A 72089-nucleotide genomic window follows, 5' to 3' on the forward strand; every position below is an offset into this window, starting at 1 on the left:
TTGTACAAAGTTATTAGATGACAGGCCCTAGCTCCTTACACTTTAATTGAAAACAAGATGCAACAAGTGAGTATTCACAAACAATCGGAGGGAAGGTGAAGATAACCGAGCATTAGAACATGTAGTTATATAGGCAATCTATGTACGACATAATGGTTCTAAACCAATATTTTATTTATTATATAAATCAGCACCCTTCACAGCCCTCTCTAGCTGCTTTGCTGAGCCTTCTGTGTTTGAAGAGATAGGTTCTGTCTGTCCCAGCATGTATTTGCACCAAAAATGTTGACCATAGGGGAGCAAAAGTGCAGAAATTTTGATTGCATGATCCTGTCTGTTTGGCAACGTGAGGATATCATGTATACATATTCTTATAATAGAAAATATATTGGTCTGCAACTTTCTGCAATTATAGTTCATCCTCTCTTAAACAGATGCTCTACTCCCACATCTCATCCTGGTAGTATTCTCTCTACTTTTCAGCCATTAAGGTCAGTCGGTAATGTGTATGTGATACAGCTGATTGGGGCAGCTGCCAGAATACAAATCCCTATGTATTCAATGTTGTGTGTGTGTCTTGGAAAAATGCTTTGCAAGTATATGACACTGCTGAGCCTTTTCTGAAATACTAATATGGATCCAAAAATACACAGAACAGGACGCTGACCTGAGTTTCAGTGAATGATGGCAGTGCTGTTAATTTCCCCCGCCCTAGTTTTGTCTAATAGCTGTCTTCAGCTATTTCCATATTCTTCCGTGTTACTCTGTCACTATTTTGTGGTTGGCTTTAGAAAAAGCATTCTGATTGATGTGCAAAGTAATGCTTCCAGTGAAATTTATTGGTGCTTGGTATTCTTACTCATCAGTTTTCATGCCTGGTGCTGGGGAAAAATAACATTTATGTAACTGATGATGGTGAAATGGTATGGGTCTTGTTAACATGAGAGAGACCATCAATATTTGTGGAGGACTGAGAAGGTAAGGCAGTTATATCCTGTACTGGTTCTTACTGGTTATAGCCTCCAAGATTAAAATGGTGCAAAAGCAACCCATGTTCCTCTCCTAACGTTAGGGGAAACAATACTGCCTTTGCATATATGGCTTGCATAGCCAGATGACTGTTTTATATGAACTTAATTTGTTTGGAAAATGTTCTTTATAGTGATAAGTTTAAGGGAGTAGATTCTCTAGCCAAGAATCCTATTTAGCACTCTATTTAAGCCACACTCTCATTCAATTCAGTGAGTTATGACTCATAAGCGCTGAACAGGGAACTTGATACAGTAGCCTGTTTAAACTGGTGGCTCTCAACTTTTCCAGACTACTGTCTCCCTTTCAGGAGTCTGATTTGTCTTGTGTACCCAGGGCCGGCTCCAGGCACCAGCCCACCAAGCATGTGCTTGGGGCGGCGCCTGGATGGGGGGGCACGGCGGGGCGCTCCGGCCTGAGAGCGGGGCCGCGACTGGGCTTGCCGCCCTCCCCGCGGCGCTCTGGCTGCCGGGGGCTCTCCGCCCTCCCCTCGGCACTCTGGCCGCGGCGGAGAGCCGCGGTGGGCTCTCCGCCCTGCTCCCGGCACTCTGGCCGCCGGGGAGAGCAGAGAGCCCCGGCCGGGCTTGCCGCCCTCCCCCCAGCGCTCTGGCTGCCGGGGGCTCTCCGTTCTCCTCCCGGCGCTCTGGCTGCCGGGGAGAGCGGAGAGCCCCAGCCGGGCTCCCCGCCCTGCTCCCGGGGCTCTGGCCGGTGCGGGATTGCTCGGCGCCCTCCCCTGCCGTGCTGGGGGGGGGGGGGGGGCGGGCAGGTGGCTTTTTTGCCTAGGGCAGCAAAAAAGCCAGAGCCGGCCCTGTGTGTACCCCAAGTTTCACCTCACTTAAACTACTTACTTACAAAACAGACAAATAGAAAAGTGTCACAGCACACTAGTACTGAAAAATTGGACACTCATTTTTACCATAGTTATAAAATAAATCAATTAGAATATAAATATTGTTCTTACATTTCAGTGTATAGTATACAGAGTAGGGCTGTCAAGTGATTAATCACAATTAATTTTTTTTAATCGAGCCGTTAAACAATAAGAATATCATTTACTTAATTTTGGATGTTTTCAACATTTTCAATTACAATACAGAATACAAAGTGTACAGTGCTCATTTTATATTTTGATTACAAATATTTGCACTGTAAAAACACATTTTTCAATTCACCTAATACAAGTATTGTAGTGCAATCTCTTTATCATGAAAGTTGAAATTAAGAATTATGTACAAAAAATAACCATCTATTACTCCCCACCCCCATCACGATTTTTCACACTTGCTGTCTGGTCACTCTAGCGCGCCACGTGCACCAGTGCTGGAAGTTTTCCCCTCAGCAGTATCCGTAGGGGTGTGGCTCTGATGCCCCCTAGAGTGGCGCCCGCATGGCGCGGCATAAGAGGTGCCGCCGGCTCCCTCCACCCTCAGTTCCTTCTTGCATGAAACTCGGACAGTGGGGAAGGAGGGCGGGTCATGGAATGGACACGAGCAACCCATCTCGAAGAACACTAGTTACGGAAAAAGTAACTGTCTTTTCTTCTTCGAGTGCTTGCTCATGTCCATTTCAGATTAGGTGACTCCACAGCAGTAACCCTGAAGGTGAGTAGGAGTTCACTGAGTGTAGATTGCAACACAGCTCTGCCGAACCTAGCTTCATCCCTGGCCTGCTAAGGGATAATATAATGAGTGGTAAATGTGTGGACAGAGGACCATGTTACAGCTCTACAGGGATGTGTGCCAGGAAGGCTGCCAAAGAAGTCTGATCTCTCGTCAAGTGGGCTCTGACAATCGGCGGCAGCGGAACCCCCACCAGGTCGTAACAGGTCCTTATGCATGAGGTCCTCTGGACGCCCTGTACATGAACACCAGGAGGAAGATGTCCTGGTTCACATGGAAGGTGGAGACCACCTTTGGCATGAAGGCCGGGTGGGGCTGCAACTGAACCTTATCTTTGTAGAAGACTGTGTATGGCGGTTTTGAGGTCAAGGCTTTAATTTACAAGACCCATCTCGCTAACGTCACTGCCACTAGGAATGCGACCTTCCATGACCGATGGGAGCAGGAACCCAGTGGTTCAAAGGGCAGGCCAGTGAGCCTAGAGAGGACCAAGTTAAGATCCCACTGTCGGATGGGAGCCCGCACCTGCGGGAAGAGTCTCTCCAGTCCTCTCAAGGATCTGACAGTCATGTCATGGAAGAACACCATCTGTCCTTGGATCAGCGGGTGAAAAGCAGAGATGGCTGCAAGATGCACTCTAATGGAAGTGTGTGCCAGGCCCTGGTTCCTCAAATGGAGCAGGTAGTCCAGGACAGCCCGTTTGGAGGAACACGAGGGAGAGATGCCCCATTCGGACGCCCAGTGGGAAAACCTCGTCCACTTGGCCAGATAAGTCAGTCTAGTTGCGGGCTTCCTACTTTCCAGGAGGACCTGTTGGACTCCTTCCGAACAGGTCTGCTCCTCCAGGTTCAGCCACACAGCATCCATGCAAGAGGTGGAGGGACGCGAGATTGGGGTATAAGAGCCGACTGGTCCTGCGACAGCAGGTCCGGTCAGTTGGGCAGGGGCCAGGGAGGGGCCACTGACAGGCTCATGAGCATGCCGAACCAATTCTGGCAAGGCCACGCTGTGGCAATCGTGATAACCTGCGCATGGTCTCTCGCTCTTTGCCAGGGTCCTGATGATGAGTGGAATTGGAGGAAACGCACACATCAGGCTCCCTGACCATGACAGGAAGGCATCAGGGAGGGAACCCTTGCTCAGACTGTCGAGAACAAAACCGGTGCCATTTCCTGTTCTGTCTGGTAGTGAACAGGTCCACTTGAGGAGTTCCCCACCTTTGGAAGATCATGAAGGCTACCTCTGGATGGAGTGACCACTCGTGGAGAGAGGAGAAGTCTCTGCTGAGCTGGTCTGCCAGTGTATTCCTGACGCCGGGAAGGTGACAAGCTTCCAGGTGGATTTTGTGGCTGATGCTTCCCCTTGCCTGTTGATGTAGAACATTGAGGCTGTGTTGTTCATCAGGACTCGTACCACCTTGCCCGACAGGTGGGGCAAGAAGACTCCGCATGCCATCCGGACTGCTCGGAGCTCTTTGAGGTTTATGTGTAACCGTACCTCCTCTAGGGACCACATCCACTGTGTCTGGAGGTTGCTGAGATGTGCCCCGCAGCCAAGGTCTGAGGTGTCCAACACCAACACGATGGAGTGAGGAGGGTTGTCTAATGGAACCCCTTCCAGGACCGTCCTGTGGTCAGTCCACCAACAGCGAAGTAAGTATCACCTGGGGAATGGTAACAATCTTCTCCAGGGGGTCTCAGGACTGGGAATAGACCATCGCCAGCCATTGTTGCAGGGGCCGCATCTGGAGCCTGCCATGGCGGACAATGTAAGTGCATGTGGCCCAGCAGGCGCAGACAGACCCTGGCTGTAGTGAGAGGGAACGTGGAGACTTCCATGACGAGGTTTGCTATCGTGTGGAACCTTTCCAGCGGCAGGAACGCTCTAGCATAGGTAGAGTCAAGGACCGCTCTGATGAACTCTGTCCTCTGCACTGGCACTAATGTCGACATTTTGTTGTTCACCAGTAGGCCCAGAGAGTGGCACATGGCTTGAAGCACTGCAACATCCCTTCGGACTTAAGACCTGGAACTGCCCTTGATGAGCCAGTCGTTGAGGTACAGGTAGAACTGGATACCCTTATGCCTGAGGTAAGCCACTACCACCAACATGCACTTGATAAACAATCTTGGTGATGTTGCCAGGCCGAATGAGAGGACCATAAACTGGTAGTGATGGGGCCCCATCATAAACCAGAGGAAGCGTCTGTGTCCTTGAAAGACTACCATGTAGAAGTATGCATCCTTCAAGTCGAGGGCGGCATACCAATCTCCCGGATCCAGGGAGGTGATGATAGAAGCCAGAGAGACCATGTGGAAGTTTAGCTTCTGTAGGTACTTGTTGAGGTCTCGCAGGTCCAGGAGGGGCTGTAGACAGCCCTTGGTTTTTGGGATTAAAAAGTACCAGGAATAGAACCCCTTGTTCCTGTACTCGAGAGGAACTTCTTCCACTGCACCCAGCTGTTGTAACCCTTTTACCTCCTGTGCGAGGAGACTCTCGTGAGAGGGGTCCCTGAACAGGGACAGGGAAGGTAGGTGGGAAGAGGGGTAGAAAGGAACTGGAGGGTCTAACCCTGTTCAACTGTGGTGAGGACCCAGCAGTCTGAAGTTATAGTGGTCCAAGCTGGGAGGAAAGGGGAAAGCTGGTCGGAGAACACTGGGAAAGATGGATCCGGGGAATAGTCTGGTAGGTCACCCTTGGGCCCACCCTCAAAATGACCGTTTGGCCCCCTGCTTATTAAGGGTCAAGCTCGACTGGGCAGAGGATGGAGGCGGGTGGTTTGGGCGGCGCTTGTAGCCTGTGGCTCATTTATGGGGTTGGTCCTGCTGAGGCTGCCTCCCCTGGCCCTGATGCTGCTGTGGTTTGAACTGCTTACGCGCCAGGGCTGGGACGTAGAGACCCAGGGTTTTCAGGCTGCTGCGAGAGTCCTTGAGGCCATGCAACTTGCTGTCTGTTTGCTCCATAAATAGGGCCCCGCCACTGAAGGGCAGGTCCTGCAATGACTTCTGGGCCTCGGTGGACAACCCAGAGAGGAGCAGCCAAGAGACTCGCTGCATGGAGATAGCGGAAGCCATGGTGTGGGCAGCAGTCGTGCCCTCAAAAAGGATTGCTCGGAATTCCTTCTTGGAAGCCTCAGGGAGCGACCCTTTGAACTTGGCCATGGCTTGCTGCATATTGAAGTCATATTGGCCAAGGAGGGCTTGGTGGTTGGCTACTCTCAGCTGAAGGCTGGAAGATGAAAATACCTTTCGCCCGAAAAGATCCAGCTTCCTTGAGTCTTTATTTTTGGGGGTGGCCCCGAGTTGTCTCTGCCGCTCTTGTGGTTCACCACCTCAACCACAAGAGAATTGGGGGCTGGGAGGGAGTATAGGTACTCACGCCCTTTGGTTGGCATGAAGTACTTATGTTCGGCCCTTTTTAGAGAGGGGGTCTGGCACAGTGCATCATGCAGGGGGTCAGACCAGATGATCATAATGGTCCCTTCTGACCTTAAAGTCTATGAGTCTATGATTTTGGAGACCTCTTCAGGAAGGGGCAGGACCACCCTCGTGGGAGCCGAAGAACATAGAACATCAAACAGAGCCCCAGGGCTCTTCCAGTTCCTCAGCCTGAGGCACCAGGTTAGAAGCGAACCTCTTCAAAAGTTCCTGGTGTGCTCTGGTGTCATCCTGAAGAACCAAGTGAGGGGGCCCCGTGATAGCCTTGTCTGGTGCCGATGAGGATGATGCCGGTGCTGCGGGAACCTCCATGTCCATTGGTGGTCTAGCAGCTTGCTCCCCTGGGTCCTCCTGGACCTGCAAGGTCTTACCCCCTGAAGCCTCGAGCACCAGAGGGGGAACGGGATACTGAGGCCACTGGCCTCTCCGAGGCTTCTGACACCGATCAGGCAGCCTGGGAAGGTTGGGTGAACCCCCAGGGGTTCCATGGGTACCATGGCGCCAGCCACTGCGCTTGGGGCCATGGGGCAGGTTTCGGTGCTGATAATGTAGTTGGCACCGCCGGTACTGGGGCTTGTCCGGCAGTCAGGGAACCTCACTCTGAGCCGGAGCTACCAACAGAGTGGTCAGTACCGGGCGACCAGGATCGGGGTGAGTGGTGGCTGGTTATTGCATCCTGAAGCCGACCTGTCTGAGCGAGATTGTCTTGGTTGGGCTCTTGGGTATGGACAGAGTTCAGCAGATCTGCGTCTGATACCTGGCAATCCACGCCTCAAGCGACTCGACCGGTACCAGGACGTCAACCAGGACCAGGAGGATCAGCCTGAGTAGGGCGATCTCCTTCTTGGAGACGGGTGATGATGGCCCAGCAATCGGTAATCTCTGGTGTCTGATTGGTCCCGGGATCACTACCAGGCCCTTGGAGACCGTCAAGGCCGGTCCCGAAGTTCTTGCTGGGTGGCGCGTGCCCCAGAGGGTCTGCGCCATTCCACCAGCGAGGAACGCCTTGAGTCCCTTGATCGGTGCCCCTGGCGTGGGGATTGAGGCGGGCTCAGCTTATTTACAATGTCACCTGAAAGTGAGTACAGGTGTTAGCATTGGACTGTTGTAGCTGCCACTGCAAGGTATTTACATGCCAGATATGGTAAACATTCATATGCCCCTTCATGCTTCGGCCACCATTCCAGAGGACATGTTTCCATGCTGATGACGCTTGTTAAAAAAAATAATGCATTTATTAAATTTGTGATTGAACTCCTTGGGGGAGAATTGTATGTCTCCTGCTCTGTTTACTCACATTCTGCCATATATTTCATGTTATAGGAGTCTCAGATGATGACCCAGCACATTTGTTTTAAAAACATTTTCACTCCAGATTTGACAAACCAAAAAAAAAAAAAGGGACCAACGTGAGATTTCTAAAGATAGCTACACCACTCGACCCAAAATCTGAGAGGGATGAGGTGTGGAGCATGCTTTCAGAAGTCTTAAAAGAGCAACAGTCCGATGCGGAAACTACAGAACTGAACCACCAAAAAAGAAAATCAACCTTCTGCTGGTGGCATCTCACTCAGATGTTGAAAATGAACATGCATTGGTCTGCACTGCTTTGGATTGTTATTGACCAGAACCTGTCATCACCACGGACGCGTGTCTTCTGGAATGGTGTTTGAAGCATGAAGGGACACGTGACTCTTTAGTGCATCTGGCACAAACATCTTGCAATGCTGGCTACAACCGTGCCATGAGAATGCCTGTTCTCACTTTCAGGTGACCCTGTAAACAAGAAGTGGGCAGCATTATCTCCTGCAAATGTAAACAAACTTGTTTGTCTGAGGGATTGGCTGAACAAGAAGTAGGACTGAGTGGACTTGTAGGCTCTAAAGTTTTACATTGTTGTTTTTGAGTGCAGATATGGAACAAAAAATCTGCATTTGTAAGGTGCACTTTCATGATAGAGATTGCACTACAGTATTTGTATGAGGTAAATTGAAAAATACGATGTCATTTTTACAGTGCAATATTTTAAAAAAATAAAGTAAGCATTGTATACTTTGAAATCAATATTTGAAAATGTAGAAACATACAAAAATATTGAATATATTTCAATTGGTATTCTATTGTTTAACTGCAATTAAACTGATCAAGGCTAATTTTTTTAATCATGATTAATCTTGAGTTAATCATGTGAGTTAACTGTGATTAATCACAAGCCTTCATACTGAGCAATATAAACAAGTCATTTCTATATGAAATTTTAGTTTACTGACTTCACTAATGCTTTTTATGTAGCCTGTTGTAAAATTAGGTAAATATCTAGATGTACTGTACCCCCACTGTGTACCCCCATGCATACATCTACCCCTGGTTGAGACCCACTTAGAAATAGGCTCTGTTTAAATTACCACCTTTGGCTATCTGCTATTGCTCCTCTCCAAATATGAAAGTGATGGCTTGTTAGAGTAATACTGCTTTTCCTCCAACAGGTTCTTATGAAAACTCAGACTCTGGAATCTGTCAAACCTACATTGATTTATATAAACAACTGACATTTTTGAAAACTACCTTTAAAGTGATGGAGACAAGGTGGGTCAGGTAATATCTTTTATTGGACCCGCTTCTGCTGGTGGGAGGGATAAGCTTTTGAGCTTAACAGTGCTCTTCTTCAGGTCTGGAGAAGGTAATCAGAGTGTCTGAGCTAAATACAAGTTGGGACTATTAAGCAGATGGGGCAGGGGAGGAAGGAAAAGCACGCCTGCGTAGGAGACAACTTAACATGGAGTAGGCAATTAAGGGTTAGCAGGCTCTAGGATGTTACAGATTGAGCCATAAAGCCAGTGTGTTGGATTAGTCCATGGTAATATCTAGCAGAATTATTAAGTTCCCAAGCTTGTCTTCTGAAGGTGTTGTGCAAGTTTCCTTTGAGGACAAAGGTTGCATGCAGTGTGATGATCGCTTAATGAAAAATGCTCACCCACATATGATTGTATTATTTTTCTGTGAGAATTAATTCAGTACTTTAAACTGACGATCATTTATAGAAAAAATGGACAGTTACAACATATCTAATGTTGTGTATCTTTACACACAACTCTTCACCCAGAGGGGGAGTGGAGAGAAAGCTATTACTCTGTAAAATTACATTTAACTCAAATAGCTTTTAGTCAATTTGAACCCTCTGAAGAATTGGACTTGTACATTCAAAGCAAACTGTGGGACACCTATTAAGTATCTACAAAATATTGGCAGTGCAGCAGTTCTTAAAACTGTAGTAATTAATACTTAAGATTCAGGTTCTAACAAACTTTTGGAAAGACAATCCAAGAGGGAAAACAAATGCTTCTATTGTAACTGAATACTTAAGTTACACTACTGTCATTTCACAGTAAATCTGACTAGTCTTTGCAATGGTAACCAGAACTTGCTATTAAATCACATACTTCTATCAAGACTCTTGGTTTGCAATAATGTTGCATTGTCTTTCAATTGTCCTTTCCACCCACTATAGTTCCCTTTCCTTTACTAAGCTATGAGGCTTCACATATGCTACCTTCCTCCCCATCCCCTGTGGGCAGGGGTGAGAGAAAATGTTAGCTGATGCCAGAAGGCCTAAGGGTAGTAGAAACAGGCAAATAAAAGGCAGTGCTGTGTTCATCTCAGCTTTGACAGAGGACAACTGTAGGATCAGATACCAAAGGAAACATTTTCAAGGGGCCTGTGTAGTGGACAAGCACACCTGTTTGTGAACATGACTCATTTAACATGATTATATGCTTGAACCACTAATCTGAAAAGTAAATATTTGCTAGCAGCAGAGAAAGTGTCTATAATTCCTTAGTCCTGGTGGTGCAGATTCACCAGATTCTTATTGCATATGCATGAGCAAGCATACATTTATATTTGCAAAGAAAGTACTTTCCTCATGTAAGATCAAAATCTCAAATATTTTTACAAAGTATCTTGTTGCACTTTTCCAGTTTTTTTTTAAAAGGTACTTGGGCTAAACTTCCCCCTTAACTATAACAAAAGCTTCAGAATGCCTTGGAATACAAGTGTCACTTCTAGAGCTACACCTTCAGAAATGACTCAATATGTTAATTTGTTATGGAATATAGTCTTACAGGAAAATGTTAGCACTAAACTATATTGGTAATTGTGATGTCTTCAATTTACCTGTACATTTATATAATATTGTGTACAAAGACTAAAGTTAATATTTTGATTTCTGCGAAGATAGTTTAATACAGAATTGAACAGTGTTGCTATAGCCATTCTAAGCACTTGTACACAACTCTTTAAACTACTACTTCTGGGCAAGGCATTTTTCAGTAGCTGTTTTCAGATTATTAAACAAAGGCTTTAAACTACAACATTAAATAGTAGTCAAAGCATTGTTATTTCTTATTACTCTCTGGTGACTCTGATAAGAAATGTTAAGAAGAATGACTAGCAGCTGTTCTAGCTTCAGCAGTCTGCTTGCTGTTGGACAGTTTAGCCCTGGTAAACTAGGTGGATGTTATGTCTGCTTACTGGTCTCCTTTACTGTGACAGCAATATCAGGATATTTTAACCTGAATGAAGAGAGATTAGGAAAGTGTCCTAATTTTAAAGAGAACCCCCACATCCAACATACTCATAAATTAATGTCAAGAATCACACAATTCAAATTTGACAATATTTCATTTATTGTGTTTAAGAACATTCAATAAATATCAAGTTTTCAGTTTCAGATTTGCAATCCTTATGCACGGAAAGTCTGATTTTTTTCCCCCTCATCTCCCCCCCCCCCCTCCCCCCCGCCCGGCATAAACTCCATTGCCAGCAATGGGTGTATCAGAACAGCCAGCCTGAAGAGGCTAATAAATATTTTAATATTCCTAGATAGCGGGTTTCTGAGCATACCCCTTCTAAATGGTATGTTAGATTCACCACACAAATTCTTCACAGAAGAAAATAAGACTTTACTACAAACTGTCCTCTGAATATTATTCTTTTACTAACAGTGGTCATTTATTTCATGTGGAACACGGTATTTAGAAATACAAAGTAGACATGGATTGTTAAAAATATCAGGAATTTAATTTCATATATGAAGAGTAAATTGAGATGCATGTGATCAGTACTGAATTGTATGAATTTAGTTGTAATGTGCCTCTTGCTAAGTTTCACAGCAATTCGGACCAAATGCTCACAAGAGAGGAAAAGGCAACATTTAAAAACCTCTTGCATTGTTTTGTGGGTTTTTTGCTTGCTAGAACATTAAAATAATCTTCATAAGTTTGGAAAAAGTTTAAAAGCAAATCAAAATAGTTTTAACTGCAGTGGGCTATTGTATTAAAAGATAAATATTTAAAGAAAATTCCTTCCCTTAATGAGCATCACCTTCAAGTACTTCCATTTGAACATTCTTCTAAACAAAACCTGCATCAGTCTGATTTTCACTGCTTATTTATTTAAGTGTGTTTAAAAAAAAAGTGTGAACACTAGTGTAAACCAAATAAGACTATAGTTAATCTTAATATACACCTCTGAATCTTGAGGAGATTCTTCACAGCTGTATATTACTTATCACCCAACTTTTAATTTAGCAAAAAATAAACTCTCAGCCACTTTTTATACACATGAATTATCCTGCTCTGGGCCTGAGTATTTTCATTCTGCAGTCCCTCTAACCCAAGGCATAACTTTGGGTGCATCTTTCTGCGTTTTAGCTTCCTGGAAGCTTTCAGCAAACCTCTCTCTTGCTTTATCCCAGTTCTTTTTGTTCTTGCTTTTGATGATCTGAACATCTTCAACTGAAGCTGGTCTACTTGTACCCAAGCCTGCATGCATCTTGTGTATCTGAAGCTGGATCTGTCAAACACATTGAAAAGTGTTATGGATTCCATATTTCAAATACTTGAACATTACTGTCAGAGGTGAAAGTACAAAGGACATACCAGTACACTGGAGTCCTGAGCAGGGGCGTGGCCTCAACCAGAAGAGGCGGGGTCTTTCAAGATTTAAAAGCCCTGGGGCTCCAGCTGTGGCTGGGAGCCCCAGGGACTTTAAATCACCCCGAAGCTACCAGCTGCAGAGGCGGCTGGGAGCTCAGGGGTGATTTAAAGGGCCTGGTGCTCCGGCTGCTGCGGGGAGCCCTGCCACCACTGCCCTGAGGTAGCGGCGTCAGGGCTCCAGTGGCGATTTAAAGGGCCCAGGGCTTCCTGCAGTTGCAGGAGCACCAGGCCCTTTAAATCCCCACCCGAGCCTGACTGGCGGCGGTGATTTAAAGGGCCCAGGGCTCCCTGCCATGGCTGGAGCCCTGGGCCCTTTAAATCACTGTCAGAGAAGCCAGTTCAGTCCAGCACAGTACTGGCTCTTGCCAGTACGCCGTACCAGCTTACTTTCCCCTGTGATTACTGTACACCTATCAAGCTCTGCAACATTAAGTAATCTATGTTTGACTAACAATAAAATACCCAAATCATGAACACTGATTTCATGTAGATAAAAGCCTGCTACTCATCCAGTTCATTTTAGAGGTGATCTGCAGGGAAAAAACAAAAAAACCTAAACCCTGAACTTTTTAGATGCTGAACAATCTAAACAAACGTAAGAGGATGTTTTAGCATGTATGCAACTAGTGTAATTTTTAAATCTGTGAGGCACAGTCCACCCTCTACCTTTTCCATGCAAGTGCCAGATTCTCACTCCATAATATAGCACCTACCACTCTAAAATCCAAACCCCGTATCTATTCCCCATCTGCATTCTGCTGCCCCACAAGGATCCTTTCATCTTCACAAACTGACATAGCGGCTGTGCTGGTGGGTGCAGAAGGGGTGCATGGGGGAGGTGCTGCAACACAGCACTGCGTAGATTCTGGACAGCTCGGTTGCCCTTAGGCAACCGGAACTTAAACAGAACTCCCACAGCTCTCTAGGTTACACTTTTTTGGTGGGAGGTGGGGCGAGGAGGCCACACTGGCTTCCATGGCAGGCCAAACCTGGAAGGGTACAAAGTGGCTTAAAGCCACCTTAGCCCTTTTCTACTCCTCCGTTGGTTGCAAGTTCTGTGCTACATCACTGTGGGGCACAGCAGAGGGTCTTACCCAAAGTCTGTCTTTTAAAATATTTGTATGCTCCCTATAAAAGGGAGAACAAAAGGGAAATTAGTTCTGTCTTCCTCTAGGCTTTGTGTGAAGCATTAAGATAACTGAACTACTGATTAGCTATCTAGACACAGTCTGTACCCCAACCCCAACCTCAATTCCCTAACAATGTATACACCACTAACATTTTCCAATGAAGCACCGCAACTATTGATATAATTTCTAAATACTAGATTAATAATTTAAAAGTGAGTAAATGTCCTGCTGAAGTGCTCCACATCCAGTACTTCAAAATCCTGTAAGTTCCTCAGGACTTACAGTGAAAATAGGATTTTCAGTGCAAATGCATTTTTATATTTCTGTGTAACCTGTAAAGCAAAAAGGCACAGAAACCTACCGGATTCTTCATTCCACCACCATCCTTGCCTAGCCCTTCTCCTTTTTTCCATCCCATCTTCTCCAGCATTTTGTGACCCTTGTTGCTATCACTGATTTCACTTTAAAAGAAAGTAAAGTTAGCTAAAATATGAGGAGGACAAAACAGAATTTTAACTCTATTCCTAGTATTTGGGGTCTATTTTTCAAATGCGTGCACAACTGCTGCTCCTGAAAACTAGGCAATTGCACTTGCCATTACCTGATATGCAAGCATGAGGGGCTGAACATGTTCATGTCTGCCTCCAGACTATGCTGAACACAATGCAAAAGTTAAACTTTATTGAATTTTTGTTGGGATTGACAAAATCTGTTTCAAGAAATGAAGTGACTTTTTTAGTATACACTAGCTTTGTGAAATCGAGTTGGTCACCTTTGCGAAAATTGCCATTTTAAGTGAAGGGACTGTTCCAATCTTGGCTAGCTATATTTTCCATGAACAGAACTGTAAAAAAGTTATCAGTAGTAATTCTTGTTCTCCAAATAAATTGCCTCCACAGAGCCTCACTGTACGGTCTGAGTCCCTGGCAGCTTGACACCCAATATCACTACAAACCCTATATGTCCTGAGCCCCTTGTTTCCCCATCCCAAACCACCAGCCTCTGCATCCATCATGACCACCAGCAAAACCCTCCTCTGCCCACCAATCCCAAGTGCCCTATCTGCATGTCCTCCCATTTGACAACCTTTACTATCCTTGTCTTCCCTATGCCCCAAGTTTATCATTAATCTCCTCTTTAAATAGGAAATGTCTACTAACAAAGAAAAACACCTTTGTTGCCTCAGAATTAGGGTTGGCTCAAGTGTATATTCTACCAGTGCAATCATAATTAAAATCAGGGATATCGCCAGGTAAGGCTACATTAATATCTAGAGCAATGTCAATTCACCTGCCTTACTACCCAAACTTCATAATTCTTAAAGGCTTATTTGCCAGAACAAACTTTTTAATTTCCAACATACAGCCCCCCACGAATGCATACATTCAATTCCTCTAAAACCCACTCTTAATGATAATCTTGGTGAGATTATGACTTGTCATAGTTAAGCATGTGAAACAATGTGATTTAGAACAGTGGTTCTCAATCAGGAGTCTGGGATCCCCTAGGGGGCCTTGAGCAGGTTTCAGAGGGTCTCCAAGCAGGGCCAGCATTAGACTCGCTGGGGCCCAGGGCAGAAAGCCATAGCCTCACCGCATGGGGCTGATACCCAGGAACCTGAGCCCTGCCATCCGGGGCTGAAGTTGAAACCTGACCAATGTAGCTTTGTGGGGGGGCCCTGCGGCATGGAGCCCCAGGCAATTGCCCTACTTGCTACCCCTGATCATCAGTCCTGTCTTTTATATACAGAAAACCAGTTATGGCAGAGGTTGGCCATTGAGTTTTTATAGCATGTTGGGGAGGGGGGCTCAAAGAAAAAGGTTGAGAACCTCTGATTTAGAAGAAATGGTTGTATGCATTGTGTGTGACTGTATGTTGGAGGTGAAGAATCTGAGTAAATGTGGATGTTACAATGGGTTATAAGTAGAGCCCTACCAAATTCATGGCCATGAAAAATGCATCACGGACCATGAAATCTGGTCTTCCCTCAAGATTCCCCATGAAATCTGTTTTGTGTGTGCTTTTACCCTATTCTATACGGCTCTCACAGGGGAGACCAGCATTTCTCAAATTGGAGGTTCTGACCCAAAAGGGAGTTGCAGGGGTAGGGGGTGTATCTCAAGGTTATTTTAGGGGGGTTACGGTATTGCTACCCTTACTTCTGCGCTGCCTTCAGAGCTGGGCAGCTGGAGAGCAGCGGCTGTTGGCTGGGTGCCCAGCTCTGAAGGCAGCTCCCCGACAGCACAGCGCAGAAGTAAGGATGACAATATCATACCATGCCATCCTTACTTCTACGCTGCTGCTGGTGGCGGCTCTGCCTTCAGAGCTGGGTTCCTGGCCACCAGTCACCCCCTCCAGCTTTGAAAGCAGTGCAGCTGCCAGCAGCAGCGCAGATGTAAGGGTGGCAGGACCGCAACCCCCTTTACAATAACCTTGCGATTTCCCCCCCCCCCCCCCCCCAACTCCTTTTTGGGTCAGGATCCCTACAATTATAACACCATGAAATTTCAGATTTAAATAGCGGAAATCATGAAATTATTTTTAAAATCCTATGACCGTGAAATTGCCCAAAACAGACCATGATTTTGGTAGGGCCCTAGTTGTAAGGCATAGGAACTGAGGTTTCTGTGGATACTAACGTAACTGGTTATTTCCTGGACTTTAATTTATTGTGTTGATAAGAAATGCACTTGAGCAAACTTAATGCTAGATTAAAGTTTGTGTGTGTGGGTTGGTTAATGGTGGCCTAATGTGAATTTGGGAGTCAGTGCAGTAACCTGAGCTCTCTCACACTGTACATTAGCCCAAATGATATCAAATCAGGTTACCATTATAAATTCACTTTATCACCACCTGTAAACGTGCACAAAAGGTTTGCTATGCATTAGCAGAACACAGAATAAGATTTTACACACTTACACATGAACTGAAGCTGGAGTATCGTCCCTTTGAAATGTCCCCTCACTTCCAATGGTCTCCCTGCGTTTTCCTGCTCTATCTTTGTAATTTGGATTTTTTACTGCTTTGTTGTCTTCATAGTCTGTATTCTTTACAAACACAAAAATTCCATTGTGGAAAGAGATTAGTGACAGGCTTTAAATGCTCTTTTTTGTAAACCTATTTTTCTTTTTCCCAAACAACTAGAATAGCTTCACCATATTATTAATTCAAAACCTAATCACCAAATACTATAAAATTCTCCTTCAGTAGTTCCATGTCACTACCACATGATAATGTGTTATTAGCAAGTACATCAGTTTTATGCCAGTCTAATTAAAACCATATAATCTCTCTACAGTACCACGTTACTGGCGTAATTAAATGCATGTGATCTCCTGACAAAGAGTCAATTTCCTCATATTAAGCACAAAACCATATTGACAAACCATTGGGAATTTCATGTATTGCAATTTTATATCTCTAAGTAGTGTCCCAGGAATCTTGCTGCCCATTAATGTCAATTACTACAGAATGAACGAGAGATTCTGTACTTGTACAGATTCTGTGCTGGTGACATTTGATTAGCTGCCAAAGTAAAGGGACCCTGAAGACATCCTATTTCCCACATGAATGTGCACTACAGAGGGACTGGTCATGACTTCATGTTAAGGTTAGGTTCTAAAATATCCTTAAAATTGGACACATATGCATATACACATAATACAACCAGTGTATGTAAATACATGAACACAAATATAGTATGTGCATATACACACACACTACATATTCACAACATGTGAACAATATATGCACCACATTTTAAAGTATATAGATATGTATGGATACATATGCTACACTATTGATTGAAACAGTATTATGCTCCCCCCCCAAAAAAATTTGTACTATAGCATGGAAAAAATAAAACAAATGAAAAACATATGGCAACTTTTACAATAAACTGCTTAAGTGAGAATCAAAGAACCCTCAACTAAGCTTCAGAACACTGAGTATTTCTTTATCGGATGGTGGAAATAAGAGTAATTTTTTTTCTTAAATCCTGTCTCTCCTCCCAATTTCTTCTCCATTGCTTTTCCTTTTTCTCCCTCCTTATTCCTCAGGTTCTCTCCTTCCACCTCTAATTTGTGCTGAACTGCAGTGCCCCTTTCCCAGCTTGTAGTAAGAAAATCACAAGATCTCTTATCTTCAAAGGAATAGCCATCTGGCTTTATTCTCAAATCACTACAATTGGTCATTTTTTCCCTGAGCCTTTATGAGAGAACTTCCACCTCCCCCTACCTACTTCTCTTCCTCCTTGAAAGATACTTGTAAAATGGCAGCTATAATTAGTGTGTGTAAGACTAGAATTTCTCATTAAACCAGAATACTTTAAATAAGTTGCATATTTGAAAACTTTCCCTATTAAAATCTATGGTTTAAACTAGGAATCACAGAGTAAATATAAACTCCACAGATTTCGAGCACTTCATAAACACTTATTGTGAACTTACCTGTAAACCATATTTTACCCGTATTTTTTTTAATGCTTTTCTTCTGACTAATTCTCTCTCTTCTTTGCTCAGTGCTGGACCTAAAAGGAGACCACAAGACCAGTTTTAATTGGATAATTAAGTAATACTGTTTTGAAGTATAGACAGAATTAATATTATAGAAAATTTTGTTCTAACTACTGTTCTACAATTGCTAAAATGATCAATACAACTGAGTATAATGACTGGATATAATAGATTTCAGTTTCCTTTCTGTTTTGTGTGTTCCTAGATCCTAAACAAAAATTACTAGTAGCAGCAATATGATCAGAATGTTGTATTTCTGTTACAAGTTAACTTCAAGAACACAATGCTACTAAATAACCCAAATCTTTTAACATATTTATGCATATGTATTGAGAGGAAAACAGCACACGCCATATAGTACAGAAATATACCCAGTTGACAGCAGACCATTTTCTTTTTTATAACTATTTGAAATAGAACTACCTGGTTCAGGGAAAAGGGTTACTATTTTACACTCAATTAATTTTGTAATGTAAGAGCTACTGTCAATACCATATCCAACAATATCATCACTTACCAGAAAATTCCTTTTTCTTATCAAGGCGAAGATGTGCTCTGACCTGTCCTGGTTCACATCCATCACAGGTGTCACTGCCAGGATGTATGTGGAAGGATAATACAGTTTCTCCGATCTTTACTTCATCCCCATGTTCCAGAACATATGGGTCACATTTTGTTTTAGGCTATAGAAACAGAATTACGCCATTTATTAGAATAACTGATAAAATGCACCATTACATGTATTCCATGAATATTGTTTATATGGGAGTTATTCAGTATATTTAAATTGGTATCTCTGTAATCTAACTACATTTTTTACTGGAACAGATTCTCATAATTCCTAATCCAAAATAAATATGAAAATTTATCATAGGTACACCTAAAAACTGAGTAGAAGCCAAGAAATGATCAATGCATGGAAGAAAAAACACTCAGCAAAATCATCAGTGGTGATTTATAAGTCAGAATTTCATTTAAAATGACCATGTGACTGATCTGCTTTTCTATAATGCAATATATGTACCTAGTTTCCTAATCACAGTAAGTTGCAATGCTCACCTGTAGAATCTGATTTCCGTTAACAACAGTGCCATTCTGACTGCCTTGATCCACAAGAACATAATTTTGCAATTCATGGTCAAAATATACTTCGGCATGAAACTAGAAAAATATAATGAAATGTTTTCACTGCATATCATTTAGTTTACATATTATCTTAATATTCCAGGATGTATTTTAGTGGTCTGTTAACATACATCTGGTATTGTAAGTTAAGTCACACTGTTGCAGGCTTTCTGACTTGACCAAATTGAGGAGTACATGAACAAAACCTAGTATTTCTAGCATACTAAATTCCATATTATCAGTACAACTGTATTTGTTGATTGGGCTGTACAGATTTACAATAGGGAACAATCCTATAATGGCAGAGAGATTGACGAAGATGACCTCATAGATCTTTTCTGTGTCTAGATTCTATGAATAGGATAAACCACAATTCAACTTAAGTTTATTTTAAAGGTGCTAACCTTGGAGCTTTTTGATGATCTTATTTTAATCTTTTTTTAAAAAAGATGTAAACGTGAAAGCGATCCAGACAGCAACAAAATGCTGCCAAGTGTTGCAGGTGGAAGAAAACCGCTTACTGCCACTAACTTTCTATGGTTCCATTGGAAAGTCACTTAACTTCTCCCCGCCTTAGTTTCTTCATGAAAAACGAGAATAAGCCCTGACCTCATGGGTGTTGCGATATTAAAGCAGTTTGAGATTCTTGCATGATGAGTTGTTTTAAAACAACTCAACTGCCCACAAATTGGTGACTTTGGTTATTCACACTAGGAGGGGAGTTAAAAAACAAATTACGGTGTTACAGAGAAATGACAGCTCTTGACAGAAATGACAACCTTGTTCTGAGAATTTTAGGGATGTTTATGAAAAAAAATTAGGGAGGTTGTTTGGCCCAGCAGCAAGTACCAAAGCCAAATACAGGTAGAGGGCCTTTGGTAGCATTTGAACACTTGCAGTGAATTTCAGATGCAATTCTGTCCACGTTAGAGTAACTGGGGCCCCTCTTCTTCTATCCTTCTCCTCCCCTCCCTGCAGAAACCACCACCTTTGCCCCCTCCCCTCTGAAACCAGGATCCCTCTCCCCTGTCCCCTCCCAGTCTATGGCCAAGAGGGGGCCCTGGGACCTCCCTTGTTGTGCCCCGACCCCACAATCCCAAACAGGGAGAATGGTAGGATTGGCCCTAGGAAAGCTGCCCTCCAATATCACCTAAAGCCCTTAATTACCTTGGCCAGTCCTGGGCCTGGAGCTCCTTCCCAGATGATCCTCCTCCTCTGTAATGTTCCCTCTCTCCTCCTCCACCACCACCTCCTTCTCTCCCCAGCAGAATATGCAGCTAGGATCTGATAGGATGCAAGCTGTGGTGATTGTCAGTGGGGGTTGGGCTGCAGGATTCACTGCTCAAGCCACAAGCTGTGTGTTGCACTGCAGTTGCCCAATGTGGAGCCGGCAGGCACTCTCTAGGTCCACATAGGGCAGCTAGAGTGCAACATGCAACCTGTGGCTTGGTCCATGAATCCACCAGTGCCCCAAACGATTCTAAATCACTGTGGCATGCCTCCTATCAGACCCTGACTGCAGTGTCTGCACATATGCCACTGGGTGGTGGTGAAGAATGCTACCCTGTGGCGCTTTTTACTGTGTTGGTCAAACCCAAGTGGCGATGAGTGACAGACCCACACTTTTCTATATATAAATAAAGTGTGCATAGTTCAGCTTGCAAAATTTGTAGGTTTAAACTTATTTAGTAATTTTATAATTACATGAAAAAATTAGGATTACAAAAAATAGGAAGGGATGGCATTTCTGTATTGAGTTGCTATATACTCCTGATTCAAACAATACCTTCCCAAAAGATCATTAATGGTGACCAATCATTTAACCATCAGAGGAATGAGGTTCTGGAACTGCCTTCTAATAGGAGTAATGGGGGTAAACAATCTAACTAGTTTTAAGATGGAGCTTGATATAATTATTAACAGGATTATATGATGAGATTGCCTGCAATAGGTAAGGGATTGGACTCGATGACCCAGGAGGTGCCTTCCAGCCCTATGATACTAATAGGAGAAAAAGGAATTTCATGGTTTTCAGTAGAAACCACTTAATTGGCATCCTGATAAATGGTGTGGTTGATTAACTGGAGTGATGGTCAGGGAACAGATTCAGTAAGATGTGTTTCAGGTACTAGAAGCAAAGGATAACTGGTAGACCTAGTTTGTTTAAATAGCTTATCTGTAGGGCCCTACCAAATTCATGGTCCATTTCGGTAAATTTCACTGTCACAGGATTTTAAAAATCTTAAATGTAAATTATTTCAGCTATTTGAATCTGAAATTTCATGGTGTTGTAATTGTAGGGGTCCTGACCCAAAAAGGGGTTGTGGGGGGATCACAAGGTTATTGTAGGGGGTTGCAGTACTGCTACTCTTACTTCTGCACTGCTGCTGGTGGCGGCGGCACTGCCTTCAGAGCTGGGCAGCTTGAGAGCAGCAGCTGCTGGCTGGGAGCTCAGCTCTGAAGGCAGTGCCAATGCCAACAGCAACACAGAAGTAAGGATGGCATGGTATGATATTGCCACCCTTACTTCTATGCTTCTGCCTGCAGCAGCAGCCACCACTCTCCAGCCACCCAGCTCTGAAGGCAGCAGGGCAGAGGTAAGGGTGGCATGGTATATTGTGAATTTTTAAGTTTTTCATGTCACTGCACTTGGACACTGAAATTAAATTGCTGGTTTTGGTCAGTTTTATTTTGTTTCCTTTCCATTGGGACAGTGCTGCACTGTTTCCAAAACTGCAGAGAAATTACTAAAAACATTCCTCTGCTTAAAGACAAGTTCATTAAAAAAAAAAAAAACTTTTTAATAGCAAGACTCTTGCAAGACTCTTAAAAACACACACTAAAATTTTGGCCTATATTTATGACAGTGTACTTTTAAATTTCTTGATCTATCAGAATACAAAAACAAGAATTTAAGAATTACCTTACTGACTCCAACTTCAGGAATCTGGAGGGTATGTTGCATATCTTTCTCTCTGTAAAAACAGGTAAATAGTTAGGTAACTTGATTTCTGTCATACATAATTATGTAACTTACATCATGGTACCAGAGAGATTTAAGATACTTCACACTAATTTGGTTGTGTTATAATTTCTTAAAGAAAAGGTTTTTTAATATAATCAGTGACAAAAAGCACACTTCGTACAAATTGCAATATCAAGTTTCCTTTCTGAACTATTAAGAAACTTTACAGACTGAAAGCTATTGTGATGCAATATATGATGGGGAGAATTATGTTATCTACCTTGTTACATCTATAAATACTAACCCATGCAGCAGACAATGTACATATTAAGCTGAATCTGTAAACTTATCAGAGAAAAAAGGCTGATTCCACACAAGCAGACAAGGCCTGTAAGAAAATGGTTTTGGTTATGGGGAGACCACATAGGGAAATCCTGCATCCTTTGTGCTCTTCAGTGGGTCTCTACTGTAGTGTTTAGGGCACAGGTATGCATTTTTAGCATCAGACAGGGGATATGACTAGTGGAACTATAAACGACATGTATCCCTTGGCCAAAATTCCTGTGTAGTGGACAGTCATCACAATCTAGGAGCCTGCTGTAGTAACGGATGCGTGGCTGTACAGATAGTAAAGGACCTCAGGATGCAGGTTGAGAGTTAGGGGGAATTTCCATCTATTACAATCTCCACAAAGTTGTATACTACAATGTCCATTTACTGAGCCTGTGGAGTCAAATCCTATATACATATCCCACCATTGAAATGCCAACAGCACACTACACAGCTGAAAGGGAGGAGACATTTTGGCAAACACCACTGCTCTTACATAATATCACTACTCTTGCATAAATACATCCAAGAGAACTCTGATATCCACAAGGAGCAGACAGGACTTTTTGAAGATCTCATCCAAAAGACACCCATGGCAAAATAAACTCAAACTCAATTTATGAATTTCAGAGATGAAGAGTTGAGTCGACTCTACTGGAATATGAATATGTGAGACCAGGGTTCTATCATAAATATCTGATATGCTTCACTCTGAATTTCAGAATTATATATTTTTACTTGTGAAAGAGGCACTTAGTGGCCTCAAAGTCATCATCACCTTTCGGGAGGTGATAATAGCTTTCACTGAACTCACTGCAGCCAATCACACTGCACTCATTTGCAAACTACTGGTTACTACTATACCAAAACTTCAGAATTGCTAATGTAAAAGAAGATTAACACAAACCTAGTGACTCATCACACAAATTTTCAATGTCAGACATGAGCCAGGATTGCACAGATTCCAGTCAATTTTACCTTCCAATTGTAGCAGCTTTCACAGCTGTGATGATATAAAGTGATCCAGTCTGCAGTACTGGTGATCTAATTACAATTACTCTGATACATGGAGGCCAAATTCTCTCTTCATCTAGATTTATAAAAAATAAGTATTAGTAAAAAGCAAAGCCTACAACTATGATATCACAGTCCTCTAACTTTTCAGATGCTTGGAAAGGATTTAGCCACACCTCAACTGCAATTAATTGGTGTTGTCTGGCACAATCCTGCGTCAATCTTAACAAATGAAATATACAAGCAGTTCTGAAAGAACAACTTTGATTAAGCTATTCTTCAAAAGGCTTATTTGTCCATTTCCAGTCCAAATGGTCAGAAATGTTTTTTCTCAATGTGTTGGAATAGGCTACTTGGATTACTTGTATGTATTGAAGTGCATATTTACTTCAACCAGCATAAAAAGTAGCTTTGTAGAAGTTATTGACATGCTGTTTATTTATGGGTCATTAGGGATAGTTGATTGGAGATAAACAAATTAACATTTTGTTTAAAATGTAGTTCTACTCTGAAAAGGAACTATCTAAAATATAATCTTAGTCAACAAATGTGCTCCTTATTGGTATTCAGAGTTATATCTGATTACTTTAGTAACTAAAGTTTAGTTTTGAGTACTTTTTAGCACTATAGAGCCATCGCAGTTGAGAGAATGAGTAGTATTCTGTTCCTTCTTGTGCATGAAGAGAATTGTTCACTGAATTCCAATTGCTTGGGTAAATTAAGTGTCTTCAGATATACATGTGCAACAGCATTGCCTTTAATGAAGTTGAGCAGGTGTAATTAAGGGCACAATTTGAAAATACACCTCTACCCAGATATAACACGACCCGATATAAAACGAATTTGGATATAACACGGTAAAGCAGTGCCCCGGGGTGGGGGGGGAGCCTGCACACTCCGGCGGATCAAAGCAAGTTCGATATAACACGGTTTCACCTATAACACAGTACTTTTTTTTGGCTCCCGAGGACAGCGTGATACCAGGGTAAAGGTGTACTGGGTTGCATGGAAGCAAAGACAGAAATCAGCCTGCAGTTTCTTTATTACTCTGGTGTTGATGCACAAGCCAGAAAGAACACAGCTTGACTTTCAGATCCTAGGTTGAATTTGCAGAGTTGATAGTTAGAAAAGCATTTTTCTAATGAGTAAAAGGAGAAAAATTAATCAAGGTGTTACAAGGTAAGAACCACCGAATTACCAAGATGCTATTTTTGCAATCACTTTTCAGACTAGTATGTTCTAAGCATGCCTTTATTTATACCAAAAGCTCCTGATGGTCAGAGATTACCATGCATGTAATTTGGACGTTTACTGAAACCCAAAACTTACCTCTGAAGTCAATGATCTTAAATGCAACTGTAATATATCATACTAGTTACATGGGATTCATGATTAAATAATACTACTAGAGTTCTAAACCAGTTAGGGTGGAGTTCACTTTATCTACATAAAGCCTGAGAAACCTGGCTCTATGTGAGTGAAGAAAGGGGATGTTACAGATAAAATTTCATAACTGTAACCAGGTCATAGGGTTGCAGCACAGGGCCCTTGCGGCTACTACTCAAATCTGTGGGTTGGAAAAACAACTGCAGCCCCTCCATGCACTTTTCGGTAACGTTTATGGGTCAGAGGATCTACATAAAGGTAGATCTTGTGACCTCTTCCACAGTACGGTCCTTCTGCCAACCTCTATCCTATCCAGAGCCAACAATGAAGACACTTTGGCAATAACTACTATGAGCTCGGGATGTGATTCTCAGCTCACACACACACACACACACACACACACTAGCATGGGCAGGAGCAGTCAGGGCTAGCAGCCCTGAGCACAAATCCACCTGAACTCTTTGGGTACGTACTTGGGGTGGTTAACCCATACTGCTGCTGCTGCCCATGCCTCTGCAATTACACTTGTTCTATTTTTAGCTCACTAGCTCTGATGAGAGCTAATGCACGTATGAGTATGCAAGCTGGGAATCACTCATCTAGCTCATAGTGTAGACCAGTGGTTCCCAAACTTTAACAACCTGTGAACCCCTTTCACTAAAATGTCGTCTCATGAACACCCTCCTAAAAATGAATATTTACAGGGATTTTCTCCTTTACCTGCGTATAAATTATAAAAGCAGTGATCTTGGAAATATAAAATTGGTTTTTATTATTATTTATCATTACAGTATTTTTTTACATTATGAAAATGGCAACACTTTTCCAAGATCTCACTTTCATAGTTTGTATCACTTTGAATAAGCCTGTTATAAAACAAGGCTCCTATGTTTCATCAAGGAGTATCAGATGTGAAACAGCATGAAGGTATTTAAGAAGCCAACTCAAAGAGTTCCTCCTACACAAGCATTCAGGTCTTGAGCAGTCCAGGCAAACAACACACATTACAACAAAGCTTAAATTTGTTCTTCATAATAATTTTAAAAACAATACTAGCTGCCTATTTCATTTTAAAAACAGCAAAAAATATCCACCTCCCCTTTCTATTTCTTATAAGGAGTCTTGAAGTTTAAATCTCCTCAGTCTGATTGACATACTTGCTTTATCTGCTTAGCTCTTGGAAGTCCACAGGCTGCTGGCCCTGTGCTGCCCGGAGTCCCTAGGGAAAGCTCTGTCCACCATTAGTGAATTTTTTTTTCTTCAAGAACCCCCTGTAACATTTCGCGAAACCCAGTTTGGGAACCACTGGTGTAGACATATGCCCTTTAAAAGGGCATAGAGGCCTCCCTGTACACCTACTCCATCCACAGCCACTCAAACATGTCCAAAGTAGGACTTAAAGTGGTCTGGAGGGATTGTGCTGTTCCTCTGCAGCATAGATGAGCTTCACCCTCAGTGGATTATATGGTATTTATCTGGAGAACGTTTATCAATAACAGAAATTCTATGCACTAATTGGAGAATTGATCCCATAAATTACTATAAGCATAGGACTGTGATCTTAATTTTAGTATATATATGTTACACTCTAGTGTGTACGTATTACGGCATTGCTTCCCTGTCGAAAAGCTCCTGTTACAATTTTCTCTACACAAACGATATTCAGTCTATGTAAGCAGAGAAAGAGTATCACGTTAACATCACAAAATAACGAAGATATACTCATATGACAGCTTTTACAAGAACAAAATTCATATTTGTTTTTAGTCCTAACAATAGTGGAAAGAAAGAGTGGAAAGAACACAATAAATATTGGCATAAGCTTTTATATTTCACTGACGACTGCAGTTTTTAAAGCTAAACTACCTCAAGTCATCCCTTTTCAGTTTTATTTTTATGAGTCACTATCATTTTCTTATAGTTTGCTCTTATTTATTTACTGACTTCTGAAAAAAATACAGAAAATACTGTATATAAAAGCCATAATAATTCACCTTCATTTTCAGAGTCTTCTGAATTTACACTCTCTTCACTTGTTACTTCATCTTCAGTGCTATACTCCTCACATTCAGAGTCAGTAATTTCACCTTCTTCTGGCTCACTCTCTGTCTCTATTATTTTACTGTCATCCATAAATGCAGCAGTATCTTGTATTTTTCTGTTAAGGTGTGAATTTATACCATCTGTAATAATTGATTCTTTGGCTGTTAGTCTGTTTCTTACATCAATGTCCACTTTAGCCTTCTTTCTTGCATTTGGAGACTCCTCCTCTTCAGTAGAACTTATTTGCTCATTAGTGGTGGAAAGGCAATTCAGACTTCTGGGTGATTTCTGCTCTTCTTTGTCCAAATCCTGGAGAGGATTTATAGAAACCAAACTTGAGGAATTAAACATTGTCTTTAGGGACTGAATTCTTTTAATCTATAAATAACACAGATTTAAATCCTTCACTAGATGTTATAACTAGTGTCAAGAGATTATTAAATCAAGAAACTTGTGTGTGCATGCAAGAGACAGGTTCCGGATGACACTTTTCACCCATTTCAAGTGTATCCAAGAGGTTATGGCTATCTTCAATTCCTGATATTGTAACTATCACTCTCTTCTTCTAATCCCTTCACTGACAGTCTCTTTCTTCACAACAAGCTTCAGGATCCTTGTTCTCACTCTCAAAAACCTGTGTAAATCCTTCCCAAATACGTCTGCTCTGCTTTCATCTCTCCTAATTTCTCTTTCCCCCTCACTCAATTCCTATGCTCCTTCCAAGCTTCCTCAATTGTTCTTCATCTCTTCCTCTATTTCTGTCTTCTCTTTTTTCACACTGCTCCCTATGTCTGGAACTCCCTGCTATGTTCGCTGATCGACCTTCCTTTCTTTCTTCTTTCAAACTTGCATCTTTAACAAAGCCTTTCATTACAAGGCACTGCAGAGGTAGTTTAATATTTCAAGTTCCCATTATAATGCCACAGAAGATTCATACTGAAAATCTATTTCCTTACTGAAAGACTTTTCTCTATTACACATACATACGCGGCTTTATTGCATGTTTGTCCATCAGTGTTTGGCTTATGGCATTCATTTGATTTTCCTTCACAAGACCATCAAAAATTTCTCAAGGCAAAATATTAAAATCAACACAAAGAATTACATCAGTTTTTCTTAAATACTCTGGAAAAGGTTTAGTCATAATTCTGAATCTACCAACCCTGACACTTTTAAGTGAACAGAAAAGCCTTGTCAAGTAAATGAAAAACATTTAAGATCCCGAATTATTTACTTATTTGGAACCCTGAACTCAGAATAGATGTTTTGCAATAAATCCAATACTCTTGAAACAGAGCAGGTAAACAATGGAAAAGTGCCTTTCAAGTATTTTTTTAAAAGATTATTTTATATAAACATGAATTAATCTTAATGTAAACTCTGTGAAAGAAGTTAAGTATTTTCATTTTATAAATGTGGAAACAGGAATAGAGAGGTAAAGTAACTTGCTCAAGGCCACAAGGCTGGTCAATGGCAGAACTGTCATTAGAACACAAGAATTCCTGCCTCCCAGCCTTGGCCTTAACCCACTAGGCAGCAAAGAACATTTAAGTCTACATACACATTTAGCTGTTTTGGAACTTGAAAACATTTTCAAAGAGCTTTTCCGCTCAACGCACATTAAATAGCAATTCTAGAAGAACCGTAGACTGTTCCAACCAAAGGACCACCACACTGCATCACTTAGATCTGCATAGGAAGGGAGGGGATATGTGTCTCAGAGCACAAATCTTCCCTCTTCTGCATCAAAGGGTACGTCTACATTACAAACCTAAGTCGACCTACAGCCACCGCAATGCATATCCACGCTACCCTCCCTGGGTCGGCAGTGAGCGTTCTCACACACACACCCCCTGCGCTCCCCAGGTGAAGCCACGCGGGCCTTCTCGCCTCTGCACCACCCAGGGCTCACCAAGCTGTGAAATTGACAAGGCTGCCCAGCTCCTGGAAGGGAGCGGAGTCCAAAGCCGCCCATTTCTCCAGGGGAGCAGAGGACAGCTAGGCTCTAGCTGCCTGACTTTCTTGTCAATTTCTTGACAATTGCTGTGAAATTGACAAGACAGCCAATGTAAGGAGCACAGTGCCTACACAGACATGGTGTCGCTCTAACTACACCAACGTAAGCCTTACACCACTTGTGGAAGTGGAGTTACTATGTTGGTGTAGTAGGGCACTTACATCAGTTGGAGGAAGGCTGTAGTGTAGGCACTGACATAATTAGGTCGACATAAGCTGCCTTATGTTAACCTGTATAGTGTAGACCAGCCCAAAGAGGGATTCACTTGATTGCCTCAGCAACACCGTCTCTGCCTCCTTGGGTGGAGAAGGTGTAGGCCTGCCTCTGGTGAGAAGGAAAGAATGGATGCAAATCATTCCTGCTCCAGCCCCACATAAACAAGGCACAAAAGATGATACAGCTCAGATTGTATCTCTTCCATGCAGCCATCCCTGGGGATGCTTGGGCTTCAAGTGGCCATGGCTGGCTCCAATAGCCGGGGAGGCACTGGATGAGAGGGTCATTAGGGTCAGAGCCATTGTCATTTATTTAAAATTGTAATTAGCAATGTGGCAACCTGGTTGGTGAAGAGGTTACACAGGTCACAAGTGCCTGAAAGAGAATTATGTTAGAAGCTTCTTTGGTCAATTAGATCATAACTTTAGTATTTATGCAAATATGTGAAGTTTTAACATCCCTTCAGATGTTGTATATTAGAAAATAGATAGTTGCCTGGCTCAAGACCTGGCCAGTAAGATTAGATACTCTTGGATGAAAACTGCAATACACATTTTAAATTCTTGTATGCAGTTCAAACGTTCAGAAAAAGCATGACACATACATCCTAAACAATATTTTTTTTAAAGCATCAATGCCCATATAAACATAAAACTTATACAACATTCTGATTTCAGCAGTAACAGACTACTCAATTTAAAAAAGGAAAGCAAGTGAATATACATAAACAAATTATTATCTAAAAGCAATCTCCCCCTCCTCCTGACAAAAATGTAGTATTACATGCGAACTCACTGCCCCAAATCAATATAGATGGCTTTCAGCACATTACGCCATGTGAAAGAAAAAAGCAAAGTCAGCTTCAGAAATGTACTGAAACATCCCAATTCAGCTGTTTAAGTGGGGGCATTCAGTACTTAATAGAAAGCCTGTTTATTTAAGTGTAGATATTTGCAGATCACCTTTAAACCAACAAAAAAGAATTTAGTGTTACATTTTTAATTTATGATTTATTGGCCCAATTCTGCTCTTACTGAAGTTCATGGCAGCAGGGTCAGGAATTTATTGACTGGTTGTTTCAAATGTACAAAAACAAACGCAATGTTATTCATGATATATACTGAATACCCCTCTTGGAAAGTTCTTATTTGAGACCTGATCCTGCATGATGCTAAGCCCTCACAACCACAGACTTAGTCCTGATCCTGCAAAGTGAGCTACAAGCTTGGATCCTTATGCATGTGTAGACTACTGCTGAAGCAAAGCATTGAAGACAATGGAACTCTGTGGGCATAAGGATCCATGCTTGTAAATCCCTTTGCAGGATCAGACACTCAGTCTGAGTTCTTTGGGGAAGGCCCATGACTTTATACTTGTTCATAAAGCTCCTGGCATGCTTTGGGTACAGCAACAAATAAATTTAGGAATCAAGGATGCATGAGATATTTATGGTTTTGTTGGTTAATCCAACATTTCTGTAAAGATCTGGGCTTTATTTATTTAATTACGGGTGGCAGCTTCCACCTTTCCATTCTTAAAAGGAACACATTTTGTTCCTTCAGTCATGCCCTGGTGCTCTGTAATGTTAAACCTGTAGACACTCTTCAATTCATTCTTAAAGCACAAGGGCATCTTAACGGAAATATGGCATCTGAAAAAAATGCAAAAGCAGCAACGTACAAAAGAGTAACAGTGCAGAAGACGACTTTTCATAATATATCAGTTGTAGTATTAATGCAGAACAGAACATCTCTGTAAATGTGCATCAACACGTACTAGATTAATAATCAGACTTCATTCAATATAACCACTGCTAAGAGGAAGGAACCAGTACTTTTTTTTGAAAAAGCTGAGACAAATGTCAATTCATTAAGATTCAGAGAAATATAAATGACAGACTTCTGATTTTTCTACTGGAGGATTTATAAGACGCTCATTCCCAGCCTGGTGACAGGGCATGGAGAATCATATAGCTAAGCTTCCACTTGTTTAATGCCACCATTCCACTAATTCTCCAGTTATTCCAGTCTTTCAGCAACCCAGAACCCGAGTTTCCAATGTAAAGGGGAAAAAAAAAAAAAAAAAAAAAAAAAAAAGTCAGACCATCTTCATATATCGTAAGTTAAAAAAAAAAAAGGGGGGGGGGACGGCAAAACCCCCACCCCAGTCCTTTTGGCAGGCACCTTTACAGAGCAAGCAGCACAAATGTGATTGTTACCGTAAGAACATCAAAGGTGATTCTTGGTTAGTCAAGACACCATATATTGATGTAACAGGATGCTTAATATTTCTTTTGGCAACTATAATTTAGACAGAAGGCTTGTCAAAGTTTTCTGCAGATGTCTGGATTTGTACATTTCAGTTCAATTAGAAAATAATTTAAAAACCGGATTTGATTTATGGCAAATAGGTGCAATAAATTTAATCCTATTTCCTCCAGGTAAAAAAACATTTAAACAGCAACTACCCAGCTACTAAGAATTTTTTTAATCTATCAAGGTTAAAGGTAAACATCCACAGACTAACGTGTTTGGTGTCTCAACTCTACCTTCACCAGAAGCTGCCAATTCAAAAGAAGAAATCTTCAGATTAGCCATGGTTTCTGTCAACTGATGTACCTAAAGACAGGATGAATAGCAGCAAATAGTAAACTGCACACTGTAAAAAATATCATGTTTCAAGAGTTCTATGGGAAATACTTGCTATTAAACGCTGTCTCCTGGAGAGATAGCTAAGATGCGTCTAGTTTTGAGATAGCCTATTGAATTCTGTCAGAGAAGTGAACTGTACAGTCAGCATGGCATCAAGATAAAAATGTTGGACACAGACAATCAAATAAAAGCTACTAATGTGTTTTTTATGAGCAAATTACCTAAGAAACTGGATGCAGCCAACAGGCCTCAAATTAGTAATTTTGTGTAGTCTCTCAGGCCCCAATCTGGCAAATAGAGCCACACAGAGACATCTTTGCACCTGTGTGGAACCCACGGCTCTAGTTACAGTATCAGAGGCCTATGTTTATCATTTATTCAATCCTTGTTCGGTTTTTAAAGGTTCTGTTTTTTATTCTCCCAAATTCACTTACTTTTAAACGTTTTTTCCATGTATCAAGAGGATCCTCCCCCAATATTATTCTTTTTCAGCCCCTCACAGCCAGAAGAAATAGAAACCTGATCCAATGCCCACTGAAGTTAACAGAAAAACTTCAATTGACTTCAATATGTATTGCACCAAGCCCTTATTGATCAAGGAAAACATAAGTTTATCTGATTCTGTGTCCTATCAGAGACAGACGTTAGGATTATCTATTAAAAACAAATTTCTTGGGCAAAATTCTCAGTTTCATGCCTGCAAAGAAAAAATGTCTGTAATAAGTGACTGTGGAGATCTAAAAGAATGAATATCCCTATAAAAGTATATCTAAAAGGAACTAGCATACATTTCCATGATTTATACAAAAATTAACAGCTTTGTTTTATAGATGATATTAAAGATGGAAAAAAATATTTTAATATTTTTGCAATAGAAGCGCAATATTTTAGTAGACGCCTTCTATGGCTTTCTATTATGTAATTCTATTTCTCCAAAATATGTAAAAAAAGTGTGGGATTTTTTTTTTTAAATGACAGTTAACCTTTTGTGTGCCTACACTTATATGTCTCTTCAAGGAACATTTCACATGTTGGGAATATATTGCTCATTACTATGGTGTTAGGAAAATGTCCTGAGTTGCTGAAAATAAACTGATATCGGTTTAGATGTTTTTTGAGACTATAGTCAATAAATGTATCATCACTGTGGCTGCAAAAACAAATATTAAGAGAAATGTGGTTGAGAAGAATAAATGAGAGAAATTACTCAATTTACTGCCTTTATTAGATTAACTACTGAACTCTGAAGAAAAATGGTTTAAGTGGAATAAACTGGTAAAAATTCATTGATTACTTTTGTGGAAAAAACCTACTGTATTAGTACTGTATGTCACCGTATACCTAGAATAACTCAACCTATACTGTCTCAACTCTGAATTTCCTTACTTTCTGTATTTGGAACTCTCTCTTAATACTTATAAAAAAATATTTATATCAACAATTTTGTTTATATTTAATAAGCTAGTAAGTAAAGTGCACTTCTACTCTGAAAAGTTACTCTTATAAAGGATGGATGGGGCTCCAGGTTTATTGTTTGTCAATTAACCTTTGAGATCTAATTTGTTTGTACAGGAGTTTTAAACAGCACAATTAAAAATTCCTTCTCTTCCTTTATTTTTTTAAAATCTGCTAACTCTGCAAACTCAACCTGGAGTCTGCAAGTCAAGCTGGGTTCCATCTGACTTATGTATCACCAGAAATAAAGATTCTGCATTCAGAATTTAAGTTACCAATTCTGTTAATGATGTGCAAACCAAAATAAAACCCAGCTCATTCTCTCAGCTATATAGGCTCTGGAAGAGAGAAATGTAAAGTAAAATGTAATAAAAACTTATCTCTTTACGTTACTGGCTAACTAGGACTATGAATGCAAACATGGACCTGGTCTACTGAGTAAGAAGTTGCTTTTTTCAGTCACTTTTCAGAATAAATCTGCACTTTAAAGTAATTGGTAACTCACTGTGAAATAACCAGAAATAATAATTTCATTTTCAAAATAACATTACTAGTCCAATGAATATTTGTAGGCAGCCTCCAAGTTTCTATTACCTACCCTGGGGGATGCTTTATATTTTGTCATAATGAAATTATAATGGACTGTTTAGGATTCCTGATATCAAGCGATAGGACTGATTACAGTATAAAGCTGGGAAAATTTAAATTGCTTTTCTCTTAGAAGAATGCTTTATAAGATGAAGAGACATGAATCAGCATCCCTTGACTATGCAATATATATTCTCTGATCTCTAGAGTGACAGGAATGCAGAGTAGATCTAAATTTGTGTATACTGATACATAAAGTTGGAGTGCAGGACAAGAGATATGACTTTTTCAAACAGTATTTAAAGTAAGGTATCCGGCAGAGATAATGGTTCAAGCAAGATTTAGCAGCAAAGCTATCTGCATAAGATACAACACTGGAACCATAAAACATTACTCATTACAAACAAACCTGGTTCATTTTCAGATTAAAAAGACATCTTTAAAATGCTAAAATAATTACTATAAATTGACTATCTTGTGCCTCAAAACCAGACTAGACATACAATGTTGCCAAGAAACATTACCTTATCAACATGAACTAATGACTTCGGACAGCAGCAGCAGTAGTTAATAAGGTAAGTTTTACAACAGGAAAATCTTCCTTAGTATTTATGAAACAAGTGTTGTCATAATTTCTACATAAGCTGGTAATTTTCTTATTACTCAATATATTTCTTTATAGAATAAGATGATCACTGAAAATGGAAGTATTGCAACTCAACTAGATAAGATGCTTAAGAACACCACAATAATAAAAATGTATCTAGTTATATAAAAATGCTCAAAAAGCCTTTCAGTGACTATTTTCAATATAAATTGTGACTATAACAGACTATTTTTACACTTCATTTTCTATTTATGTTTTGCCATTTGCTTGTATTTACAAGACAGCAAAAAGTAATTGCTGTTAACTTTGGAAACCCCATTTCTTTTTAATTATTGTGCTCAAAGATACAACAACTACATTTAAGAAAATAGTGCACCGCCTATCTTATTTACTTTGGATTTTTTTCATGTTAATGCACATCTTGTTGCCCAATCAAGTTGTAAACTGATTTGCCTGCTTGATCAAGGTACATAGTTAAAAAGCATCTAGCATAGACCACATCATAAATTGTGGATGTTTACCTCTTGCCTTTTGACTATATCATCCAATCTCTATACAAGATTTAATTTGCTAACAAGATTTCATATATAAAATATCTTACTAAAAATCAAATTAATTCAATCCAAGAGGCCATATGGAATATGATTACATAGCAGAAGTGGAAGAAGACAAGGGCAATGTGGAAAAGCACCAAGATGTGTTGATATGCTTTTGCTAGCTAAGGCAGAGGGTTCCCTTAACAACTTGTATGGTACTTCATTCTTGTAAATATTGTTAGATATCTGAAACACCTTATCACTCAGAACTAACTTTAAGTGGTCTACTCTTTTTTTGCACACAGACAAGCGTTCACCGTTCTGACTTTTCAATCTTACAGATTGTCATTAGCGGAATTAAGCTCTGCATCTGTAATATACTGGGGGGAGAAGTGGCATCAGTAGAGTTATGCTTTCACATTCCTACTGATTTGGACATTTTGTACAAAATGCAACTACTTTAAATGCCCCCTTCGCTAGCTTCCCCCCCACAAGCCTAAGAGTTCACTGTGCTCTTCAACGGTGCTAACTGCCCAATGCATGCTTTCAGACTGGGATGGCCTGCTGCCTCTGATATTCCAGAGTGGGAATCTACTCTACTCATCGCAACTGTTCTAGGTATGGAACTACTTCCACTAGCACTGTGAAGGGGGTCAACTAGAGGCATCTTCACCTACATTGAAAGAAAACTAGAGATTAATCATACTGTGAAACCTGTATTAAGAAGCTACCAAAGGGATCTGACAAAAATGGGCTCCTTAATGGAGATGGTCTTCTAATAAAGAAGAAGCACAACTGTATTTAGTAAATTTGTGCATACTTTGGACAGGTCTCTCAAAACCGCAGGATGCCTAAAAAAATGTAGTCTTATCCTTCTCCACCTTGTCTCTCAAACAGAAAACTGGAGGGAGTCTGAGGAAGAGCAAGGCAAATAACTTAGTTGCTTCAGCTAGAGTACCCTCCAAGTTATTTGTGACAAAAAAATTTTCTCACAAAGAAAGGAGAGAATGTAAATAATAAACAGCTGTTTCTGGTAGAAATGTATGGTACATTCTAGATAATGATGCAGAATTTAAGTGTTGATGTACTTACTGACAACGTAAAACACTTTAGGGCCATTATTTTTTACACTATATTTTAGGCAATGCTGATCTGACCCTTATGACAAAGCAACACCATTTTAAGCGCCTGTTCCAAACAAATTAACTCTAAGTTTGCTATGAAAAATTATCCGATCCATCATTAACTGAATAAAATTCTGCCACTCCACTCCCCCCCCCCCCACCCCCAAAGGTAGCTTTCCCCTGCTTTCTGATACAAAATGTTTCTATTTTATTAACAATTCTCCCAAACAACTGAAATGTTTCTATGTAACTACTGAGCATGACATGCCTTTGGATCACTGCTACCAGGTGGAGTACGGAAGGGCAGCCAGGCCAAATTTGAGTGAATGGCAATGCAATCTAGTGTGTGGTTGTAATGCCATTAAAGGTTCCAACCCCTCAGGAGAGCTCAAAGCACTGAGCCTACAGGTTAAGGGTGTATGGTTTCCATGAGGGTAGGTCCAGAGCCCTTTCCCCAACCCCCCTCCTCCTAGAATCCCTGTCCAGAGCACTAGCCATTATAGGTATTTCCCTCCACAGTCTATAGCCTTAATGCTGCTACATCCCAGAGGCTGAAGTGGAGCAGGGAGTGGCTGGAGTTACTATTAAGAGCCCGTTATTGTACAAGAAGCTACGTCCACCCTTCCCCCCGCAATTCCAGGGGATTACCAATGTGGGCACCTCCGCAGCTCTCCAAGCCCAGAGGCCCAGTGCATTGCCAGACCTAAGGTTGAGAAAGGGGAGGCAATGTGCTGAACCCTGGTGTTGCCACCAAGTGATGTAGGTAACTGGAGGAGTAGAGCCAGGAACCTGAAGTCTGTGCCCTTAAGATGCCTGGCTAAGTAACCTACAGGTGCAATCAGATCATTACTAAGTGTATGCTACTACAGGTGTAAATAACAGCACCCACAGAACTGGAGGCCATTTTTATAACTTTAGGCCTGAGTGTCTTGTGGATGGTGTTAAGTACTCTATCTTTGGATTTAGCTCAGGGAAGTAACTGCAAACAGACAACGGAACCTATTTTCTGGGGTTGCCACCTGGTATTGTAAGTAGTTGGGGGCCAGAGACCTGAGGTTTATACCCTTCCTCTCCTTCAGGCATTTGGAACATCCAATTTTGCAGTTCTTCTAGTGCTTAATCATTAGAAATAGCTGCCTTGTACAGTACATAAAATGGATCAGTTTTTGTGGCATGAAAAGAGATGGTGATTGTACTAGTGCTTTATCTTCGAATAAACAAAAAGTTTGGAAATATGAAGAAAGTTACTTGGAAATGGGATTCACATTTATTGGCACTGCAAATGAACCTCATCCACAAAGCATTGTCTGTGGTGATGTACTGGCTAATGGCAGCTTGAAGCCTTGCAAATTGAGATGAGACATCATGGACTAGAGGGTAGCCACCTGACTTTTTAAAAGGAAGACTCAAAGCATTAAAGCAGCCAAAAAGCACTATAAGAAGCAAGCATGCTACACTGCCTGCAAAGCATCTTAAACCATCTTATGCTGTGTCATACTAAGCCTCACACCACAGCAGACACACTGATTTTGCCAGTTGCAAAGATTTGTTCCATTATGTCTGGGGAAAGCTCAGCTCTGCAGGATGGTGCCATTCCACTTTCAAACAACACAGTGAGTTGCAGAATTTCAGAACTCAGTGGTGTGAACCATCAAGTGCTGAAATATATTCAGATGAGTCAATACAATGCAATCCAACTTAAGACAACAGATATTGCTAGAGCTGTACAACTGCTTGTCTATGTCAGTTTTGTGCACTGAGTCACTTCTGAAGAATTTTTTTTGTCAACCCCTTTCAACACACACCGGACAACAAATCTGAAATGCTAGATCAGTGGTTTTCAACCAGGGGTACATGTACCCCTGGGGGTACGCAGAGGTCTTCCAGAGGGTACATCAACTCATCTTGGTATTTGCCTAGTTTTACAACAGGCTACATAAAAAGCACTAGCCAAGTCAGTTCAATCTAACATTTCATACAATCATTTGTATGTATTGCTCTCTATACTATAAACAAATGTAAATACAATATTTATATTCCAATTGATTTATTTTATAATCATATGGTAAAAATGAGAAGGCAATTTTTCAGTAAAAATGTACTGTGACACTTTTGTATTTTTATGTCTGATTTTGTAAGCAAGTAATTTTTAAATGAGGTGTAACTTGGGTGTCTGCAAGACAATTCAGACTCTTGAAAGGAGTACAGTAGTCTGGAAAGGTTAAGAGCCACTGTGCTAGATAATATTATTTGATGACTTGGGATTTGCAGTGCTTGATCCATGATGGGAAAAGCTTAGTAGTTTTATCACTCACATTAATTCAATAAGTAGCCACCAGTGCCAAATGGACACACTGCATTATACACAGAGAAGCTTCGGCTGCTAAGAAAATGCCTCAGCGTGGAAGTCAGTTATGCAGTAAGCCGTGTAGGATAATCAATTTTATAAAAGCACGGCCACTTCATGCACATTTATTTTCAGTTCTGTCAGGAAATGGGATCTAATCATTGTGATGTTGGCAGACTAGATGCCAACTCATGCCAAAGGCACAGTGCCCCAGTGTACACTGACAAATGCATAGGTGGAAATCAGTCTGGCTTACCTGTGGATTAGTATAGTTAAAATAGCTATTAGTGTTATATGAATATAATTAGTGTTTAGACTTTATGGAATGTTTGTAGGATGTTTAATGTATTAATCCTACTTATAATATCTGTATTCCATGATATAAAGTTATACTGAGTATTTGCATTGTAAACCTCTAATTGTGTAACTCACCAAACAGGAAAAGCAGCATTAATTAAGATAAAGTGCTTGTCCTGGACACAAGATGGTCCACTGAAGGCAAATGAGGCACTGTGTAGCATCAAAGGACAAAGACCTTGTTGATTGCATTCCTTACTCCCTCCATGAAAGGGAGACCTACACATGAACTTATCCTGTCAGCTTGGATTCTGGAGTGAAGCGGATAAAAATCTCTGACAAGGAGAAACTGGATTTTTGTGGTGTCTGGACTTTGAGGTGAAAAGACTCCTAAACATAAACAAAAGATCCCCATACAGTTTAGCATGGGTCAGCCCTCAAGGACATATAGATATGCTTACTATAGGACTTTATATTACCTTTTTAAATCTAAGACTAACTAATTTGTGTGTGCATGTGTTTCCGGTTTTAACCTTGTAAATAACTAAATTTCTTTCCTTAGTTTATAAATCTTTAGTTAATTTATTACAGGATTGGCTACAGGTGTGGTATTTGGTTTGAGATCTGAGTACAAATGACCTGGGATAAGTGACTGGTCCTTTGGGACTGGGAGTAACCTGAATATTGTTGCGCTTTTTGGTTTAAAGTGACCACCTATCACAGAGCCCAGCTTGCGTGGGTGGCAAGATAGACTGGAATGCCCAAGGAACTGTCTGTGACTCCATAGTAAGACTGTTATGTTGAGCAAATTGAGTTCATCTTGTTATTGGGTTGGTGAAATCTAATTATAGAGCATATAACCAGTTTGGGGTTTCTGCCCTGCTTTTTGAGTCTGCCCCAAGGTTGGCACTCATGGTTGTGAGCCACTCCAGACAGCATGACAATAATCACCACTTACTACTCCAAACCAAAGGTAGTTATCAAGAGAAAGAGTACTTCGCCTTTTTGAGTTATGTGAAGAGGTTAAAATCATCTTAACTGATGCAAAGTCTGATCTAGTTACCCACCTTCGTGACTACCTTTGGCTGGCACTGTTTGCTTACTTGGTTAAAGTTTTCAACCATCTGAATTCACTAAATGCATCTATGCAAGTGAAGAATAAATCCTCCTATCAGACAAATTAACAAATTCTATTCAGAATCAGGACATGTGGGCCTCTTGATTTGCAAGTGGAAACTACAACATTTCCCACATTTTCAGATTTCCTCTAGGATTGTGAGGTGGCAATTATGCTTGGCAGAACTTATTTTTATTTTTTTTTATAATTCAGTGGCTAATATCTGTTTATTTTAAGCTTTTACTTTTAGCTATTTAAATGTTCACACTTGTGGAAAATTATGGGGAGTCCAAACAGTAATTATTTAATGACAGATGTTGATATTCAAGCTTTATAACCATTAAAACATGAGTTGTCAGCATCATGTCAAAATATACAAAGTAAATAGCCTTAAACCAAACTCTAATAAGTTTTCAAGCAGCAATTTTCTTACTTTGCCTATCTGTAAATTTCAATTATTATTGATGGAAATAGTTTTTCATTGGCATGTGTGTATATATGGTAAAACTGACATTTACTGATAAAAATCTAATCCTTTCAAGCCTAATTATGATGAGCTACAAGCTGCCGTTGTTGAACATGTGATGGGACTGAAAGCACTATTCAGTTACTACTATTTCCAAGAAGACTGCAGCTCATTTGCCTGGACTCATGATCTGCTCATTTCTGTAGGTTAAAGCCATCTTTCAGGGGAGGCAGAAGTATAGCAAATTGAGCTGAAATGCCACAGCAGACAGGAGGACAATTTTGGAACTTTCTCTCTCTCAAACTTCTGGCTTTCAATTACAGAGAAATTCCCAGAGCTCTCTACTCTTTCTACCTTTTGCTTCATCATACCCAGGCAAAGTTGGGTTTTCCAGACTTAAAGCATTGAAGGAAGACAAAGTATAGAAACAGCTCCAAGTAGATGGCCCACAACTCTGCCTTTCAAACACTGAAACTCGCACTGATCCAAGTTCCAATACCAAACAAGCCCAAACCTCTCTCACTGACTGACATGTATAATTAAATTAGTAGTAGAAAAAAAACCTTGATTTACAATTCAAATGGTGTTCCTCTGCAACAATCATTTGATATAGCAAATATTGATATGCATTAGGAAGATGTTTCTTTAATTCTGCTATAAGCATCAATGGCAACAGAACTTGTACCACAACTTGTACCACTTGAAGATGATAGTATGTCTAAGTACAAGATCGAAATGTCTACTTATAATGTAGTACACAGTAAACTGTTTTAGCATTTGGGAGACAAAATGTAGTAAAAGAGGCGCTAAACTTTTCTTAAAATACACATTGATTTCAGTGTCCATTTACGTATTAAGATGTATATCACAATAGTTCAGTTGACACAGCAGATGACAAAAAGATGGCCTGAACAAATGGTATCTGAATAGAAGGGTGGGAAAGAATATTAATTAAAATAATTCTATGAATATCATATTGTATCCAAATGACTATAGATTCAAGAAGATGTCAATGGAATGGGCTTGTGGGATAAAGATATTCACATTGATTTTTCTTAAAGTTTTCCTATATTTTTATACACAAAAAAGGAATTTAAAAACAAACACATTAAGGTAACATTAGTGTTCTGATATAAAAGCAATTATATTCAAACTAAATCTGCTACTCCCTTCCTCAATTTACTTTGTTGTACTTATCTACTGCAGAGTTATGACTTGTGTGAGTTTAAAGTGTTGTATATACTTTGTGCTGCAATTACAGTTCAAACTGAGAAAAACAAAGACATGCTGACTTAAGGCCCCCCCTTTAGCCCCTTCAATCAGAAAATTATTTTAACACTTTCTAGTATTAATTCTTAACTTTTAGAGATGCATTGGTCACATTTTGGATACATATCATTCCTTCGGTTCACAAAATGCACACACATTTGTTAATCACAAGTTGCATCACAGAAAAATAATTTTTGCATTTGATAAATATTTGCAAATCTGAAATAAATTACCTTATATTCACTTGCAGTAATCCACTCTGGATCTTTTCTTTTCTTTTTCCCTTTTTTATCCTTAGTCTGAGTGGTTGAAGTCTGGTAAGACTGCAGATCCACTCGTGAATGAAACTGATATCGGCCACTTTCAACATCACAATAGTAATAAATTCCAGTGGCTGGATCATAATAAAGTTGATTTTCCTTTAAAAGGAAAAATAAAACACAATGCATCCTTTAATCTGATTTATGTACTGCCTAGCGAAACAGCAAATTAATAAAGGACTGTGCGTGAAGTTCACGTAAATGTAACAATGTGCTAAATACTATTACATATTACGATAGCAACAGTCAATAGACAAGAAAATACAAACACTAATTTGGAGATATACCTATACCTATCTCATAGAACTGGAAGGGACCTTGAAAGGTCATCGAGTCCTCCAGCCCCCTGCCTTCACTAGCAGGACCAAGTACTGATTTTGCCCCAGATCCCTAAAGTGGCCCCCTAAAGGATTGAACTCACAACCCTGGGTTTAGCAGGCCAATGCTCAAACCACTGAGCTATCCCTCCAAGTAACTGTGATGCAAAATGAGGCTGGATCCTATGAGCCCAATCCTGCAAACATTTATACACAGGCTTAACATTACTTCTGTGAGTAGCCCAACTAGCTTCAAATGTTTGCAGGACTGGAGCATCAATAACACATTAACAATACTGAAAATAAAACATTAGGAATAAGCATCCCTAAAAAAAGAGAGTAAAACAGGTGATGGTGCAGGGTTGAGCCAAAATGGTGAGTGTGTTGGAAAGCTTATAAAACGAATGTCTGTTCTGTAGCTGTCCTTCACTTTCTAGTGCTGTCAGTATAGCACTTTTCTTGAGCATTACATACATTTCCAAAGCATATGACTGAGTTTGCCCATGCAGTGTTGCAAATTCAAGAGTCTAGTCTTCCTTCAGTATAGAACTTCCATTAAGATTAACATTTATGCTCTTGCATTCATAGCAAAATAGACGCCTTACAAAAGAAAAAGACATCCACATTTGTAAATGAAGACTCATCTATATTGCTGAAGCTGAATATCTCCAAGTATTTTGATCCACTTTGCCTGAGGTCTTGTGTTATGTCTACACTACGTTATTTACAGTGGCACAGCTGCGCCGCTCCAGCGCTTCTGGTGAAGACGCTCTAAGCTCTCTGTCGGCTTAATAACTCCTGCCTCCACACTTAGGTCAGTATAATTTATGTCGCTCAAGGGTGTGGATTATTCACACCCCTGAGTGATGCAAGTTATACTGAAGTAATTTGTAGTGTAGACAGTCTTAATATTCTTTTTTATTTACTCCCAAAATTATTTTCTATTAAGCATAAGAGCATCCAGCTAACTGGAATGGTTTCCTAAACTTTCTCTGAATATGCTTTTGGTAGCAGAGAAATCTCAATCACTCAGGGCAGGCTACTACAATCTGTTTTGTTCAAAATTTGACTTATTTTTAAACTCAAGTTTCTAAGTCTAATTTGTAAAATAAAGACTCCAACAGAAGCTTTGCTATTGTAAAATGATTTGCTGCAAAAATAATTTTCTCCTTAATAAGAGACATCTTTGTTAATAGTACAAAAATGTTAACAGTACACAGGGTCTGCAAGGAACTAGATAAAGGCCTAAATTTGCTATTCACACTGACATTTATCATTCAGCAACTGCACTTTTAAACAGCATATGTGAATTGGATGACTGCACAAAACACTGCAATTGAATGTGTGAGGAACCTGACAATTTGAGAGTAAGTGTTTGCACTGATCTTTGAACTACAGTGAATTTCAATTGGTTCATAGAAACCGGAACACCATCAACTTAATAATGCAAAAATTATGGAAAACGCTATTAAGAATTCCTTAAAACACAGTAAACATGATTTATATTGTTCACATCAAGGGACACATTTTTGTGATTTTTTTCCCTCAGACTGAACCAATTAAACAGCTTGATGTCCCATGAAAAACAAACATTCAGCAGTGTCTGACCTCTGTTGCATTGGTTTCAGTCTAGAGTTAAACCACTGAAAACAATAGTGTTACTCCAGTTTTGTCACTCTGTTTAGAAAAAACGTGCTTGGATATGAAGTTTTCCTTTTCCTTTCAAATTATTTCTCAGGATATTTGCATGAAAACAATCTTTATAGAAAGTACATTTCTGAAACTAGTGCTTATTTCTACCTGAAATCACTGGCAACTTTATAAATAATTATCAAGTTGACATGGGGATAGCACACTCTATCAATATTTACTTTAAATTATAAAATCAGCTTGGGTCTTAGTTCTCTGTTGATTCCATTAATCTTTATTACTCCAACTTTTGTTATATCAGGCAAATGGTACAGATCCATATATGCAAAACATCAATGATTTTGAAAAAGAAACTTACCGAATTATAGTAGAATCCAGTGCTATGGTCATAATACAATCCAGTATTCTCATCGTAAATAAACCCAGTCTGTGATACAGCAGCTTCTGCAGCAGCTCTCAAGCTTTCTGCTAATGTACCTTCTGCTAACGAAGTATCTTCTGGTTCCTAAGATCAGATAATAAAAAAAGTAAGTTGCCTGCTACAGGAAAGGTCAACTTTTATTCTTCCATTGTAACACACTTCATTTTATTAAAATGGATATTTCTTTAAAATGCTGATCAAAATCTAGTGCCTTAGGGATATGGATGGCTCAGGGGATTGTTAGTGGAGAAAAGAGGTTGAAATGCTGTCTGCACTGACATCAATGGCAATACTCCCACTAACGTCAATGGGGCCAGGACTTCACCCAAAGCCTTTCATTTTTCATTAATCAATACAAAAGTGACTTAGGTCACTGACAATAGTGAAGAAAATTACCATCTGTTGGCCCCACGGTGACCTTTATAAAATAAATTTTGGTTCTCAGTTCAGTGTTTAAGTACTAGATTGCAAAACCAGCACCACAACTAAGATACTTTGAGAGGTGGAGGACTGACAGGCATAGAGTGAACTCCTTTCTTATCCCTATATATTGTCCATCTACGTAAGGGGGTAAGGCAAACTGACAGCATAGGGAAGTGGGAGAGCTGGCACTGCCAATGCCCATGTTATATCTATTCTGTTGATAAAAGATTTAAGCGTAAGTACTTTCAATCCAATACTGTAATCGACATAATACTTATGAGCACTGCAATTATGCCCATATAGGCCTACCTATGCATTTATGTGCTCATCACCATGCTATCTGAGTAATTTATAAATCCAGCCATACACTATATGAAGGGTACATTTATTAGTTTATAAAAGGTTATAACATCTCCCCCGAGCAGTATGTGTTGGAGATTGATATCCATGTCATTGGGTTGCATATAACCATCTAGAATACCTTCTGTTGTACTAGTATCTATCACTTATTAAAACATTCATAGATCATTTATTAACTATTTATAAATGTACCCTTAATAGAAAGTGACCATAAACTCTATAACAAACATCAATGTCACTGGCTTGAGTCCACCTCTGCTGAGATCCCCTATTCATGTTTTCATCCCCTCTCCCATTGACTGATGAAGCTCCTTTCTCTAGAACCTTTCCAAATTCTAGCTCTCCAGTTTCCAGCATGCACATGATGCTACTGTCTGCCTTCTCAAGCATACAAAAGTATAGCCACATCACACACCTGTTCTCAAACTCCCCCCTGCTCCCCATTCATTTCAGGATCCATTTAAAAACTAACTGCTTTGGTTTTAAACTGTGTATACTAGTTGCAGATACTATAGTGAGAAGCACAGCATCAATTCTTTGGCCATGTCTACACTAGCACTTATGTCGGCAAAACTTTAAAAAACACACCACACACTGAGTTACACAAGTTTTGCCAGCATAAGCTATGTTTCCCACCGACATAGCTACCGCTGCTCATTGAGTTGGTTTTATTATGTCGACAGCAGAGCTCTCTCCCGTTGGCATAATGCGGCTACACAAACGATCTTACAGTGGCACAGCTGTATTGGTACAGTTGTGTCGCTGCATGCTTGTAAGTGTAGACATGGCTTTAGATAAGATACTTCAGACCTTATATGTTTCTCTCTCCTCTGCCTCTTCCCCCCCCCCCCCCAGTCTTCTGGTATCGACCCTCTCTCCCAGGCTTTTCCCACAATTTCACAACTAATGGTACAAAAGCCTTCTCCTTTGCAGTTCCTACTCATTGTCAGAGCCTTACCATTGTTTTGATCCATTAATTCCATTTATCTTCAACTCATCTAAAAGCATCCCTTTTTTCCCTTTCAGGTTGCTACACTTTCTCTTTCCCCACACATCTGGAGCTTCTTCCCACACTCACCTCCAATGCAGTACCTCTGGCTGCAATCTCAATTTCCTTGTCCACTTCTGCATACCTCTCCAGCTGCACCTCCAACCTACCTGCACACGTTTTGCAAACACTTCTGGCTGGGCTACTTTTCATGCTTCCAGGCCATGCCAGGCCAGGCCCACGCCACCACACGCACACACACACACATGCACACTTCCTTTAAATTGCTCCTTAAAAGAAAAAAAATCCCATTTGGTTCCAGCTTTACAGAGATGGACAAATCAGTGGACTACTATCCCTAGAGGATGCAAAGTTATGTGACTGCTTTTTAAAAAAACAAAACCAAATTATAAATGCTGTTGTGTATTTATGGTTCCACATAATGCAGATTAGAAGGATGTTCCCTGTGTAAAAACATGCTGCAATTATAGCTCCTAATCTAAATTCTATGTATCTTAAATTTTCTTGCTTTAAAATGTGCATACACCTTTACAACCTAGCCCCGATCCTGCACCCAGATCCACTGGTGGACCTGATCAAAGAACCGGGACCCTAGTTTTATTGCACAAAGGAGAAAAGTTTGTAAACAATCTTCAGTACTGGATCACTGAAACAGCTATCTCATATAGTAATATCGGAACTGAAGCTAGACTTTCAAAATCATAGACATGTTGACAGATTAAGGACTCCAAAAGTATTTCAAAACACACAGTTCTACTACCTGTAAATTCTCGATTAAGTTATCCCCTTGTCCACATTCAGCAAGTTCTGTGCTACCAATGTGTGAATGAATATCACCACCTGCCTGAGACTGCTCTGTAGAATTAGGATTGGGATCTTCACTCTCATGGTTCTGCTGCACTGATAGTTCAGATGTGTTATCTTGAGCATCAATGTTGTTACAATAATTCTGATAATTGTAATAATCTGTAGAAAAAAATTGCATAAATTAGCAAATTAACATTTTACACAAGTTAGCCTGAGGACCCTAATGCACCTGAGTCACTTTTCACAGGTAGGCCAACTGGAGTCAATTTCCAGGTAGCATGGACCATTTTTTGTTTACCCCACTTTTGCTGAGCAAATGAAAACTTGCTTAAAATGTACTTATGCAAGTGCTGAAGTGTATACACAAGTAATTGTTATTTATTCTTCTATTATGCTAGTGCCTAGGAGCCTCCATTAAAGATCAGCATATCATTGCGCGAGGCACTGCACAGACAAGTCAAACCAAACAAAACCAAACCAAACAAAAAGAGCTGAGCTCCTTGCCCTGGAAGCTCACAATCTAGAAATCAGACAGCACATAATAAGTGGATGAAACAGAATGGACTAGGATGATGAAATAACAATAAAATGAACTGTGTTTAGTAAAAGCTTAAAGGGCAACTCAACATTTGCCTAATCAACACCAGACAGTAGTGATTTAAATGCAACGCAGCAGAAGTTGTTTTTAGAGAGATATTTAAGAGAGGATAAGAGGATGGGATCCTAGCAAGTGCCCCTTCCCAATCACTGACTAGGACTGCTCTGAAGGGAAACCAAGCCTCTCTGCTCTGGATCCCCTTGGGTTTTTAGGCTGTGGTCTGAGTCCCTTGGGCCATCCAGACTCTGGAAAGCAGATAGGACCCTCCTTCCTCATGAGGCTTCTATATGCTGGGTGACTTCCTTCCTGGACTTGACAAAATGGACCCTTGAGCAGACCAATTTCTACCCTTTTAAAACCTTCAGCCCCATGTTCAGGGGCCCCCTTGCCAGCTTCCTCACGTAAGCACAGGCCCATCAGGTGACTTACCAATGAGACCTCCCCCCATTAAATTAGTTCTTCAGCGCAGGGACCAGTCTTTTAGCAAATTAACAACTTTTGTGTATTTAATGGTCAACTCCCCTCTACTGTAATTCTTTTGTCACCAGCCTTTTGAATGCCAACCCAACATGGAGGCAAACAGACCTTGGAGAAGGACAGAAGGGTGCACAGTCAAAACAGAGTTTGCAATCTGACACAGACACCTGGGGTGCATAATCTCACACAGAGTTCAAAAATTGTAGAATCATATTCCCAGTTCCTCACAGGTAGCTTTCCAAATTTAGATGAAGACGTTTTTTTGCATGCATACAGGGCAGCATGATTGCTTGAAGGAGAAGCAGACAAGTGGACAATCAAAGCTACATCACCAGCAGTACAAAGCCGAGGTCAGCAGTTGGATTTCTACAGAAAATGGCAGGGCTTAACTGTGAAAGGCCTTAAAGGAAATGACAAGAAGTTGTGTTTGATGCAGGAGAGCAAGGGGAGTTATATGTGCATATAAAATAAGCTTCAAATTAATAAGAAATGGAGAACAATATTTACAGGGTTAGTTAAGTCAGAGAACTAATTTAACTAATTAATGAAAGTGTTAAGGATCTCTTTCCACTGTTTCTAGTGCAATTTCCACTGGCTACCTGATTGTTGCCAAGAATCATAGTCTTCAGTCTGCACTTCTACACTAGATGTATCTCTTTCTCTTTTCTTCCTATCATGGACTTCCTTACTGAGCTCTTCAACCTGCAAGAAAAAGCATGCATTATAAAAAATATTAAATCAAAGCCATTATAATTATCCATCTCAGAAAACTATACTGCTCTATTTTCTTGCAGATATTGTAGAAAAACAACTATTTACGTCTACCATAGATACCATAACTGATTTTAGTTTCTTGAGACTCCCATATATAAGACCAGTGGGTGTCATAACAAAAGATGACATTCCAGTCATATTAAAGTTATACTGATTCAAGAAGGAAATGTGAAGGAAGGGACCTAACCCCTAATTGTTTGTAGGATACAAGTTTAAAATTAAAACACCCATTTTTTTCATGGGACCCTAAAGGATAATGTTTATCATCCCCGGTACGTCTATACTTACCTCCGGGTCCGGCGGTAAGCAATCGATCTTCTGGGATCGATTTATCGCGTCTTGTTTAGACGCGATAAATCGATCCTGGAAGTGCTCGCCTTCGACGCCTGTACTCCTGCTCAGTGAGAGGAGTACGCGGAGTCGACGGGGGAGCCTGCCTGCCGTGTGTGGACCCGCGGTAAGTTCAAACTAAGATAGTTCGACTTCAGCTACGTGAATAACATAGCTGAAGTTGCGTATCTTAGTTCTAAGTGGGGAGTTAGTGTGGACCAGCCCTTAGTATACCACAGTTAGTGATGTGTCTTAAAATGTGTAAAGGCTATAAAACCTCTATGATCCATACTGTCCCAAATCTTTACCAGGCTGTCGTCCATCTTTTTCCTTCTTTTACCTCTCCCTAGTGTAATCTTCCCTTTTGATTAAGGAACCAGGTTTGTAAGTCTGAATACTATATAGAACGTACTTGTAGTTGGTGGTTTCAAAAAAGCTGGAACTAAGTTCCAATGCTGGGCACTCAATTTGAGAAGCTAAATTAGATCAAATATCCCTGTGGGACTTTCCCTAGACTGAAGAATTTTAGAGGTTATGATTGTCTGGTGCTGCAGCTGAGGAAAACAGCTCAGCGACATGATGGGCTAACAGGGCCCAAAGCCTGTCAAGAGCCAGAGGGAACAAGGGGCTGGGCTTGCAGACCCGGATCTCTGAGAGAAAACCCTGAAAACTCAGGAATTGATGAGGTGTCTGGCTGCTAAGGAAAGGGCAGCGCCAGTGTGGGAAGGGGGCTGTCTGGTGGGGGGAAGGGGAGCAAACCACAGCGGTGAGGGGAGGGCGTGTCCGGGTGACAGGGGGAGACTCGGGGAGGGGACAGACCCGCAGCGGCGTAGGACGGGGTCGGTACCTGTGTCTGCAGCGCCTCGTTGCTCTCCTGGGCCTCCCGGTAGAGCCGCTCCGTGTGGCGCAGCAGCCTCTGCACCTGCTCCAGCTGGCTCCGGCAGGACCCCAGCTCCGCCTCCAGCACCTCCACCTTCCCCTGCAGAGCCCGCAGCTCGGCGCCCGGCTCCGGGAGCGGCGGGGAGGCCATGCCCGGGGCTCTAGTTCCCAGGGTCCCTCAGCGGCCGGAGCAGAGGCGCAGCCAGAGCCAGGAGACAAAGCGGCAGCGGCGGCCTCCCGCCATGGCCCCGCCCCAGGGACTCCCTGGCGCCCGGCTAATAACGCTTCTGAAGAAAAGTTTCCGGCGGGAACGAGAGGCTGCGGCAGTGCGCAGCCCACTACACTAGCACCAAGGGGCGGGGCAGGGGCGAGTGACCCGGAAATGATCCCAGGGCAACAGGAAGCGACCGACGGTGCTAGGGCTCAGCTATGCGCCTGCGCAGTGCGTCTAGGTATATAAATAGGGAGGTTTATGGCGGCCTTCTTTGGTGTTCGTTCAGGGGGTGCTCGGAGTTCAGTGCACTGGGCACCGCCATTGGCGGGAGGGACTCCGCATTAGTGACGCTGTTGGAGGGCAGCATGCGGTGGTACCTCACAGGCGGGATGGGGAGGGGAGTAACTGGCTACAAGGGGTTCAGGACAAGTCTTGCATCTGAAGAAGTGAGGTTCTTACCCACGAAAGCTTATACTCCCAATACTTCTGTTAGTCTTAAAGGTGCCACAGGACCCTCTGTTACTGGCTACAAGGGGTTCCGGATAAGTAGCCGGTGGGGTAGGAGAGCCTGATCCTGGGCAGCCTGATTGCTCAGGGCGGGGGCTCTTCAGCCCCGCTCGAGAGAGCGGCCTGCCTCTGGGCGGACGGGTGTGGGGGGGTGGGGGAGTGTGTGTGTAATGACAGCTGCAGAAACGCTGAATAGCAACCCCAGTCCCATTAATCACAGTGAGCTGGAAGACTCTGCTGAGCAGTCTGTGGTCGTCATTGCTCTGAGCACGCGCTGAATTTGAGTCAAATCGGATAGAGATTGGGTCTGTTTTAGGTTAAATTTTATCCTGCTTGTATCTTATAAATTGAAATCTGAATATGGTACAGAAACTGGTGTTTCCAAAAAAGTTGATGTACATGTACTACTATGAGTGATAGAGCTGAATTAAATTTTAAACTACTATTTCACTCTCCTTTCCTGCAAACTGGTGTAATTCCTTGCTGATGTGTAAGTCAGAGCATTGTCTTATAGGGATTCTTAAAGCATCACACAGTCAAATCCAAGAGCTAGTGTATTCAAAACCCTGAATGGAAGGTATTAATAATACTTCCAGTCAGATTCAAAGAGTGCTACACAATTTATTAGTAACCAGATATTTATACTAAACACATGCAAACATTGTAAACAGAATATTTCTGAAATAACTTTTAAAGCAAAAACATCCACTCCACCTTTTCCCACCTCTGCTCTGCCCTCTCCCCTCTCCCCTGAGACCCCTGTGATGGGTTCCCCCTGGGGTGCTGTCAGGAAGTGGGGTACCACTGAACCCTCTGACCCACCAGCTCCCTCTCTCACTGTGCTGTTGTTACAAGCTGCAGACCACTCCCGGTCTTACACTTCCACAAGCGTTCATACAGGTAGGGACACACCCAGATGCAGTTACATGCAGGCTCTCTGACTAACCACTGCACAAGCCAACAGTAGAAAGGCTAAAGCCAAGGTAACTCTCAGCTCTCCAGACACATACCCCCTCTGGAGCATAAACCCAAAATTATACCATCTTGCACTGCACAGGGAACTGTACAGTGTAAGCTCATAGAGTTCTTCTCCCTCCTCCTCCAATGTGGAGAGGAATATGCAACAGCCTTTGCCCCTTGAGCTACAATTTCCCACACACTTCACTCCAACTCACTGGTTTAGATAAAGCAAAAACAAGTTTATTAACTACAAAAGATAGATTTCTAAGTGATTAAAAGTGATAGCAAACAGATCAAAGCAGATTACCTAATAAATAAACAAAAACACAAACAAAGTCTAAGATACTTGAAAGATAGGATATGAATTAGCAAATTCTCACCCTGGCTGATGATACGAGCAGGCTGCAGATTCTTAAGGGACAAGTTGCACTTGCTTTATAGCTTGGAATTCCCAGGTCTTTCATACATAGGCTAGAAATCCCTTTAGCCTGGTTCCAGCACTTCCCCCACTTCAGTCTTTGTTTCTCAGGTGTTTCCAGGAGTCTTCTTGTGTGGGGAGTAAAGAACCACAGATGATGTCACTCCCTGCCTTATATAGCTTTAGCACAGGGCAGGAACCCTTTGTTTCAAAACTTGGTTCCCAGGCCAGTTTGTGGAAAAATACTGACATCCCAAGTTGGAGTCCAGAGACATGTGGTCTGGTCACATGCCCTTGCAGTGTTATAGCTGCCATTGCTTATAGGCTGGCCAAAATGCCCACAGGAAGGTTAAGCTCTTCCACAGTCCATTGTCTTTGCTGATGGCCCATCAGCCCCATCTGACTTTCTTCTTCGCTATTGTACCTGAAAGGCTGGCTGTGGGTGTTTTTCAGAGTAAGCCCATTTGAAATACAGATCCCTAGTCAATATTCATAACTTCAGATACAAAAACGATGCATGCATACAAATAGGATAATCCTATTCAGCAAATCATAACTTTTCCAATGACACCTCACATGCCCCATCTTGTACAAAATGCATCATAATTATGTCATAATTATATCAGATTCATACAACTGCAGTGTCACCGCTGAACAGTTCAGGGTGCCAGCCCTGCTCAACAGCTGATTGGGGGTACAGGGCCAGGGCCCCTAGAGCAGCAGCTCCGGCCAGCCACATGGGTGCTGAGCACCCCCTATTTTTTTCTATGGGTGCTTGAACCCCTGAGCATCCGCAGAGTTGGTGCCTATGCTTGCTGCAGCACTCAATAATTTCTCAACAATTAGCTCTCCGAATGTGAGCAAATCCTCACTCATAGCCACAGCAGCTACTAAGTCCTCTTTTTCCATGTTGACTGGAAATGGAACATCGTTTAGGGGTTCGTCAAACTCTTCAATATTCTCGTCTTGCACACTTTCCACCGGCACAACACATTTGTCTTTCCTGAGATAGTTGGAAATTGTTGTTGGCTTTTACATCTTACTATGCCTCAGCAACAAGATGAACACAAGCTAGCAAATGTAAAGTTTTCAGGATAGTCTGAACATCTGCATTGGGATCTGCATCAAGAGCTACAATAATCCAATTTATGATTTTTTTGATCGGTAATGTCCCTTCATGTTCTTAATCACACCTCAATCCATAGGTGTGCAGAGCAGTTATCCAGGTAAAAGTCATATTTTATGACTCTGCAAGCAAAGCTGACAATCCCACTTTTTTAGCCAGTTGATGAAAATCTCACCCCATCATCCAGGCATTCGCTGAGCTGACAAAATTGAGGGGAAGTTTACTGAAATCCTTCAGAAAGCATGTGGGTCATTTTGACTTCCCGATCATGGACGGTGGGCATTTGTCACACCCATCCATGTTGGCACAGACAAGCACAGTTTCCTGCCCTTTGAAGCTTTCCCTCCTTTTAGCTTTTCATTTTTTTCTACATGTCTGTGACGGGTTGGATCACAGAAACCCCCTTGGGAGCTGCCACCAGATGTGCAAAGACTACCCCTGCTTCTGTTTTCCCTGCCAGCTCAGGACTCCAGCACCCTGTCTTGCTGAGCCAGACACTCCTGTTTGGCTTCAGACACAGATCCAGGGTCTGAATCACTTGTCCCAAAGCTGCAAGTTTACTTGAAAACAGCTGACAGTAGTGCGCTTGTCTTTAGCACTCAGATGCCCAACTCCCAATGGGGTCTAAACCCAGATAAATCCGTTTTACCTTGCATAAAGCTTATACAGGGCAAACTCATAAATTGTTCGCCCTCTATAACACTGATAGAGAGATATGCACAGTTGTTTGCTCCCCCAGGTATTAATACATACTCTGAGTAAATTACTAAATAAAAAGTGATTTTATTAAATACAGACAGTAGGATTTAAGTGGTTCAAAGTAGTAACAGACAGAACAAAGTAAGTCACCAAGCAAAATAAAATAAAATGCGCAGATCTATGCCTAATCAAACTGAATACAGATAATTTCCTCACCAGTTCCAGAGTGCTCCCTTTTACAGGCTAATCTCCTTTTAGCCTGGGTCCAGCTATCACTCACACCCCCTGCAGTTACTGTCCTTTGTTTCAGTCTCCTTCAAGTATCCTGGGGGGGGGTGGAGAGGCTCCTTCTTTAGCCAGCTGAAGACAAAATGGAGGGGTCTCCCACAGGTTTAAGTAGATTCTCTCTTGTGGGTGGAGACCTCCCTCCTCTGCAAAGCCCAGCTCCAAGATGGAGTTTTGGAGTCACCTGGGCAAGTCACATGCCCCTGCATGACTCAGTCTTTGCATTGTCCACATGGCATCTTGCATGTCTCCAGGAAGACTTCTCATGTGGATTGGAGCATTCCAAGATGCATTGTTCCCTAAGTGTCTCCTGATCAGGTACTTAACCTGGCAAATTCCTTCCTAAAGAAGCTGACCAAATGCCTCACAAAGCTTACTTAGAAATCAGGCAAGCATACAGCCCATATTCTTAAGCTTGAGTAGAAAATGATATATACGTACAAATAGGATGAATAGATATAGTAGATCACAACCCTTACGGAGATATGTTACATGGCACAGGCAGCATAAAACATATTCCAGTTATGTCATACATACATTTATAAGCACCCCCTCCCCATAAAGCCTTATGGGGTACACTGTCACACTCTCCCCCTGAACTTACTGCCAGAGACTTGGACACTGTCCATGGCGGAGGCAGTACCTGTAAAATTTCTGTTTGTTTCTGGTCACACTTCCTTTCAGTACCTTGAAACCATATGGTGTCACTCCTGGGGGTTCTAGCCCGTTTTGGGGTCCCTGGTCCCCAGATGCTTGCAAACAGGTAGGGATGTAGTATTGCTAACCGAATGCCGGCAGCAATACTCATTAACGTGGAGGTATCTTGGCATTTAGCCACCAATGCCATGAGGCGGTGTGCCTCAGTTCCCCCTTCTACACAGCAGCATAGGCCTGTTATGCTTTTGCTGCTTTTTACAGGTATGGGCTGTAAAGTAACATGTTGGTGGGGCTGTCCTGTCACCATCCCCAGCATGTATAACAGCTTATTCCACAAATCAAATATGTTCCACATCTTTAAAGGGTTTACCACTAGTGTGAATTCTTTTGTTTTATCCCATAGGTGAATTAGCAAAAGACACAAGGTTAACAGCAAATCTACAGTGGACAGGCTTCGTTCACTCAATTTGACTTGTTTAGCACCCATTGCATTTTCCCAGTTCTCTGTGCCCTCTGGTAGACCCTCTGATGCAGATTCCTCTGCCTCTTTGGGGAAGACTTCTAGTTCGGGCATGTGCTTGGGTCTTTGGCCAGGAAAGGGTGTACTACAACCATACTTGTCCTCGGCCCCTCCCTCTGGAGTTTCTCTGGGCTGGGCCCCACTCCCTTGTGAAGTTCCTCCCATGAAGAGATTTCCCCCCCCCCGTGTCTTGGAGAGAAAGTTTTATCTCTTGCAAGTGTAGCAAGAACAGCAGCTTTCCCTGGGGTGCTCTGGACCCCTTTGGGCACCCCACTTTCTGTTTCCAATGGGTCAGCTGGATAGACCCCCTCATCCTGGAGGCCTGACCCCCAGGTTTCCCTTAAAACCTGATCCACAGGAGAGGAGGCTGGCATTTCGAATGCAGACTTTTCACCCTCCTCCTGGGAAAGCCCCTCCCCACAAAAGGTGGGTGGACTATCTGGCCCCCCCTGACCTTCCATCTGGGCTTCCCTCTTTGATCTCCCCTCTGGGTCCGACACTCTTGTGTCCCCTGAAAGGGAAGGTGATCCTGCCCCAGCTGTGGACTCACAGCTACCAGCTACAACAGACCTCACACTGGCCCGCAAAATCCCTCCCCTTCCACTCGGGTTGGGCTGGCACTCAGCTATAGAGTCCTTGGGGCCTGTTCCCACCACAGTGGTCCCCAGGACCCCAACTTCCACCTTTGGGACACACACCTCTGTGCACCCCAGGGCAGGCCCGGCCCCCTGCTGACCTGCAACTTCCTGGCAGTCAGCAGCTGTGGTGGCCTCCTTGTTACAAGGTGGTACATCCCCCTCCCCCGGGGAGATGATTAGGGGACAGGAGCTGGCTTCATCCAGCTCCTCCCTCTGGAACTTCCCTTGAGCCCCAGAGCTACAGGAACCCAGCTCCTCCCTCTGGAACTTCCCTTGAGCCCCAGAGCTACAGGAACCGGCTACAACCAGCCCTGCCCCCGAAGCTGCATCCTTTACTGCTGCAGAGGAATCTAAGAGACACCCTCCTATTCCCCCAGCAGTCTGTGTGACTTCACCCCCCCCTCTGGGGCTTTTGGCACAAGATTCCTTCTCACTGCTAACCAACCCTGGGACAGATTCTGCCACACTAAAGAAATCATTCCCCAGTAGAAACAGTGCAAAATTGTGTGCCACCGTTGCAACAGTCAGCTCAGCCTGCAAATCCCGAGTTTGCATGTGTACTTTAGCTAAAGGTGCAAGGACTTTGTAACCCCCGACCAGCTCTAATTCTGCCATTTTACCTGGCAACAGATCCTTCTCCTGGGTTAGGTCCCTCCTGACCACAGAAATCTCAGCACCCGTGTCCCTTAATCCAAGAAGCATTTGACCATTCAATTTAACAGCATGCATATGCTCATTGCTGGGTTGTGTGGAAGCAAGCTTTACAAATCCTGTGTGGAAAGAGGCCACAGCCTGGCTCTGAGAAGCCGCAGCTTCACTCAGTAAGGGACACTTATTTCTCAGGTGCTCAGTGGACTTACAATGATAGCACCTCTTGTGCTCCTCTGCTTGCACAGGAAATTTGGGTCGAGTACCAGGGGAATGGGGAGGTGACCGCCCAGCCTCTTTTTTCCCAGACCCAGGGGTAAAACGGTGATTCTGCTTTCCCCCAACCTTATACCCTTCTGCCAGTGGTTTGTGTTTGATTGCAGCTTGGGCTTGTTCATAAGAGTCAGCATACTCAGCTAATTCACCCACTGCATTTACCTTTTTGTCCCACAAATACTGTTTTACCTCATCACTGCACATATTCAGGAAATGTTCCTGAGTAACTAGATCACACATCCCTTCAAAGCTGGTAATGCCTCTCCCCCGCACCCATTTATCTACCAAATCTCTCATTTCATTGGCATAAGCCACATTACTTAATCCAGATCCCCTCTTAAGGCTCCTGAATTTAACCCTGTAGGTTTCAGGTGTAACCTGAAACTGTTTCAAAACCAGTTCCTTAAATTTACCATAGTTTGAAGCATCATCAATAGGCATCTTATTGAATATGTCCAGAGCTCTGCCAGTCAATTTTGCTATCAATGTGGTCATCTTCTGATCTTCAGGGATGGCATGGAGGGTGCACAGTCTCTCAAAGGTGATGAAATATTCGGCGATATCGCTGGACTCATCATACTGTGGACATAGCCGCTCCCATTTGTGGATTTTTGGGGAAGTGGAGCCAGCAGGGGGAGGGTTTCGTCTCTTTGACTCCATAACAGCCAGTTCATGCTTCCGGGCCTCCCTCTGGGCCTCCATAGCCCTCTCGTGGGCAGCTGCCTCTGCCTCCGCCGCCGCTCGCGCCCTCGCTGCCTCCCTCGCTGCCTCTGCCTCCGCCCTCGCTGCCTCAACCTCCATAGCTCTCTTGTGGGCAGCCTCTTCCCTTGCATGTTCTGCCTCCATGGCACTAATTTCTAATTGTCTTAGTTCCAGCCGTCTCTTATGTTCACTTTCTCTCTCTTTTGCTTCCAACCTGGCCAGCTTTAGTTTACTAGCAGCATCACTGGTACTCATTGTCCTGCTTTCTTGTGCTGGGCTACAACCCCTCTGCAGTTCACTGGAACTGAGATCACTAGTACTCATCTTCCTGCTTTCTTGTGCTGGGCCACAACCCCTCTGCAGTTCACGGAAACTGAGATGCACTCAGCTCAGGGGATTCTTAGTTAACAGAGAGCTTCCTTTTCTGTCCCTACTTCCCTTGCCCGAAATAAGCAAACAGAAAATAACAAACCAGTAACCACTTTGTCTGTTCTCCAGCCACCACACTTAAAACTCACTTAAAATCACTACCAGTATCTCAAAGCAATCAGCTGTGCACAGACCCTGCTCGACTACGCCACTGTGACGGGTTGGATCACAGAAACCCCCTTGGGAGCTGCCACCAGATGTGCAAAGACTACCCCTGCTTCTGTTTTCCCTGCCAGCTCAGGACTCCAGCACCCTGTCTTGCTGAGCCAGACACTCCTGTTTGGCTTCAGACACAGATCCAGGGTCTGAATCACTTGTCCCAAAGCTGCAAGTTTACTCGAAAACAGCTGACAGTAGTGCGCTTGTCTTTAGCACTCAGATGCCCAACTCCCAATGGGGTCTAAACCCAGATAAATCCGTTTTACCTTGCATAAAGCTTATGCAGGGCAAACTCATAAATTGTTCGCCCTCTATAACACTGATAGAGAGATATGCGCAGTTGTTTGCTCCCCCAGGTATTAATACATACTCTGAGTAAATTACTAAATAAAAAGTGATTTTATTAAATACAGACAGTAGGATTTAAGTGGTTCAAAGTAGTAACAGACAGAACAAAGTAAGTCACCAAGCAAAATAAAATAAAATGCGCAGATCTATGCCTAATCAAACTGAATACAGATAATTTCCTCACCAGTTCCAGAGTGCTCCCTTTTACAGGCTAATCTCCTTTTAGCCTGGGTCCAGCTATCACTCACACCCCCTGCAGTTACTGTCCTTTGTTTCAGTCTCCTTCAAGTATCCTGGGGGGGGTGGAGAGGCTCCTTCTTTAGCCAGCTGAAGACAAAATGGAGGGGTCTCCCACAGGTTTAAGTAGACTCTCTCTTGTGGGTGGAGACCTCCCTCCTCTGCAAAGCCCAGCTCCAAGATGGAGTTTTGGAGTCACCTGGGCAAGTCACATGCCCCTGCATGACTCAGTCTTTGCATTGTCCACATGGCATCTTGCATGTCTCCAGGAAGACTTCTCATGTGGATTGGAGCATTCCAAGATGCATTGTTCCCTAAGTGTCTCCTGATCAGGTACTTAACCTGGCAAATTCCTTCCTAAAGAAGCTGACCAAATGCCTCACAAAGCTTACTTAGAAATCAGGCAAGCATACAGCCCATATTCTTAAGCTTGAGTAGAAAATGATATATACGTACAAATAGGATGAATAGATATAGTAGATCACAACCCTTACGGAGATATGTTACATGGCACAGGCAGCATAAAACATATTCCAGTTATGTCATACATACATTTATAAGCACCCCCTCCCCATAAAGCCTTATGGGGTACACTGTCACAATGTCCTCTATCACAGAGCCCTTTCAGATAAAGTGCTGTTTTGTCAGCATTGCTGATGTCAAACGGGGGAAACTTTTCAAGAATGAGGAAGTTTTTCACACTGTCACTGCTCAGCTGCTGGTTTGTCCACCGACTGTTTTTTGCCAGGCTCTTTTTTGTAAGCAACATTGAAGTGTTTCTTCCATCTGGTAAACCATTCAATCTAAGTTCAATCGTTCAATCTAAGTAAGGCAGCAAGCTGAAGGGCTAAGAGAGCCTGGTCGACATCAGGGACTTTTCCTTCACGCCTGTGCTTACGGCAGCTATTAAACTGTCCGTCTTTGTATTTAGCCAAAAGCTTATCCTGCTGCTTCCACATTCTGCATACAGCCAATCTGTGCAACTCCCACTTGACTGCACGTTGGTTTTGAGTAGCCCCTGGCATTTGACAGTCTTGGACTATCTGTACTTTTTCTTTCAGTGAGAGACTTCTTGGCATTTTGTCTGTTTCCGCCACAAAAAAATGATGCAAGTAAGCGGAGGATGTGATGTCATGACATCACAAATGTTGCTCTTATGTGGCAGCTATGTTGCTGTTCCGAAGTGGACAATTCATGGAAGGGAAAGTGTTCCCAGGGGAAATGTTGCTCGTAAGTGGCAGTTGCTCTTACAAGGTGTTGCTGCAAACAAACGTCTACTGTACTGGGATTCCATGGTGGCCTCTTTGGCATTAATCTGGTTTAGCTCCCCATAGTAAATACATGCACTAGGAGTGTTACTGGAGATCTTGTTTTTGTCTTTAATGTTTTTGTAATTCTGCCAGAGTTCTTTAGCTCTGGCATCACACTGAGCTATATCCTGGGAGTTTCCAGCACTTGTTGCAATATGTACACATAAATGTTTGCATTCCAGTGACTCTTGGAAAGATGGAACTGGACATGCTCCTCTCCCTAAAGAGCAAGGAAATCTAAGACTTCTGGATGGGACCATTTTTGTGGCTGTAATTGCTATAATGAACTTGGCAGGTGAACTTGACATGACCTTGAATTACAAATGGGCAAGCATGGGTGTATGCTAGCATTTTTTAAACAGACAGATTATGTCCAGTCTAGATGACCCTGTAATTTTCGAAGGCACACAGGCAGTCAGACAGGCCAATCCAGTGTGAAAGCAATGGTGAGTGGGATAGCAGTGGGAAGACGCCTGAAGTGGCATAGTTAATTTTAAATGATGATGCATCCACACAAACCTTACAGCTATATAATTCATTCCAAAATAGTTATCACTTCTAAAGCTGATTGTTTAAAGTGGGATAAGTTACCAGATAAATAAAAAAACAATTTGTGGTGTTGGACATAAGGCAGCTCATGGTAAAAAAAACTAAAGATATATCAAAAAGCTTCCCTTTGTAGACAAGGCCTAAGAGTGCAGCCCTCTCTGTGACTGTACCTGGGGTACAAAACATGCCAATCCTGGAGGACCTGTCAGGGCTCCCTGGGCGTGTACTTGTGATAGAGGCCTGTTCCTTCAGTCAGGCTCCTTCCAGGAATCAGCCCCTTTCAGCATTATAGCATCTTAAGTCTTTTACCTGCCAGTCAAACAGTAACCCATTGGTAGCCAACATTAGAATAGTCCTTCAGTCATGGGCATCTTCTTGACCACATGTAGGCGAGTGGGCTGGCTCACCAGTGTGGGGAAATAACCAGTCAGTCCAAGTCATTTTATAGCCCTTGCCTCAGGGCTTTGCTTATTTTCTTGAAAAAAATAAAATGTGGAATGACAACATAAAGGAATTTTCCAACAAAGGTTGTGGGCTCCAGTAGTTCAGTGGTCAGGGCCTCTCCTCAGCCTAGGGAAGTCCACAGGGCCTACTGCCTGCTCACAGTCCTTTTCTACATTACTTGCAACCTGGACTTTAGTTACAGCAGAGCACTTTCACTATATCTTTAGCTGAATCCCATAACTTCTTTGTGGGACTTCTAGAGCCTAAAGAGTCCATACCAAACTTCAAAGCATACTTTAATATTGAAAAAAACTCCACCATCTAAAACCTCCCCCTTCTCCTCTTTTACTCAGGTGCTGTGGCATGCTGTGAAGGACGGTACTGCTCACGTAATTGCTTTTAAGGTTCATCATTTTTTATTTGCTTTTTCTGAAATGATAGTTCTGTCTCCCTTGTCCAGATACTTGGCAAGTGAAGCAGCTTCTGGAGACTGAAGCCACCTCCACCCATTTTTTCCCCAGGTTCTGGGACAGGTTGCAATGACATGCAATTGCAGAGGCGTGCTCTTCTAGAGTTTTTCATGTCCTCTTGGGTTTTTTAAATATCCTCTTCAGGGGATAGATATGGTTGGAGGGAGAGGTGCCCCTAGTATTTTGTTAGATGATGGCCAAATGTGCTCTAAATTTGATGATGGTTCAGCTTTTTTCAGCTGCTTCCATTGGTGTCCAGTAGATGGCACTGGTTTGTTACAAAATTTTCATGGTTCTGTTTTGGCATCATGGATAGAATGGCTGAATTTTTTCTTCATGGTGGCCAGCAGGAGGCTGATGAAGGCGCTTGAAGAAATCCACAAATGTGGAATGAAAAACTTCCGTAATATCCAGGTTGATGAAGCTAATGTATTCACTTGGCAAGGGCTTATTGTTCCTGACAATCCTCCATATGATAAGGGAGCCTTCAGAATGTTCCATCTTGTATTTAGCTGTGACACTCTGAGTACATTTCCCAGACCTGAAAAAGAGCTCTGTGTAAACTCGAAAGCTTGTGTCTCCCACCAACAGAAGTTGGTCCAATAAAAGATAATACTTCACCCACCTTATCGGTCTTTTACTTCTACAGTCATTCAAGCAATGTCAATTTAACAAGAATTCATTTCAAACTGTTTCTACTGTTTTCTGTTCAGTTCAGGTTACAAAAAACTAACTTTTCTAGAAGTATAAATTCCTTTTTTAGTAAACAAGTGAATTATGTTCTCCCACACTTGGGGGTTTTGTGGGTTCCTCCAGCAGTTTGTGCAAGCATTTTCTGCATTATATAGGTTGTGCCTTATTGAAGCCTTCCAGCCTTGGTAATCACCTGGGAAGGATGAATAAATTGCTAGAATTTCTTCATGGTCTGGCATAGCTAGAGTCTCTTCTGCTGTGATTGGCTCACTAGGTAATTCAGAACAAGGTGCTCTGCACGGGCATAAACTTTTAATAAAAGTTGCACCACAGTGTATTCAACCTTATACAGAAGAACTTTATGGTCACTGTCCCAAGGCAATTTAAGATCTAACTGGAGAATATGCTCAACTAAGTAAATGTTGGCTGTAGATAATAGCTTTCACTCTTTCTCTGGTTGGATGACTGACACTCAGGCTCTTTCCCTCTTCATCCCATAGTTGTCTTCCTCCCAGACCCAGTGAAACAGAAATGCTCAAGGAGCTCTTGCTGGTGATGTGTGACATGGTGTCTACAGCCTCATTGCTTTCTATAAGGATAGGATCTGTTGTGTTAAGAGGGTGTCTCCAGCCCAACAAGAGGTAGTTGTTAATGAAATACTTATTTGCTATTATAGCTAGACAATTGGAGGATTGGGCCAAAAGAAATCTGATGAGGTTCAACAAGGACAAATGCAGAATCCTGCACTTAGGATGGAAGCAGGGCCGGCTCCAGGCACCAGCCCACCAAGCTTGTGCTTGGGGCGCCACCTGGAGGGGGGCGGCGCAGCGCTCCGGCCCCCGGGGAGAGCGGGGCCACGGCCGGGCTCGCCGCCCTCCCCCCGGCGCTCTGGCCGCCCTCCCCCCCCGGCGCCCTCCCGCCGGCCGCCGGGGGAGAGCGGCGAGCCCTGGCTGGGGCTCTCCCCCCGGCCGCCCTGCCCCCTGCGCTCTGGCCGCCGGGGGGAGAGCGGAGCCTCAGCCGGGGTTCGCCGCCCTCCTCCCAGGGCTCCGGTCGCCCTCCCCCCGGGGCTCTGGCCGCCCTTCCCCCCCGACTCCCCCCCCGCAGGGGAGGGGGGCGGCCGGCGGCTTTTTTGCCTGGGGCGGCAAAAAAGCTAGAGCCGGCCCTGGATGGAAGAATCCCATGCACTGCTACAGGCTGTAGAAAAGGACCTGGGGATTACAGTGGACAAGAAGATGGATATGAGTCAATAGTGTGCCCTTGCTATCAAGAAGGCTAATGGCATATGGGGCTGCATTAGTAGGAGCATTGCCAGCAGATTGAGGGAAGTGATTATTCCACTCTATTCGACACTGGTGAGACCACATCTGGAGTATTGCGTTCAGTTTTGAGCTCCCCACTACAGAAGGATGTGGACAAATTGGAGAGAGTCCAGCCGAGGGCAACGAAAATGATTAAGGGGCTGGGGCACATGACTTATGAGGAGAGGCTGAGGGAACGGGGTTTATTTAATCTGCAGAAGAGAAGAGTGAGGGGGGATGTGATAGCAGCCTTCAACTATTTGAAAGGGGGTTCCAAAGAGGATAGAGCTAGGCTGTTCTCAGTGGTGGCAGATGACAGAACAAGAAGCAATGGTCTCAAGTTGCAGTGCGGAAGGTCTATGTTGGTTATTAGGAAACACTATTTCACTAGGAGGGTGCTGAAGCACTGGAATGGGTTACCTAGGAAGGTGGCGGAATCTCCATCCTTAGAGGTTTTTAAGGCCCGTCTTGACAAAGCCCTAACTGGGATGATTAAGTTGGTGTTGGTCCTGCTTTGAGCAGGGATTTGGACCTCCTGAGGTCTCTTCCAACCCTAATCTTCTATGATTTTATGATTTAAACAGTTATGTATGGTTCAGGGTTTCATGTCAAGTTGTCGCTGCTTTTTTCCCATTGTAACCACCAACACTACAATTTTTCATCTACCTTTTATTAAAGGCACAGAACAAAGGAAAACAGTTAAAGCATTTGAAATGTAAAGTGTTACACCTTTCATTTTACAGTATTTCTTCCTTCCTTTCCCTTAACTGTACACTCATTTATAGAGAAATCCATTTTGACTTTTTAAAAAATATATTAACTATCCTTTTTGGGGAAAAGAGAAAAGTTTGGTTGGATTAGAGCTGTCGTTGTTTGGAGTCTGATCCTGTTTCCTTTAAGACAGAACAACACAAAAGGGAAGAGAAAAGAATAGCAAAGAGAAAACGCAGCTTCTGTCTCTGGTGCTGACTTATTTGCGACCTCGCTGCTGGCCCAGCACGCAGTCTGATGAGCTGTACCATCACAGGTTCATTACCCTCCATTAGCCTTTGGCTTCATAGGGTCGTTCCTCAGTTCTTGGCAGCAATTGCTGAGGGATATATTGTGCTTGAAGGAATTCTTCTATTGAGCATTAAAAAGAGGAAGTCGCTATGAATTCCTTCACAGTATAAACTGCAATTCTTTCTTAGCTGAGGTCTGTCTTGATGGACTGTTTTATAGCCAGGTGTGATGCTGTATGGAATATGGGTGACCATTTATAATACTATTTATACCAATATTACAAAATTGCAATGAATCTTACAAAATATGCCATGTAAGGTATCAGTTGAAACGGTTTGATTTGCTAAGTATGATAATCATGTTTATATATATGTATCATCTTTGTATTGTGAGTTATAGAGATGTGTGTTATATTGGTATATCAAATTTGTGCTGTGCACAGCAGAAATGGTTTCTGAAAATCAGGGCTGGCTAGGACAGGTTGTTTAGATAAGACTCTTTAATACTCTGGAAGCCCTTTTCACAAGCCTCCATCCATATCACCTTGTCTGGCTTTCCTTTCTTGATAAGGTCTGTTATTGGAGCAACAAGATCACTAAACCCCTTTACAAACATCTTGTAGTAGTTGGCTAGGCCAATAAAGGATTGGGCCTGCTTCTTTGTTTTAGGGGCAGGTCAGCTTTTTACTGGCTTCTACTTTTGAGGGTTCAGGGTGAACCAACCCATTGCCCACCCTGATTTCCAAGTGTGACACCTATGAGGCTCCCATCTTACATTTAGAAACCTTAACAGTTAGCTTAGCCTCCCTAACGGCTGGTCTATACTACGAGGTTAGGTCGAATTTAGCCGTGTTAGGTCGATTTTATAAGCAATGTGGCTACACAACCAACCCCGGTCCGTCGACCTAAAGGGCTCTTAAAATCGACTGCTGTACTCCTCCCCGATGAGGGGAGTAGCACTAAAATTGACCTTCTTGGGTCGAATTTGGGGTAGTGCAGATGCAGTGTTGTGCAATTCGACGAATTGGCCCCCAGGAGCTATCCCAGAGTGTTCCAATGTGACCGCTCTGGACAGCACTTTCAACTCCAATGTAGTAGCCAGGAACACAGGAAAAGCCCTGGGAACTTTTGAATTTCATTTCCTGTTTGGTCAGCATGGCGAGCTCAGCAGCACAAGTGACCAGGCAGTCCCAGACTCGAAAAAGAGCTCCAGCATGGAGCGAACGGGAGACACTGGATCTGATTTATGTATGGGGAGAAGAATCTGTGCAAACAGAACTCCGATCCAGCAGAAGAAATGCTGATATATATTCCAAAATCGCCCAGGGCATGGTGGAGAGAGGCTACACCAGAGACACACAGCTGTGCCGCGTGAAGGTTAAGGAGCTCAGGCAAGCCTACTACACGACAAAGGAGGCAAATGGTCACTCCTGGTGAGAGCTCCATACATGCTGCTTCTATGATCAGCTGCATGCCATTCTAGGGGGGACCCTACCAATGCCCCACCATTGTCCGTTGACACCTGCAAGGGGGGAATCTCACGCAACACGGAGGAGGATTTTGTGGATGAAGAGGAGGAGAATGCGCAGCAAGCAAGCAGAGAATCTGTTCTCCCCAGCAGCCAGGAGCTTTTCATCACCCTGGAGCCAATACTCTCCCAATGTGGGTTTCCGGACCCTGAAGGCAGAGAAGGCACCTCTGAGTGCACATTTGTAACTACACTTCTGGGGTTAAAAGCAATTGTGTTTAATGTTTGATTTGCCCTGAAGAATTGGGATGCATTCGTGGCCAGTACAGCTACTGGAAAAGTCTGTTAACGTGTCTGAGGATGGAGCGGGAATCCTCCAGGGACATCTCCTTGAAGCTCTCCTGGAGGTACTCTGAAAGCTTTTGCAGAAGGTTTCTGGGGAAAGCTGCCTTAGTTTGTCCTCCATGGTAGGACACTTTACCACGCCAAGCCAGTAGCAAGTAGTCTGGAATCATTGCAGCACAAAGCATGGCAGCAAATGGTCCTGGGTTTTGGTCGCATTCATGCAACATTTGGTCTTTATCTTTCTGTGTCAGCCTCAGGAGAGTGATCTCATTCATGGTCACCTGGTTGAAATCGGGGAATTTTTGTAAGGGAACAGTAAAAGGACCCCGTTCATGCTGGGCTGTTTGCACTTAGCTAAAAGGGGGGAAGGGTGTGCCGCACATCTACTCCAAAACCGCATCCCCTCCTTTTAAACAGCAAACCCAACCGGCATTGCTTGCTATGGGAAAGGAGGGCGCTGCAGTTTGAAACCATTCCCACATGTTATGAAGGCAGAAGAAGCCAACCCCACGAACCCTTTGGCTTACCATTGCTGCCTAGAAACCGAATTCTGTTGCCCAGCCATGTGTGATGTATCACCATACTAGCAGGCGCTCAATATAAAAGGCAAAATGTGACCTTGTACCTAAAGCACATGTGCTGTCTGCTGTGAATTGCTTGATTCACTGTGAAAGAGTCTCCCTTTTGTTCTCAGAAATGTATCTTCTTAAATAGTATTCTCTTTTTCTATCCTCCCTGCAGGTGCAAATGTTTCTATGCTCCCCGTAACAACTCCGTCCCTGAGATTATCGCAGATTAAAAGGCGAAAAAACTGCACTCGCGACGACATGTTTTCCGAGCTCATGCAGTCCTCCCACACTGATAGGGCACAGCTGAATGCATGGAGGCATTTGGTGGCAGAGGCCAGGAAGGCATACAGTGAGCATGATCAGAACACGCAGGAGGAGATGTTGAGACTAATGGGGGAGCAAACGGACATGATCAGGCGTCTGGTGGAGCTGCAGGAAAGGCAACTAGAGCACAGACCCCCGCTGCATCCATTGTATAACCGCCTGCCCTCCTCACCAAGTTCCATATCCTCCTCACCCAGACACCCAAGAACACTGGGGGAAGGCTCCAGGCACCCAGCCACTCCACTCCAGGGGATGGCCCAAGCAACAGAAGGCTGTCATTCAAACAGCTTTGATTTGTAGTGTGGCTACAATAAACAATGTGGCCTTGTCCTTCCCTCCTCCTCCTCCACCCCACCTGGGCTACCTTGTCAGTGATCTCCCTTTTTAAAAAAAATAAAGAAAGAAAGAATGAATGGATTCAAAACAATAGGGACTATTTCCTTTCCCTGGCACATGGCAGAAAAAAAGTTTCTCCAATAGCGTGTGGTTTCCCAGTATTAGCTATCCAGTATGACACAGCAAAAGATGCCTTAAGAGCTTTCTCATTTGCGGTTACTGCCATTTTCAGTACTGTCTTCTGGCCCTGTAGCTCTCTCAACTTTTGCTGAAAAAAATAGCGTAGTTTTGTTTGACAAGAACTGTGCTGTGTCTGCATGTGCCGCAACTCTCTTTTGCCAGAACTTTGCCACACAGCACACACTGTGGCCATGGGTCCTCCTCAAAACAGTCCCTGTAAATCCATATTCCAAATACTTCAAATCGTATTTCCAATTTCTTAGTTTTTTACTGTTCGGATCCTCGTTGTCAGCTCTTCTTTTGCTGCAAGTGGCAATCAACTCCCCTTCCTTACCCACCTTTACACCACTTTTCTTCAGAAAATGGTCCATTGCTAAAATTATTTCTACAGCAACTTTTCAAACTAGCTTCAACCACAATGTGCTGAGTCAGTTGCTAGGTAACCATTTCAGACAGTTCTGACAGACACGTGCCTAAGTAGAGAAAGTGACGCATTATAAAATAAAATAACTTTAACTTAATAGAACCACTTTTATTACTATTATTATTGTGTCATTTGTCTTTGTCTAGGCGACCCCATTAAAACAAACTTGTGAGCCACTCTGAGGTCATGACACACAGCTTGAGAACCGCTGCACTAGAACTTCTAGGTTAACCTCCAACGTAGCAGGGTGTAGGAAAATGAACAGGAGTTGGAAGGCTGTTGCCAAAGTCCGGGCAGACCTGTGTTACTGTGAAGTACCAGAGCGAGGGGAAGACACCAACCCAGGCCCAGGACTGGGGTTTGCCATTTCCTGACTGGAAACACAGACCAAGCTTTCACAGGGCAGCTTGATGTGAAGTGTCCCAGTTCACCACAGCACAGGCTCATTGCCAATTTTTCTCTGCTTCAGAGAGATGAGGCTGGGCTTGACTAAGCTGCGTAAATTTGGGCTGGGATGGGGGCACCAGGAGTTGGCAGACCAGACCTTCTGAGGCTGGAGGGGTTCGGGATGCTGGCCTTCTCTAGGCGGCATTCCAATAGGTGGTTGTCAATCTTAATACTGAGTTTGATCAAGGTGTCCAGACCGACCTGTGGCTCTACTTGCGCCAGCTCATCATCGATCTAATATTCAAGGCTGATGCGGGAGTGGTAGCGATGCTCAGCCTCGTTCCATGTGGTGTCAGCTACCAGATGCCAAAACTCTGTGACATAATTAGCAACTGGCCATTGTCCCTGCTACAGAATCTAGAACAGTGGTTTTCAAACTGTGGATCGTGACCTAGTACTGGGTCACGGTGGTTCTGGTCAGCACCACCGACCGGGCCGTTAAAAGTCCCGTCGGAAGTGCTGCCTGGCTAAGGCAGGCTAGTTCCTACCTGTTCTGACACCGCGCTGCGCCCTGGAAGCAGCCAGCAGCAGGTCCTGCTCCTAGGCAGGGGGGCCACGGGGCTCCGCACACTGCCCCCGCCTTGAGCATTGGCTCCGCACTCCCATTGACCAGTTCCCGGCCAATGGGAGATGAGTGGGGAGGTGTCTGCAGCTGAGAGCCGCACAGAGCTGCTTGTGTGCCTCCACCTAGGAGCCGGACCTCCTGCTGGCTGCTTTCAGAGCGCAGCACAGTCTGCAGTGCCAGGACAGGCGGGAAGCCTGTCTCTGCACCCTGACTGTGCCGCTGACTGGGAGCTGCCAGAAGGAAGCCCGTGCCCCAATCCCACGCCCCAATCCCCTGCCTCAGTGCTGAGCCCCCCCAAACCTGGAGCCCCCTCCTGCATCCCAAATCCCTCATCCCCAGAGCCTGCATCCCCATCCCAGAGCCCTGACCCCCTCCCGCACCCCAACCCCCTCCCCCAGTCCAGTGCCCCCTCCAACACCCTGAAACCCTCATTCCCGTCCCCACCCCGCACCCCAACCCTCCTCCCCACCCTAAGCCCCTCCCACACTCCAAACCCCTCATCCCCAGCTCCGTTGGGTCACGGACATCAACAATTTTCTTCAACTGGGTCGCCAGAAAAAAAATGAAAACCACTGATCTAGCGTGCATCCTCAGCTATGCACACACAGCTCAGGTAATCAAAAATTACCACTGTGGCTAGAACAAAGTCCTCAACCTGCTTCAGGAGGTGTCTAAACTCTTCCAGGAGCAGGGAAGCCCAAGCCAATCCCTTTCCCAGTCAGCAGACTAAGTCCCACCTGAGATTTGTCAGCGGGAAAAAGACTGCACTGGTCCATAAAACCATGGATCTGGCTGTGGTCACTGCCAGACTTGTCTGGCAGGGCAATTTTAGGTTCCTGGGCGGGGGGGAGGAGTTGCAGGTGACACAGACTGTGCCTGCAGCGTAGCCTTCTGCACCTGAAAGGCGTCTGCCTGAGTCTGTAAGTTCTATAGGGCCCCCCTATGTCAGATAGGGAGATGCTGGCCTTAACAGGATCCATTCCAGTACCCAACCATTCCTACTCCCCTTCTTTACCTTCTCCTTTTTTGTTGGGCTGCTCAAACTGTCATGTACTAGGGCATGAGGAGCAAAGCCTAGTGGTCAGAGCAGTGGTGGTCAGGCCTAGTAGTCAGAGCCGGAATCAAGACGCAGGAGTCAGAGTCAAGGGTCAGAGTCAGGAACCAGGAGTCAGAAACTGAGCAGGGGAGCAGGCCTGGAGCAGGGCAGGAACAAGGTGTTCTTTTCTTTGCTAAGTCTTTACTTTAATCAATACACATTGCCCAATATTTTCCTATAGATTGTTTGGTTTTTTTCATGCAACAAATCTGCTAACACATGAATCAAAGCATGTAGGTATTCCAGACTTATATGACCATACTGGTGGTTCAGCTCTTCCTGTGACTTGGGATTACCTTCAACAAACATTGCAAGTAACTCAATAAAATTCCTCTCATTATGTGAATCATTGCTCTCATTTTGCCCTCTGAATGCTAGACTTTGCTGAGCCTAAATAATTTGTGACTTTGAGAAGGAGCATGTATGTGCTCTTCATGACCATTTACTGCATCCCTTTGATTCAAATTAAAAGCTGACGCAACAACTTGCCACTGCCAGTCTGAATTGCCTGAAATTCAAGCCAATCTTTGAAGGAAGACACGGAATTCAGATTTCATGCTTGTTAACTTTGTCAAATATTTTTTTCCCGTTCTTCATACCACTGTGACAATGCTGCCTGTGGAAGCCAGCTGAGGTCACTTAATTAGGGTGAACTGCAAACAGAACAGGGCAGACAAATCCCAAAAGCTGGTGGATATTCCAATACTTAGATTTACCAAGCCAGCGCAAAACAGCTTCTATATTATCTCACTGGTTACTCAGAAGTTCAAATAATGCAGTTTTCTTAAAGTGCCCAGCCTCAGGCCTCCATCCCGACACACATGTCAGATATGATGATGATTACTGAAAATCTTATCTCATTATATAAAAGAAAAGGTTCTTCAAACCCCAAAGGATCAGCCACACACCCAGGTCCAATTTAGATCTTACCCAACATATATGCTTATAGTAAACTCTTGTTAACTAAACTAAAATTTATTAAAAAAGAAAAGAGTGTTGGTTAAATGATCAATATACGTACAGACTTGAATTCATTTCTTGAGGTTCAGATACATAGCAGAGATGAGTTTGTAGTCGCCAAAAATCTTTTTAGAAATAGTCCATAGGTTATAGTCCAATGTCCATATTCAGGGTGACGCCAGTCAATGACTGGGGATCTCAATTCTTGTGGCTTAAGGTTTCCTCCTCTTGAAACCCAAAGCAGATCTGAGATAAAACAGGATGGTGTTCCAGGGTTTTTATACATTTTCTAGCAGCCGTTTGGCCTGAGAGAATAAGCTTAATCTTCTGTCTCCCAAACATCCTGGCAATTAGCATAGTGTAATTTATCCATTAAACAGTTCATATACAGTTTATCACAACCTTCAAAGAGACATATAGACAATAAGACTATTTCACTCAAGTGTCATCATAAACGTTAATATTCTTTTTTTGATCTTTGAATCAAAGCTATAGCAATAGACAAGAATTGTTTGCTTACATCACAAGATCTGAGCAAACATCTACCCTTCTACCTCTAGCAATGCGGGCTCGCATTTCAAAGCTCTATTTAAACCTAATGGGATAGCCCACTTATCATTTACATATCTTCCTAACAAGTTTTTAAAGGTCAGCCATGGGTCATGTCAGTCTGTGAGTTAATTAACTCTTTCTGGCCCCATATTATATTACACTTATAACGTCACAACCATTATCAATAAACACTACCACTAACTTCCCTAGTTTCCCCACAGCTCCCATTGGCCAGGAATGGGGAACCTGGGCAGCACGTGGAGCCACCTGTCCCTCCCTCCTCCCTCCCTCCAGGAGCCACTGCCGGACATGCCAGCTGCTTCCGGAGCAGCGCGGGGCCAGGCTATGCCTTAGCCCCACTGTGTCATCTTCTGGGAGCCACCTGAGGTAAGCAGCACCTGGCCAGAGCCCGCGCTCTGAACCCCTCCTGCATCCCAACTCCCTGCCTGAGCCCTGCCCCCCCACCCCAACCCCCTGCCCCAGCTCCCTCCCAGAGCCTGCATCCTGGACCCCAACATGTTGCCTGAACCCTGAGCCCCCTCCCGAAACCAGCACCCTGCACCCCAACCTCCTGCCCCAGCCCTGAGCCCCC

General features: G+C 42.8%; 1 protein-coding gene and 1 non-coding gene across 4 annotated transcripts; one reads left to right on the top strand and one right to left on the bottom strand.

Moving 5' to 3' along the window:
• Positions 1–963: 963 nt before the first annotated feature.
• LOC112059435 (small nucleolar RNA SNORA47) lies at positions 964–1102 on the top strand. Its single transcript, XR_002888741.1, has one exon. It is a non-coding gene; the product is annotated as a small nucleolar RNA SNORA47 (small nucleolar RNA).
• A 9650-nt stretch (positions 1103–10752) lies between these two features.
• AGGF1 (angiogenic factor with G-patch and FHA domains 1) lies at positions 10753–50027 on the bottom strand. 3 transcript variants are annotated; one of them, XM_008167534.4, is made up of 14 exons: positions 49612–50027; positions 48260–48362; positions 46539–46744; positions 43924–44070; positions 41512–41697; positions 31370–31439; positions 23124–23235; positions 21774–21825; positions 18785–18886; positions 18243–18408; positions 17660–17739; positions 16131–16258; positions 13573–13672; positions 10753–11938 (listed from the first exon to the last, which is right to left on the bottom strand). In XM_008167534.4, the coding sequence occupies exons 1-14, from the start codon at positions 49792–49794 to the stop codon at positions 11738–11740; spliced, it is 1836 nt and encodes a 611-aa protein (XP_008165756.1). In that variant the 5' UTR covers positions 49795–50027; the 3' UTR covers positions 10753–11737. The 3 variants fall into 3 exon arrangements, with proteins under 3 accessions (XP_008165756.1, XP_005288350.1, XP_008165755.1); XM_005288293.5 differs by lacking the exon at positions 31370–31439 and adding an exon at positions 26540–26897 and having other exon boundaries at positions 46623–46744; positions 49612–50026; XM_008167533.4 differs by lacking the exon at positions 31370–31439 and adding an exon at positions 26540–26897 and having other exon boundaries at positions 49612–50026.
• Positions 50028–72089: the final 22062 nt, after the last annotated feature.

The sequence above is a fragment of the Chrysemys picta genome, chromosome 6 (genome assembly GCF_011386835.1).
Source record: "Chrysemys picta bellii isolate R12L10 chromosome 6, ASM1138683v2, whole genome shotgun sequence".
NCBI lineage: Eukaryota > Metazoa > Chordata > Testudines > Emydidae > Chrysemys > Chrysemys picta.

Coding starts and splice junctions, on each gene's coding strand:
- AGGF1 (XM_008167533.4), bottom strand. CDS start 49,794: ATGGCCTCCCCGCCGCTCCCGGAGCCGGGCGCCGAGCTGCGGGCTCTG. Junction 48,363..49,611: donor ACGAGGCGCTGCAGACACAG/GTACCGACCCCG, acceptor TTTTTCTTGCAG/GTTGAAGAGCTCAGTAAGGA. Junction 41,698..43,923: donor CTGGATTCTACTATAATTCG/GTAAGTTTCTTT, acceptor TTCCTTTTAAAG/GAAAATCAACTTTATTATGA.